General features: G+C 43.3%; 1 protein-coding gene and 2 long non-coding RNA genes across 9 annotated transcripts in view; all 3 read left to right on the top strand.

The window, feature by feature from the left end:
• Positions 1 to 15,265, top strand: part of Wdr7 (WD repeat domain 7) — a 359,330-nt gene extending 344,065 nt beyond the window's left edge. For all 3 annotated transcript variants that reach the window (XM_008855378.2, XM_008855377.2, XM_008855376.2), the window contains 2 exons: positions 5,427 to 5,531; positions 12,465 to 15,265. In XM_008855378.2, the coding sequence (XP_008853600.1) occupies positions 5,427 to 5,531; positions 12,465 to 12,668 (309 nt within the window). In that variant the 3' untranslated portion in view covers positions 12,669 to 15,265. The remainder of the gene's footprint in view (positions 1 to 5,426; positions 5,532 to 12,464) is intronic.
• Positions 15,266 to 34,002: 18,737 nt separating this feature from the next.
• LOC115067995 lies at positions 34,003 to 35,241 on the top strand. The gene is made up of 2 exons (XR_003847360.1): positions 34,003 to 34,207; positions 34,742 to 35,241. It is a non-coding gene; the product is annotated as an uncharacterized LOC115067995 (long non-coding RNA).
• Positions 35,242 to 38,601: 3,360 nt separating this feature from the next.
• Positions 38,602 to 63,820, top strand: LOC115067997. 5 transcript variants are annotated; one of them, XR_003847367.1, is made up of 12 exons: positions 38,602 to 38,688; positions 41,204 to 41,299; positions 52,518 to 52,624; positions 52,978 to 54,175; positions 54,293 to 54,534; positions 55,817 to 55,920; positions 58,101 to 58,174; positions 60,148 to 60,336; positions 60,556 to 60,605; positions 60,957 to 61,219; positions 61,383 to 61,426; positions 61,588 to 63,820. It is a non-coding gene; the product is annotated as an uncharacterized LOC115067997 (long non-coding RNA). The 5 variants fall into 5 exon arrangements; XR_003847364.1 differs by having other exon boundaries at positions 61,383 to 63,820; XR_003847363.1 differs by having other exon boundaries at positions 60,957 to 63,820.
• Positions 63,821 to 72,089: the final 8,269 nt, after the last annotated feature.

Below are 72,089 nucleotides of genomic sequence, written 5' to 3'. Positions count from 1 at the left end.
TGCCTCTAGCTCAACAGACTTTTCAGTGGCACTCAAATTACTCCTGCCTGATTGCTGCAAATTCAGCCATGCTGCTCCCAAGAAGGCCACAGCCAAGCTATCCACTTCCCCTCAGCCCCAAGAGCCCAGTGCTATGACTCTCAGGCCACGTTCTTTTGTTTTTTATTTTTTCATATTATTTTGCAAATAAATACATGGGTCAATTCTGTATAAATCTTTTAAATTTGATATTTATCATGGAAAAAATCTACCTGCTTTGTAAATCTTTACTTCATAATGTACATTAAAAGTAACAAAGTGTTTTATTTGGTTAGGTTGTTTCCTCACTTTTCCTTAAAAAGAGTGATGAGGCATATGAGTAAGTATAAAATACTCTCTTTACTCTTGTTCAGCCTCTAAAGTAGGTGTGATAGTGCCCTGTCTTGCATCCAAGTCTTGAACTTGTTTGAAACTGAGTATCCGGAACTCTGGGAAGAGACTGGCCATGTGAAGAGCTGTTTTCAAGGGAATCTTCTGGGGAGAGATGGCTCAGCGGTTAAGAACATTGGCTGTTCTTGCAGAAAACTTGGGTTCGAATCCCAGCACCCACATGGCAGCTAACAACTGTCCGTAGCTCCAGTTCCAGGGGATCCGACAGCCTCTTCTGTCCTCCATGGGCATTGCACAACATGGGTGCACTTACCTACACAAAGGCAATACACACATACACATAAAATAAAAATAATAAATAAAATATGAAGAAAAAAAAAGAGAGAATCTTCCTAATAGGCTTCTGTTGATGCTAGCCAAAACACTATAGAATCCCCATCTCAGGTCCCCTCTCTGTACAGTAAGGCTCATTTATTTCTTTGCAGACCTCATTGGAATTGTCTGCTTAAAAAATAGAAATAAGCTGCTGTGGTGCACACACCTTTAGTCCCAGCACTTGGGAGACAGAGACAGAGGCAGATCTCTGCGAGATTGAGGCCAGGTGGGGCTACAGGGAAACCCTGACTCAAAAAGACCAAAAATAATGAATAAATTTTACAAATTCAAACTTGGTCTATAATTGGATCTCAGCCACACAGGTGAGACAGAACCTGAATAAGGAAAGTGGGTGTATAGTAGTTATCACTAGACACAATGTAAAGAACTGCTTATTATTAACCCTGCCTCTTAGATCCTTTTCTTTCATTAGGCAAAAATGGAGTGCTTAGCAATCCAGCACTGTCTCCTGCCTGGGATAATTTTTCTTATTGTTCATACCACTTCCTGAATTACATTAATTTCTTTATATCTCATCTTTTCAAGACAGCAGTACCTTTGACTAAAAATATAAGATATGGTATCCAAACCACCTTTTTGACACCTGTTGTTTGGGGGTTTAGCATCTGAAACCCTGGGTTTCCTACCTCACAAGACAATTACAAGTTCACTGAGATCCCCTGCAGCTGAGTATCTAGTACCAGAGCTAAGGTTGAAGTCAGTTCAGGTGCTGGCTGTACAGATCTTCAAGTTCAGTCTACATAAAAGGCAATGGCAGCATTTCTATTACAGAAAGGATGGAAGTAGCTCTCAGGCTAAGATGCTAATCAATTCACCAGGTGTGCAAAACTTTTGAATACAGAGCGTCCTGGCCTGCCCCTAGTCATACTTTATGACACAAGAGATCTGTCAACTGCAGCCAGTGCTCCCTCATTGGGCAGCTCCATGGGGCACCCAGCAGTATTTTATCATGTGCATATGTGTTTGTGTGTATGTGTGTGCATGTTCATGTCTTTTCATCTGATCTACAGGATAAACCCTACTTTATCCAAAATGGACTTTGAAGAAATTTACAGATTCAAACTCACTGTGGACCTCAACCATACAGATGGGAACAGAAAAAAGATGAGCAAATGTGTAGGCAATATTTATTACTAGACACAGACCGAGCATAAATTTAGTTCTCAGCTTCCTGGCAGTAAAGCAAGCACTGCTCGATTATGTAACGACTATTACATGATTAAAAAGAAAGCAATGAATGTGTCTAGTTCTTTTCCTGGTTTAAAAGAAAGCCAGGGTGAACTTCACCGGATATGTTAGAGATGGTAGCTACCAAGTAGCCATGTTTCCTTCCAACACTGAGGTATTCTTCATGTGAATGCTCTGAACACAAGCCTCCTTTAGAAGGTGAAAATGTGGGGTAAATATAGTCAGGGACACCTGAAGAAGCAGGTATGGGCCTGGTGTCCAGTTTTCTGCTTCTAACAGGGCAGCAGCCTCATAGGAAGGTGTACTACCTCATCCTGTGAGTGGATCACGTAGCATTCACTCACTGTTACATTCTCTGGGAAACATTCTAGTTGCTTATTGAGGCAGGATGCTAATCTGAAAGGGGCAGGCCTTGCTTTTTGTGTGGAAATGTAGTGGGTCACTATCTAGAAGGAGCTAGCTCTGCCTCCATTCAGTGCTGGACATTGAGGTTTCTAGAAAGGCCAGCTCTCCTTAGAAAACCTTTTAGTCAATTTATGGTTTAAATGGATACTAGGGACCCATGGGAGAAACTATTTTAAATCAGATATTTGCAATAGAAAGATAACATTCCATATGTAAGCCAACCCACCTGACCCACAGATCTGCACTTGTGTCAGTCCTGAACTGGTGAAGAGCAAGTGTCCAGGATGAAGTAGCCATGTGTGAGCAAGGCCCAACCTCCAGCAGTTCAGAAGAGGGTAGAATCTGAACATTATATGAGATATGATAAATTAGAAATGTAGGCATAAAACTTTTTAAACATTTTTTTGCAGGCCAAACATACATGTATTTAATGTATGACCCAGGGCTGGGGATATAGTTCAGTGGTAGAGCACTTGCCTAGAATGTATGAAGGCCTGGATTCAATCTCCAGCACTGAAATAATAATAATACCATATGGTCTGTTAAATAATAATAATAATAATAATAATAATTAATAAATTCAAGCATGCCTTCAATTTACAACCTCCCTTATAAAGCAAGGCCTTCCTAATCAACTAACCAAAGAAGAAATTCAAATTGGCTCAGTAGAAAACAGAATTTTTTGCAGAACTGATTTTTAAAAAAGAAAATTCGAGCCAGGCGTGGTGGTACACACCTTTAATACCAGCACTCAGGAGGCAGAGGAAGGTGGATATCTGAAATCAAGGCTAGCTTGGTCTCCTCAGCGAGTTACAGGCCAGCTAGGGCTACACAGGGAGACCCTGTCTCAAAAAAGACCACAAAAGAAAAAAGAAAAAAAAAATGCTTTCCAAGTGGGTTCATTAAACTGATCTAGAAGGTCTCAGTAGCCTGGTTTTCCCATTGGTTGAGAACATTTTCCCCTGCCTAGAATAATTTTCATCCTAGCATAGATAATGTTCATTTACACTCATTTCCTTCACTAGCTATTCAGAAGCCATTGCTTAATTTAGCAGTTTGCGACCAGCACCATGGACAGCTCCCATGCATGTTGATTTAATAGAGTGGCACAGTCTGAAGTCTGTTTCTAAGCAACCTAGGATGCCAAGTGAAACTGATTTGGGGGTAAATGGTTCTGTTCTCTGTTCTGGCCTTTTTTGAGGGCTGGGGCAATCATTAAATAGTGTAAGTAATTGAGTTATGTAATTTACTGAGTTTTTATTATGTCCTATGATGGTGCAGATGTACATGTGTGTATTATCGCAAATTTTCACAAAGCTCTTTGACACACATACAGTCATCACCATAATTCCTATATTATAGATGTTGATACTCTGAGGTTAAATAATGTGACCCCTGGTTCCCCAGTGAATAAGTAGAGAGCCGAATGCAAACCCAGACAGTCTGACTCGGCTCCATGCCCTCTGCTGCCTGAAGCTCAGGTCTGTGTTACCAGAATAGCATTCTTTCTTTGAGTGCCTAGAACATCAAATCAAATGGCAGGAAAGAAGATAGCAAAGGGAACTAAGAAACATGTTCATCTCCTGACTCCCTGTCCTCCCACGCCTTTCTCACTTGAGTTTTCAGATATGAAATATGTAAAAATTCTTACCAAAATTTACAGCATGTATGGGCTGAATCACATAAGTAGCCTGCTGCCCACTGAGACACATTTTACAGCTCTTCAAAAATTTCAAACATTTCCTCATTTCTTTCAAGATAATGGAAGGAGACTGGATATTTATGGTAGAGATACAGTTTTTAACAGTTGAATATGAGGAAATTAACAGAATATTATGCTAATTTTATTAGTATGCAGTGCTTTCTGTAATTATTAATATCATCAGAAGAGTGGATTGTTTTATTAGCAGGGACTTTTTATCAAAGACCTGGTCTAAAATACAACTTCCTTTTTATTATTCATGGTTAAATCAATGACAGCTATTGGCAAAGGTTCAAGACTATCCATGTTAACATGTTTTTAATAGTGTTTGATTTGTATGTGCCCAAACATCCAATGCATACATGTGTGTATGTTTACTAATTGCAGCTGTATGAAGTTAAACACAGTGTTACTCGTGGAAAATCAAGCATAAAACATGAAAAATATATGATTATTAAGGAGTTGAAATTAGTCTTTAATGCGTTCCAGAACAGGGAGATTACGATACAGGTTTGATTGGTTTTCATTTCAGATAAGCAAGATTCTTAGGTAATTTCAGTGGTTGGTTTCTTGCCTTTCTAATTAATTACAAAATTCTTCTTTCTAATGAACATAAATTAATTAAAACTCTGATTTACCCATTAATATGTGTTTTCTCTTTGGGCTTACACTGTCTCCTCAACTACAAGATTGACCCACTCCTTGGAACAAGAGTAATGTCCTTAGATAGTGAAAGATTGTTGCCACTTTTAAATTTTTTAAAAGATTTATTTATTATTTTTATGTGTATATGTGTGTGTCTGCATGAATTTATGTGTACCAGATATGTGCGGGAGCCCACAAAAGCCAGAAGAGGATGTCAAATCCTCTGGAACTGGAGTTACAGGTGGTTGTGAGCATCCATGTGTATGCTGGGAACTGAATTCTGGTCCTTGGCAAGAACAGCAACTGCTTTTAACCATTGAGTTGTCTCTCCAGCCCCACATTTGTTTATTTTTATAAACTTATTTTATAAACAAAAATGTTAACAGTAGGGGCTGGAGAGTTAGCTCAGCAGTTAAGAGCACTGACTGCTCTTGAAGAAGAGTTCAATTCCTAGCACTCACATGGCGGCTAACAACCATCCATAACTCCAGTTCTAGGGGGCTCTGACCCCTTCTTTTGGCCTCCACAGGCATTGCATGACACAGATACACTTACATATATGCAGGCAATACACTCATACACCTAAAATAAAAATAATAAATAAGAGTTACAGTATCCAGTATCTATGGCATTACCTGTTCAACACTGAATATGTTCATGTGGGTACTTGTAAGAGTTCTGTGGAATACATGTCACTAATAACCTATGATGTTTATTTCAGACAATCCATGGACACAAAGGACCAATCACTGCAGTGTCCTTTGCTCCCGATGGGCGATATCTTGCCACCTACTCAAACACTGACAGCCATATTTCTTTCTGGCAGGTAAGAGTAGATGTTTGCAGCATCTTAAATATATATTGCATGATGTGCTTCGGTGGGAAGGTCTTCCTCTTGAGCCTTCCTGCCAGTCTTCCTTCATTCCCTTCCTTCCTTCTTTCCACAAATGTCAAATGTTTATTGATTGACAATTGTGTGCTCCATGCTAGCCCACAGGATGCTGAGAATACAATTAGCAATCTGGCAGAGAGAGGGTGCCTGCTTTTCCAGAGCTTCACTCAGAAGGAACCACAGATAAACAATCAGTCAATACAGAGAACCTGAGACTACGATAGTGGGAAGACTTTCTGAGCAAGAGACTCTGGGGCAGAGCCGTGAGTGAGGCTAAGGAAGAACACAGGCAGCAAGTGTGCAGTGAGCAAGGGAAGGGATGTGTGAAGACTGTCTGGAAAGGAACCCAGGGGAAGCCATGCTCAAGCCATGAGTTTACACACAAGGCATTTTTAATAAGGTCCTGGGATCTACTCCAATAGGACACGGGAAATAAGCATTTTCCTAGTATTTTATGTATGTCTCTATTATCTCTTTTTTGCTGTCATTGTTTATATGATGTTTTTGTTGGGGGGGGTTGTTTGGTTGGTTTTGATATTCATTTGCTGGTTTTTTGATAGACTCCTTATGTAGCCCAGACTAGTCTTAAACTCAAGGCCCTCCTACCTCCACCTCTCAGGTGTTGGGATTACAGGCCTGTACCACCAGGCCTAGTGCTTACATACTGTTCTTAATTTCCTAACTACTCAAGACATTTTAAAAACTTGAATATTTTTAACTGGCATTTCATATGAATATATATTATGTATATATATTTAATTTTGATTAAACTAAATACCAGTTTTGTCACTGATTTTTTTAAATTTATTTATTATTTTTATTTTATGTGTATGTGTGTATTGCCTGCATGTAGGTAAGTGCACCCCATGTCATGGAATGCCCATGGAGGTCAGAAGAGGCTGTCAGATCCTCTGGGACTGGAGTTACAGACAGTTGTTAGCTGCCATGTCGGTTCTGGGATTCAAACCTGGGTCTTCTGCAAGAACAGTCAGTGTCCTTAACTGCTGAGCCATCACTCCAGTATTACAGTAGACTGTTTAATACTAAGCATTTGCCCTAGTTTTGTTGTCATCTTGATACGCCTGTGAAGAGGGAACCTGAATTGAGGAATTTCCTCCATCAGTTTGGCCTATGGGCATGTCTGTGAGATAGTTTTAAAAAATATATTTTATTTGTTATTTTTATTTTATGTGTATGAGTGTATTGCCTGCATGTATATAAGTGCACCCATGTCATACAATGCCTGCAGAGGTCAAAAGAGAGCATCGTATCCCTTGGAACTGGAGTTATGGATGGCTGTTAGCCACCATATGGGTGCTGGGAATTGAACTCCTCTACAAGAGTAGCCAGTGCTCTTAACTCCTGAACCATCTCTTCAACCTTATTGCTAATTAATGTAGAAAGGCTCAGCCCACTGTGGGAGGTACTATCCCTATGCAGGCACCCTGGGCTGTACAAGAAAGGTAGCAGAAGGAACGTGAGTCTGGAAGCAAGCCAGTGAGCAGCATTCTTCTGTGGTCTCTGCTTCAGTTCTTGCTCCCAACGTGTGGCTTCCTTGATGATGGATTATAACCAGTATGCTAAGATAAGCCCTTTCCTCCCCAAATTGCTTTTGGTTATGGTGTTTATCAGAGTAAAAGTGAAGCCAAACTAGAATAGCACTTGATCACCCACCATTTCCTCTTCTTTTTAAATTGCTTTGTTCTTTTAAGCCTGTTAGAAAACTATTAAATATTAGAGACTCCCCTCCCAAAGAATTCATTCAAAACTTTGTTGACAGTTTAATTTTCCTAGGATGCAAATGCACTTCATAGATTGGCATTTTGCTTTAAAAGTGAAAAAGTAAAAGTAAAAGTTTAAGCAAGGCTTCAGCACAATTTAATGGTTTAAAAACCAAATCAATATCTAATAAAATGTAAAACGGATACAATAAATGGCTTAATTAACAACATGCTATTAAAATGTGACAACTTCCAAATCTGTCGGAGAGTTTTTCTACTTTTTATCTAATTTAACTTTCCAGACTTTCTCACTCTTTTTTCCAGAGTATGTCTGCAACACTTTAATTAGCTCATATTAAATTCCACCCATCAGAGATCTTACCCAGTCTTCATTTTTCACTCCGAGTAACCGTGGGACTGGAATTTTCTGCTGCTATGCCCCCATGACTCCATTAGATGCCCACAGACTAAACTCACAACACTGGTCCTCTCAAGAGCTTACCTGTGTATGTGTTTTTGCTACTCATGTCTAGCACAGTAGTCTCTGTAAAGTTATGCCACCTGTACTTTCATGTAAATTCTCCTTCTGGAGTCTTGGAGGGGCCTATGCAAAGCTCTGCACATTCAGCATTGCCAGTGTGTCGAGGTGCATGCTGGCTTCTGGCCCTGACTTCGTATCAGCATCACGGGGCTCTGCTCTCAAGGAACTTAGCTTTCCCCCATGCTTTCTTTTTTGGAATAAACAAACCAACTCAGTCTCTCTCTCGCTCTTGTTCTCGCTCTCACTCTCACCCTCCCTCTTTCTTGTTCTCAGTACTTTTGTTTGACTAAGGAAATGTAACTTATTTCATAAAAGGGTACCTCTGAAATGAACCAAATTTGACAGTTTTCAGTATTTTCTTGAATTTTTAAGTAATAAAAAATTCTTATTGTCTACATCTTTTAAGGTTCTGTTTGGATGCTTGTTCATCCTTTCCTTGAAAATTCTTTTCTTCCTATCCAAGTCTCTACCCAGTACATGAGTAGAATTGTGGCTATTTTAGAGGCCAAGATCATTCATTAGATGGTATTTTTGAGACCTCTTTTCCTCTTCCAGTTCCTCTTTGCAAGCCCTCTGTCCTGTCTGGGTTTGTTAAGTACATGTGAACCTGCATGTCTGTGCATGTGGCTCTATGCTCACAGGGCAGGCAGAGCACCCCCTTAGTCCACAAGCTCCCCTGCTGTAAAGATGTCTGGTATCATCTGCCTGCCTCAGAGATTTAGCAACTCCTAGGCCTTTCCTCCCTCCAAATCAGTACCAGAACTGAAGATACAGCCCACTCCTTGGATGTTTAAGTAATGTCCCACCCAATCTTCAAATTAAACAGAAAGCACAAAAACAGATCATTCTTGCTTGATCAAGAAAATATAATGAAACCGCTTCCAAAAATGTAATGGGCTTTGTTTGAATTAAAGAGAGTCCAGAATGCAGCGGGTGAATCTGCTGCTGCCCGACTGACTTGGATGCAGCCTGTTTAGTTCTAATGATGTATGAGAAGACTTTTTTATCATTCCAGTAAGAGTACTATAATATATTTTGAAAACTTAATGAAGTCTTATTAATACAGAGCCTTACTAAAGCTATCAACTATTAAAATCTTTGCTGAGAAATGAGGGTTAATGAGAAATATTGGTTGGATAATTACTCAAGTGAGACTCAGTAAAAGGTTTGTGTGCAGCATTACTTACTTTGAGGAAAGCATTAAAACATTTCCTGTTTTGATGAATTATGTTGGTATGTGTTTCTCTGTTCAGAAAATAATCATCAAACTGGTGTTGTGAAGCATATTTCTGAAAGAAAGGGAAAGCCAGCACTGGATTTTAGTCAGTTTATATAGTCAGCTATTAAATAGTGTCATCTGGCAACCTCACATCATATTCCCACAATTTGAATATTTTACTTCAGTGTATCTATTGGTATTCAAGTGACGGGAGTTTGGTAATGAAAAACATCCATAATTCTTTCATGCAGATTTTACCAATACCATCCAACAAATAAATATTGTCTTTTAAAAATGTTAATAAATTACATAGATACTGGTTTTATTTATTTTTATTTATTCCATCATACAGTAGGTTACTACCCAGAAATTTTTAAAAAATGACGTACATCTGTAGTCATTAGCATGAGGATTCCTATAGCATTTTGTTGAATGAAAAAGCAGATCACAAAACTACCTTCGAATATGAACCTGTTTATATAAAATTCTTTAGGTCTACTCTGCTTTTCCTCAAGCACAATTGAGTGTGATGTAATGTGTATGTTTGTGTGTGTGTGTGTGTGTGTGTGTGTGTGCGCGTGTGTATGCAGGACTTATTTGTATATAGGTCTGGAAGGTTGTTTGCCAAAATGCTAATAGTGATTATCATGACGAAGTAAGATTTGGGGGAATTTTTTTCTCTTTATAATATCATTTGAATTTTCATAGTTTTGTGTTCTGTAATAAGGAAAAGACAGTATTACAAATCTTGTAATTCTATGTAGTTTTCACTCATCCAAGGTTTTAAGTTACCTTTATTTTAGCATAGTTTTTACTGAGTAATCAATCAAGAAAAAAATAATGTTGATGAACAGAAAGGTTCATTGTTTCAGTCAGAGTTCTTTAGCTGAGCTTACTGGGAAAATTAATCCCCACCTTGGTACCTCAGATCATTCCTCATTTGAAGAGGTTGTAGGGAAAGGATGGTCTGCAGAAACATGAACTGTAATGAACATGCAGGTCTTCATCTCCCCAACTCTAAATGACTGTAAGAATGTGTACCTTAGAGAACTTGGCACACCCTGTGCTGAGGAGGAAGGCTGTTTGACATAAGCATTGATCAGAGCATGACTCAACTTATGATGGGAACCCAGACATAATGATAACTTTTTCCTAAAACCTTCCCATCTATGGCATTTCTATAAGATATTCTCTTCCTCTCCCCCTTTAGCTCTCAATCCATTTCTTGTGCCTGGCTACATTTCAAGGAATGAATAAAAATAAGGACGTATCCAAGCATATTATATGCCTTTTGCATCTTGAGCCACCAGCAGAAATCAAGCTTCATACATATTTTCATAGAAAATCCATAAAGAATGAAAAATACTTTGTACCTATTTATCAACTGAGAAATTAGATTTTTTAAAGCACAGCATGCCTGTTGATGCCGGTTAATTTTAACCAACAATTTTCTGGATCACTAGGATCTGTTCTGTAAGAAGACTAAATTATATACGGTTCCATTTTGCGACCTGAGAACTAGCAAATCAAGTTCACAACTGTTATATCCATTTAAGCCAGTAGGGACCCTCCATAAGGCAACAAGGCATGGGTTTTTATCTTTTGAGGAAAAATGGGGAAGGAAACAAGGAAAGAGACTTTGGAAGGATGACAGGTGAGGTAGGTACTACTTGACTTTAAATTAACCTTTGCAGAAAGAGTTAACAATAACCATACATTTGGTTTTAAAATGTGACCTCGTACACTAGTGATTTTTTTTCACCTCTTGTGTTGTGTTTGGCACTATTATTAATGCAGGAAAATCAGTAACATTAGTCATCTTAAAAGGGTTATTACTCAAGATGATTTAAATTGTGAAAATGTCAGTGGAGCCTGCACGCACCCTGCTAGAGATGCCATGATTTACGCCTTCTGACACCATCCTGCTGCTGAGAAGGGCTGGAAAAGGAATGGCCTGCATTTCTCACTGATCCAAATGCAGAGCATGGTATCAGCAGTAACACATCTTAAATGTCTGAAGATCTGCTGGGGTTTCATGCATCAGCCACTTGTGTAGTTGGGTCCTGATAGGCATGCTTCACCCACATCACTAGTCTCTGATCCATGGAGATTGAGAGGCCTTACTCCCAAGAGGAACAAGAAGTATTAATGCAAAGAAAAAGATTATTTCACAGGCTTCTTTCTCCATTTCCAGCATGCTTTCCTTTTGGTTAATGGTAGCACAAATCATGCATATTGAAGTAGTATTTAGCACTAAAGAAACCTTCGGACTCATTGGCTCCAAAACCAGTTCCCTCAGACAACTGCCATTTGATATTCAGCAATTTGACCTAAACACGTTGTCTATGAGCCATAATTTCCATGTTACTTTTCATTTTTGTGAATGGATTTTAAAAATCATATTTTTAATCAAATCTAAAAGTGCCAGAAAACAAAGTGGCCAAGTGATGAAAAGGCATTACCAATAAAGTGTGAGGAGTGTACTCTCCTTAGCAGGATAGCAGAGCCATGAGATGAATCTGATTCGCATTCTCGTTCGTAACTGAAGGCTGAGGAGATGACTCAGTGGGTAAAGCTCTTAACTGAATTTGGATCCTCAGCACCCATGGTCTATGCTGAGTGGGCATAGTAGCCCACCTGTAATCCAGCACTCAGAAGGCAGAGACGGGCTCCCCAGGGCAAGCTGGCTAACTAGACTAACTGAATCAGTGAGCCCCACCTTCAACAAGTGACCCTGACTAAGTATGTAAGGTAGAAAGTGAAGACACCTGATGTGAACCTCTGACCTACACACACATGCCCACACATATGTGAACATGCACACATACAGGCACATACATATGCAGAAATAAACAGAGTGTTTTTCCAGAGCATTTGAAAAGGCAGGTGGAAGTGAAGGTGTTGGTGGTGGGAATAGGGACCCAGCTTCTGGTGTGGCCCAGTCAGCTTTCAGTGTCTACATTTTGGCTGCGTTTCACTCTCCTGAACTAATTATAAACCCTAAAATTGGTCTTCACTGGCTCATCCTTCAGGGCATGCAGTTAGCATTATTGTCAAAGAATACAAAGGTCTGCAGTTTTAAATACCCACCATTTCCAAATATTGTCTAATTGAACCGTTTTATTAGCAGCCATAATTTAGCACCCTTCCTCAAGATCAATGAACTCTCTGCTGTCAGGTCCTACTCACAAAGTAAAATTTCTCTAGATTTATGCGTTTACAGCAACAGTATCAGAACAATTTGAAATCCACTCTGAGGAGCCCTTCAAAGGTAGAATAACTCAGAGATGAGCGTGAATAATCATTATGGAGGGAGAGTGGGCTGAAGTGTGTGGTGGGGAAGGGAAGGGTTCTTGAAGTGACGTGCGTGTCCCTTTTCCCTCCAGATGAACACATCACTCTTGGGAAGCATTGGCATGCTGAACTCGGCACCTCAGCTGCGCTGCATCAAGACTTACCAGGTCCCCCCGGTGCAGCCAGCATCCCCCGGCTCCCACAATGCCCTTAGGCTGGCCCGCCTCATCTGGACTTCCAATCGAAATGTCATCCTCATGGCCCATGATGGGAAAGAGCACCGCTTCATGGTCTAACACTGCTGTCTGCTGCACTGACTACCTGTTAGTTCTCTAGCTTGTCTAAGCCGATATTGCTCTGTCTTCACTCACACTGGGCTGTTGCTTGCTACCTGCCCTCCCCAGTGCCATCCAGGAGCATGGCCAAGTCTGTGTCACTTGTGCATGCTTCTTGGGGGCAGACTCAGCACAGGCCACCTATCGATTCAGACACACACACTATCAACACACACACACACACACACACACACACACACACCACTCAACAAGATGTGGCCATTCTGTCATTAGGTAGTTTTTCCCTGCCAGAGATGGGAGGGGAGAGCTGGCTGTTCCTAGGGACGTTCTTGTTGCTTGGTGCAATAGAAGCCCGAAATCAATAACCGCTGTGATTGTACTCCCAGCCCTGATCCGCTTTGCCAGCCCTTGAAGCCTGGCTCTGAAATGCAGCTTGCATTTGGCCAGGCCAACCTGGATGCTCAGTCAAGGCAGACTCCTCATTATAGAAATGACTTCCTTTTGGATTTCCTGAAACATACTGTTGTTTACCAAACCCATTCTGTGTTTACATTGGTTTTTTCCTTTTAGTAATTGATAGGAAATTACTTAATTCTGTTTCCAAGGATTTAGCCACTAACTTCTTCAGTAACACCAATCTTATTAATGAGATTAATGAGAAAATATTAAAATCATACGTTTTTCCTTTTAGAAAATAATTTTCCAGATACCTGGCCTTCTAAAATGATCATTTCCTGTTTAAATGTTAGTATATTTTGTAGATTAAAACAAAAATCATTCCTACTCACAATGTAGCGAATATAATTAAACAGTCACTATAAATGATCTTCTAAGGAGACTTTGCGATAAAGAACCAAGTTTGAATGCATAGCATATACATATAATGAAGGCTCTCCTGTATGTTGCATATATGTAAAATGAAGGCTCTCCTGTGTGTTGCTATAGATTCTTTTGTTCAGGAAAGATCTTCCTCCTCTTCAGGAACTTTACAATGTGCAATTCTCAAGTGTATGATATATGTCGGTAACCAGTGATAATTATGAGCCAGCCTTCCAAATACCAATGAGTTAAAGAAAAACTAGGAAGGCGTCTCTTTTAGGTAAACATCCTAGAAATCTATATGGGCACATTTTCCAGTGTACATGGGATGTATGGGCTCTCGGTCTGTGTGGATAGACGTTACAGTGACAATGTTCATCTAGCTTTCAACACAGCTTTAACTTTATCACTTGCTTCTTCTCATGTTAAATTATATTGTTCTTATCTTAATGGAAAAAAAATCCATAATGCAGTATTTTGTATGAGTTGTTCCTAACAAACTTTGTTCTGTATATAGTTGGAGGGTGCAGGTTGGTTGGTTGGTTTGGGTGTTGATTAATTGGTGAGCTGGGCAAGGTTTATTAAATGCAAGAATAAAAAAAGGAATTAAATTAAGAGAAAATATGTGATATTTACAGAGGAGCAAAAATAAAAATGTTTAATCTTAAAACACATATATTGTCAAAGTTTACAGAATATATAGAAAAGTAGGATCAAGATCCAGGAACAAATATATATCTGTCTGTTCCTTCACTCTAACAGTTCCTTAAAGAACACATTGAAAGCTCACATCCCCAGAATGTCTTCTGCATACTGATGTATGTTATTTTTCTTGATGGCAACTCTGTACTATTCCTTGGATTTAGATGTTGATGTTCTTTCAAAAATGAATTTATGCCACTTGCATGTACATGGTATTTATAATGATTACCTATGTAGCTTCCAAGAAGGAAGCCAAGAACTGTACAGTGTAGACTTTGTTTGATGAACATGCTATGTTCAGTGTAGATCGAGAAATGTGAGGTAAACTAATGCACTTTGTTCTTCCAGTAGGCTCCTGAGCCTGCCCTCTGCCCAGCACAGGTTTACTAAATGAACCTCAGTGGGACTTAAACTATTTGGAATGATGAGCTAAATATACACCTTGGAAAATTTTTAAATCAGAATATTCCATCCTTTATGAAGGAGGCGTGGGACTGGTGGGATGGCCAGCGCACATGCACAAATGGTACCTGTCGTAGAAATCGAGAACAAAGCTATGATGTTACAATCTCTAATTGTGGTCCAGGCCAGTCCTTCCGTGCCCTGTGTGCTTAGTCAGAAAAATGCAAGGACTGTAAAACTCTGTGAGAATAAAACTTGATGCTAGAAGACTAACTGCTAAAGTATAGTTTACATTCTCATTGACACAATGCTCTCCTTAACTATTTTGACATCCAGGGTCCCTAACATCATCCCAGCTTAAATTCCTCAGCACTGAGGTAAACTTTGCATTGTCATCCCAGTATACACTTATAGTGTTTTATTGATTTTGTTGGCATAACACTCACACTTTGTCCTTGTAAGTGCAAAGACATATGTGGCTTCACTGGTAATTTACAAGCAAAAGGTGACATGATGTGACACCTGTATGAAAATATTGTAATGATTGAACTCACTGTGTATAGTGAATGAATTAAAATGTCTGCCTCCCAAGACATTTATGAATGATTCCACTTAATTTGTGTTGAAAATCCCTATGTATATATGTGTGTTAAATAAAACTGAATTGTACTGAAGATAGTTTCTTTTTATTTATTTCTCTGTGTGTTTATGAGTGTTTTGTTTACATATATGTAAGTGCATCCATGTGTGCAATACCTGTGGAGGCCAGAAGAGGGTATCAGATTCCCCCTGGAACTGGAGCTACAGTTGTTAGCCACCATGTGGGTGCTGGGAACAGAACTTGGTTCCTTTGTAAGAGCAGCCAGTGCTCTTAATCTCTGAGTTATCTTCAGGGCCCAAGATGGTTTTTCTTATCTCTTTTGCTTTTGGTCATGGTCCCTCTTCTTAAACATTCTCGGTTGAAAGCATATGTTCCTCTTACCCTTCTGTTTCTGGTTACTCCTGTCACTGGAGAGTAAGCGGCAGGAAAGGCAACTTTGTTCTCAAGGAGATGTAGAGCAGTAGAAAGAGCTTTCACCCACACTGTGGAACCTGGAGACAACCAAATAAACTCTCAACCAGCTAGAGAAACTCAACAACACCCTCTATGGCTCAGGCAGAGGAATCACATGCATGTTGCTTTATCTCCACCCTGACTTGCATCTAAATAGACTGTTCATTGTACCAAATTGTATCTTGTCAAACCTGATGACATGGGTTAGCTGTCTCCTGGGAACTGGACTGAGATCATTAAATTCATTTCATTTAATACTCAGTTTGGAGTTCAATTTGAATCCCTGAGGTAAAGAGTATATAATTGGTTTTCAAAAAAGCAAGAATAACAAAAATGGTCCTCTTTGCTCACAGAGCATAACATGTAAGTAGCAAACCTACTTTTCTTGCAATGCCTTACAGTTAAGAATGCAGATCAGCAATGCCTTACAGTTAAGAATGCAGATCAGCTTGACTTGAGTCAATCGTCATATGAAGCATAAGCTCCAAGAATTAGACATCCCAGGAATTGACTGCAGTATCTTTGGCCCCATCAGTGCTCAGGGTTAGCCCTGGGAATTGTTTTAACACATTCGGATAACTTAAATGTATCCTTATAGGAAAATAAAAGCAGTAACAGTTCTTTGTGATTGGTGATCACATAAGCTGATCAAATGTGGAAAGGGCATGGTATTAATAGGAAGGTAAAGCCAAGCAGTGCTGGATGAACTTTCACCTTTCACCCCTTTGCCTGACTGACAGAGCTGAGTGTTGTAGAAAATCAATACTTCAGAGCCAGGAGGGAAATATTTCCACCCTCTAACTAGAGAATGTATTTTGACAAGGCCAAGATAATCCAAGCTGCACAGGAGAAAGAGAAAAGAAGACTCATTTTTAAAGCTTGACACTTCAAGGTGTTTTTGTGCAATGGTTTAGAGATGTCAATACATACAAATACCAAAGGTCAAAAAGAAAAGCCAAAAGAATTTCAAAAATTAGATGCTCTCTGGTCTTTTTTGCTGTTTTACAAACTGAAAAGAGACTACCTATTGAGGGAGCTTGTGTTTGTGATTGTCATTTAAATGAACTGAGCTCACAATTGGGTGTTTTAAGGTTACCATCCTTCTTTAATCAGACTTTACATTTTGTAGAAGCAACAGTATGAATATTGTATGGCGGCAGGGGATTCAAACTCCGTATTTCTGTTGCTTTTTTTTCCTTTCTTTTTTTTTTTGGACATGAATTAGTTTTTGAAAAGCTGTGTCAATTTGCAGTTATATGGCAAAATTGGTTTTACAAATCATGTTGATTCTGCCTGTGACTTAAACTTCTTCTTTGGTTCAATCACTTGCGAAGGGAAGAGTTCATGTACTGTTAGACAAAAATGGTTTCTAGTTTCTCAGATTCCTATAAGCAAATCACTAATACATGTATCCTAATTAGATGCTTCTAAATGAAAAGCTTTGTACCTCTGGGGGTGGGGGGTGGGAAAAAAAAAAGGCAATCCAGGCCATTCTTACCAGCAAGATCTAGGTCCATTCATTCTGTGGCTATTATACCTGCATCAAACAGATCTAAATTATTTTCTTTCCTATAGATAAAAAAGCAAAGTATGGGGCTGGAGAGATGGCTTAGTGGTTAAGAGCACTGTCTGCTCTTGCAGAGGACCCCGGTTCAATTCCCAGCACCCACATGGTAGCTACAAATCTTAACTCCAGTTCCAGGGGAATCTGAAGCCCTCTCCTGACCTCTGTGGCATTGCATGACATGGGTGCACTCACATACATGCAGACAATACACTCATACACATAAAATAATAATAAATAAACTATTTTTTAAATGCCTGGAAGAGCAAAGCCTACTAAGGGCTCCATAAATGTAAGTGAATCTTTTTAGTAGACATTTAGAATTTCTTACTGAGCTTGAATAAACAAGATTACCACTGTCCTTTGGAAAGCACTGGGATAGTGTTATGTCATGTTTTGTCTTTCTACAGTACAGCTCTGAATATCTTATGCAATGGAGACCTCCAAGAGTCTACGTGTGTTCTTTGCCAGATGCTGTGTGCCACCCTCCTGCTTCTCACCAAAGGCTATAGCTATGAAGAAATGTGAAAGCATTTGCTAGGGTTGGCTTGGATGATTATGGCTGTAGTTAGGACCGATTCCTCAAAAAGAGAGTGCATTACCATCACCGTATCAACTTTAGGAATCAGGGGCTAAGGAGATAACTAGTCAATGAAGTGCTTTCTGAGCAAGCATGAGGACTGGAATGCAAATCCCCGTCACCCCTGTAAAAAGTCTGTGGCAATGTGCACTTGTAATCTCAGTATGATCATGGGTACTATGAACAGGGAGACGAGAGCATCCCTGGGCCTTGCTGGCCAGCTAATCAAGCCAAATCAGTGAGTTCTAGGTTCATTAAGAGACCCTGTCTAAAAAACAAGGTCAAGAACTATTGAAGAGACTTGAAATCAACCTCTGCCCTCCACACACACGGACACACACACACACTCACACACACAGAGTGCACACATGACACAGAGAGACTGATTTAGGATTCACATCCTAAATGATTTAGGATTAGCATCATGGATGATTCTCAGCTACTTAATCAGTATCTTTCAAAAAGTCACCAAGATGGAAGAAGACTATAGATGAAGTATTGTAAAGTGGGCTTCATAGAATCACTAAAGCAAAGGAAAGCAGATAATGTAGCTTATGTTGCCCGTTACTTTTTATTTTGACGAGGTTAAAACAGCTTGGCACTTTAGTGTATCCAAACACAAAATGTAGTCTCTAAAACTCAACCCACCCAATGGAACTTCAAGTTTAGTGAATATATATATAGTAACTGGGGTTTTGACTCAGTGGTGGAGGCCTTGAGTTCAAATCTCTAACAGTACAACCCCCCTCAAAAAATAAAAAATGAAGCAGTGAGATGTTATTTTTATTCATCCAGCAAGCATTTGGCGAATGTGAGTGTGTGTGGCAAGCATGTGTTCTTTATCCTATTTTCATCTCATGGATGAGCTCACAATATAACACTATAGAATACATGCTGAAAACAGAGGTGGATGAAGAGTAGTAAAGGAGAACAGAGGAAGGAAGACTTTTGGATGGGGGATAGAATCCATTACAAAGGCAGAAGGAATGTTAAAAAGTCAAAGTGTGCGGAAACCTGAATCTTTATATAATATGAATGGACATAAAGCACTTCAGATTTGAAACCTAAAGATCACTGGTAGGTTCTGTCAGCAATCTAGAGAACCCTCATTTGCAGATGTTACAACTGAAGGCCTGATGCCTGTCTTCAAGGACACCTGAGGTCATTAAGGCAGAGACTGACAAAATACTTCTCTGACTCGTAGTTCTGTGTTTCATGTTTAAAGTTCTTTTTTTGTTTTACAGAATAAGCTGTGTGTCTTCTTTTCCCTGGGCTCTAGTGTACGGCTGGCATAGTGAGTTGGGTGCTTAGCACTGCACTGCCCAGGGCCTCCAACCCCAACTCTGAAGCATTTGTCCCTACTTTCTAAGAATAATGGTATTTAACAGCTTCTTGCTGAGTTCTTCTCTGGAGATTGCTCCGCACCCAAGGGCTGTCTTAACCAAGGTCTTGTTGGTTTTCCACATCCTACAATGGGCCATGGAGGGATCACAAAGACCGGCCCAAGTTCCCTTTCAGAACAATTGTGAAAGGCCCTGAAGGTTGGCGGAAGCTTCTGTGACTGCATCACAGCTCAGCCTCTCTCCCTCTGTTCATACCTGGTTTCTTCCCTGAAGCTTTCCTATACAAAATAAATTCTCTCTCTCTCTCTCTCTCTCTCTCTCTCTCTCTCTCTCTCTCTCTCTCTCTCTCTCTTCTCTCTCTCTCTCTCTCTCTCTCTCTCTCTCTCTCTCTCTCTCCCCCTACTTTCTCCCCCCACCTTCTCCTTGTGTCCCTTTATCCCTCTTTCCTTCCCACTCCTCTCAGTCTATATCCCAAAGAGCCCAGTCTGTCATGGTTGGTACCATCATGATCCAAGGAAACATTCTGAAACAGGGTTTGGCACACCCGTTAACTCACAGCAAGAATTGCTGGTGGAAGGTAGTCATAGCCTCTGGCACTTTGGAGCTGGGCAGTTACTAAGCTCACTGATGATAATTCTGGACAGCAGAAGGGGACACTGGAGGATCCACCATGGCAAGGAAAATAGAAATTATTTAAAAAATGGATTTAGATGACTATTCTGGGTGCACTGAGGAGAGACAATGAAAGGCTGAGGGATTAGTCACCAACTAAAAGCTAACCGTGAAAGCCAGAGATACTCCCCAGCAATGTTAAAGACAGTTTCATCTACAGCCAAATACAAGCTGAGCATTTAGAAGCAGGGTTCCAGAACAGGTGGAACTCAGCCTCACAAGGTCTGCTGTACCAGGTCAGAGCCCTGGTTGAGATGGAAAACGCTACCTGGTCTGATGAATCCCTAGATCCCAGAAAACCCTACATCTTGTACTTTCCTTAGTGGCCTGTCCCTCTCTGCTAAAAGTTAGTGCTCCCTTTGCTTAAGGTTAATGTTAAGGCTTCCTTGCTACAAGACAGTGCATATCCCCACCTCCTTTCCCAACATCAGACCAGTTAACTAGTTAAGTCAGTTAATTGGTCTGTCAAAATGCTGGGCCTGCCAACTGGAAAACACCTACAGCCCAAAGGAACTGAAATCTCACCTATAGGTGCCTAGAGGAATTGGGAGAATTATGAGACTGTATTCTGAGGGTCCTGGGGAGATAGAATATAAAGTAAGGAAAGAAAGAATTTATTGATATAGTATTTAACATTCTGGCAAGGATCCAGGGACAAGATGCTGACCTGTGCTAATAAGGGAAAACAATTACTGAGACCCAGCCAAGAAAAACATGTCACAATAGCCTTGTTAGATGCTAGAGGAAGAGACCAAATGTCCAGAGAGCTGAGAACGGTGGAGTAGACTGTTGGTGACATAGGAAAACCTACCAGACAGATGCCTCTGTTTTGCAGACGAGACCAGAAGGCATCCTACTTACCAAAACAGAGGGGGGCGTGCTGGAGGGGCACCAGCATCTCTATAGGCCAGCACTGAGGGTAGACAATGCCATATCAGGACCCCTCATAATAATGAGGATCAGAAGGTCCTGAGGTAATAAAGACCCAGAGAGTGCAATTATCAGAGTTTTAATGGCCAGAGGAGCCTGACCTGCAGGTATCTTTGCTAATGATTAATAATACACTGTCTTCCCTGTGAGCAGTACTGGAGGTCACCCAACAAGGTGTGGTTTGTTCATACAACCCAAATGAAGGCTGAAGGCAGTCACTCTAATAAAATGTCAACCCTCATCCCCACCCCAGGCCTGCCTGGTTGGTGCACATGAAAGGTGTGGTTGTTAGAAGCTCAGCCCCCTCACAAATAAAGCTTTAGGTTAGCCTGATGCTAAGTCATGAAGATGAGTAGACTTTTGCCCAGGAGGAAGGAAATTTAGAATAGATAGTAGAGGGGACAGTATGTTTCAGTGGTGGCTTCAAGAGCAGCTGCAACAGTGAGGGATACGATTGTTCACTCTTCCTGTGATATGTCTCCATTTAAGCAATGTGTGACGTTTATACATGTAGCATTGTTCTTCCTTCTGATTTGCTCCTCTTGCCCTAAAGTCTCTCCTGCCTTCGTGTCACATATATTCCATTACACTCTCTTGTTCCCCTTAGCTTTAGATCTGTTTCTCCCCTTTCAACTTCCATGTCCTATGTATGTGTACATACATACATGTATGTATAAATTTAAATCTAGATTCTGCATATAAGAAAAATATGCAATATGTATCTTTTTGAGTCTGGCTTATTTCACTTAAAAGGATGATCTCCAGTTCCGTCAATTTTCCTGAACATAATGTAATTTCATTCTTTACAGCTGAATAAAATTTTCGTTATCCATTTATCTGTTGGTGGACCTGTTGTGAACACAATAAAATAAATGATGTTAAAGTATATCTGACTTAGGATCTTTTGGGTATACACCCGAGTGGTATTTCTATTTCTATTCTTAATTTTTTAAGATACTTCCACACTGACTTCTATTGTGACTGTACCAGCTTACATTCCCACCAGCAGTGAACAAGAGTTCCTCTTTCTCCATATCCTCACTAGTATATGTCATTTGTTTTCTTGATGGTAGTCATTCTGACTGGGGTGACATGGAATCTCAATGTAGTTTTACCTTGCATTTCCCTGATGGCTAAAGATATTGAACACTCTTTCAAATATGTATTAGGTATTTGTATTTCTTATTTTGAGAGCTATCTATTCACCTCATTATCCCATTTATTGATTGGATGATTGACGGGATATTTCATTTTTGCACTTCCTTATAGAATCTAGACATCAATCCCTGGTCAGATAGATGGTTGGCACTGATCTATTTGATAGACTGTCTCTTCACTCTGCTGATTGTTTCCTTTGCTGTGTAGAAGCTTTTTAACTTCATATAACCCTATTTATCAATTTTTGAGATTTATTTTCTGTGACGTTGGAGTCTTTTTTCAGATATTCCTTGCCTATATCAGTATCTTAAAGAATTTGCCTAAGTTCTCCTTTAGTCGTTTCCAAGCTTACATTAAGGTTTCACAGCGCGTGGATCCCAGTGGGGCAGAGGGTGACAGTCATGGAAACTGGACTCTTGGCAGCTGGCATCTCTCCACTGAGTCCTCCAACCAGGAAGCGCTCAAGAGACCCACGCCCTTCACAAGGCCACACTTTCCCAATGGTTGCTACAGTCAACAATTAGTCATGGGGACACTATACAAAGACTCAGCTCTTCTCGCCTCTCTTTGGGACACCTCCAAAAGGTCATCCCTGCTTTATGGTGCTTAGTGAGTATAGCAGAGACCTCCGTTGCAATAACCTTTTTCTTCTGTTCATGTTGCTTCCTTCACACAATACTGATTCCAGGAGGACTTTCCAGTACACTTCCTTCCAGCAGATCTATCTCATAATCTCCTTCCCTAGTAATAAACCCCCATGTTTCAAATCTGCCACTGCTACTTGTTAACCCAATAGATCTGTGTTCTAGTTTCTCATCTGCAAAACGGGAGTGATATTCGTACCTACTTCTTGATCTTACTGTCAGTGTTAAAAAGATACTGTGTTATATAGAGATCCTCTAGAGCAAATTGTACATAGTAAGTAATCGATGTTACTGTCCCAATCACCCTTGTCCTCTAAGGTATAATGGGGAGATTGTTCAGGTTTTCTTGGTTTCTTGCTTCTGTGAAAAGATATCCTTTTCCATGGATTCTTTTCCTAGTCTTAATTTTTCTTCAGATACCCCAAAGGATTCCCCTTTAAAAAGTGAGGAAAGCTGGAAGGAAACTAACACTTCTGAGCACTTATTTGTGTCAGACACTATAGTTCATGCATTCAATGCTGTATAATTCTTAATTCCTACAGCCATGAATTGTTATCTCCCTTTTACAGGTGAAAAAATTAGAAGTCCCATAGATAAATAACCAAGAAAAATCACACAATTAATAAAAGGCAAGTCTACTGCTGAGTCTCAGTCTCAGTCACCAAGTTCCAGCTTTCTGTGTTCTCCGTATGTCACAAAGGAGACAGGAAACAAGCACACTGGAAATGACCAGCCATCCCCTAGAGAGGTGAAGGAAATGTAGCAAGTCAGAAAGGGGATTGGGTTCATTTCAGGCATTGCTTTTTCTCTTTGCATTTATAATCACTGGGTCAAGTTTCTAAAGGACTGGAACTATGCTGATTTTCAGTTATGAATAATAGGATTACTTTACCATGAAACAGTTGAATTAAAATGTGAGCTTTAAAATACACTGCATGGGTGGGGGGCATAGCTCAGTGAGTACAGCACTTGTTCAAATGTGAGGACCTAAGTTAGGGTCCTTAGAAGCCACATAAAAGGGCCCGATGTGGTAATATGCATCTGTAATCCTGCACTGCTGTGGGAAGATGGGAAGATTCCCCAGAAGTTCTTGAATCAGCTGACCTGGTGCATGCAATGGCAACAAGAAACCCTGTCTTGGGCTGGAGAGATGGCTCAGCAGTTAAGAGCACGGACTGCTCTTGCAGAGGACCCAGGTTCAATTCCCAGCACCCAAATGGCAGCTAACAACTATCCGTAACACCAGTTCCAGGGGATCTGACACCCTCTTCTGACCTCTGTGGGCACTGCACAACATGAGTGCACTTATACACATTCAGGCAATATACTCACATGCATAAAATAATAAATAAATTTTTTTAAGAAAAGAAACCCTGTCTCAAACAAGATGGAATGCAAAGACACACTCCTGATGTTGTCCTCTGATCTCTTCACTCATGCCATGGCATATGCACACCCACATTCACATGAACACACAAAGCACACACATACACATATCATACAGAGAGAGAGAGAGAGGTTTAAGAGTACTACATTCTATAGAGTGGTTGCATTATAACTGAAGAATCAAGATTTTTCTCTTAAGAAACGGATATCTTTGGAAGGTAGAATTGGATTCACAGCCCTTGGCTCTGGTTTCCATTGATCAGTCTCTGTCTGAGACCCCAGCCCATGCAGTGGTGCCACCCACAGCATGCAGTGCTGCTGGACAGATCCTTGCAGTAGCTTTCTCCTCACTCCCTGGGTGGTCATGTCTGTCTCTCTGACCTCTCTGGGTTGCTTTTGCTGGTACCACCTCTTCCCGTGGATACTATTCTCCACAGGGAAATATTTTACAAGTTGAAATTCACTGACAAATATAAAAGAATTCCAGAAACTGCATCTTTTTAAAAATGGAATTAGAAAGTAACTTTAGTGTTCCCCCTCCCTGGTAACTTGAACTCCCATGTGGACAACAGTGCTGCAAAAGTTGTTTACTCCACTTAGCCAGTGTATAAATTACTGCCTTGTTACTGTGACTAGATACCTGACAAGAAGCAACTTAAAGTAGGAGGGGTTTGTTTGGGCTCCTAGTCTAGGGTACAGAACAAGATGTCGTGGAAGGCGTGGCCATGAGACTGGCTCCAGCTGTGGCCTCAGGAGCATGAGCTGGTTACATTGTGGCCCAGGTTGGGAAACAGAACAGTGAATGCTGGTGCTTGTGCCTCTTTTAACTCTGTCTGAGATCCCAACCCATGCAGTGGTGCCACCCACAGTCAGGGTGAGTCTCCTCACCTCTAGAAACAACCCAACAGACATGCCTAGAAGTTTATCTCTTAGGTGGTTCTAAATCCCATCTAGTTGAAAATGAAGATTAGCTACCTGAAGTCCACCCCTTGTTAACTTGACACTTTTAACCATAACAGTCATATTCACCAAAGAGCACCCTTGCCAGGACAGAGGCCACTCCAGCATCAATTGTCACAAGGTGGGTTTATGTAGCTTCAGCTTCTCTGTTCCTGATGATCTTATCTCAGGAAATTCGGTAATATACCAGAATGTTCTACAGCAAATCAGACCACACCACCATACTCATACCCCTAGCCCTAACTTTGGCACTATGGCATGATTCACACCTTTGTGACAACTCTTATTTTTCTTTTCAAACAAGTCAGGGGCTGTTTCTGAGGGTTCAGATGTACTTTGAGACTGTTGGGCATTTGATATTTGAAATTTTATTCAAGCTTCTCAATTCTATGAGTTGTTATATTCCATAGGTTAGAAAACTGCTATACTGACAGGTCAAGTAACTGCCTGGAGGTCACACAGCTAGTTAAGTGGTAGAGCTGAGATTAAATTCAAAGTGCTCTTTCCTCTCATCAATGGATAGGTTCTTCAAGGCCAGTTTTATAATACCTGAAAAGGCATGCTTTATTTTGATATTGACCTCAATAAAAAACCCAAGGACCTCAAAATTCAATCTTCATTTATTTATTCCACGATGACTTATTGAATGCCTATTATTTTCCAGGCATTTCTAGAGAGGGCTAAATTAATATAGCCCAGAAACTCACATCATTTATGCATCTCAAAATCTATCTAGCTAATGTGGTGTATTTGGGGAAGCCCATTTTATATAATGCACATGCATATGCACACACGCACACACACACACACACATGCACACACACTCTGCTTCTGACAGTTGAACTTAGCTCACTTCTCATGATTGGATTCAGTCATATGCTCACTGCACTGCACACAAGCATGAACCCCAGGTGGCCTCCCCAATGGCCCAGGACTCTGTTTCTTTACATGCTCCAAGCTATTTCCCTGGAGCCCATCCAAGAGTTCCACGCCTCCCTGACTCTATTTCTTCTTCTTCTTTTTTTTTTTTCCTCTTCTAGCACTTCTCATCAGAGGCTTTATTCAAAGGACATATGACCTGAGCTAGAAGGATACAGTGGGGGTTGCTGTGGAGGAAGGGAGAGAGAAAGGGATGAGTGCCTGGCCTGGAAATGAAGAGCAAGGAGGCATTTAGACAAGCATTTATTTGAGCATACACATACTGGCTAATTTAGCTGACCTTTACACTCATTCATTCATTTGGTAAATATCTAGTGGACATCATCAGGCAGTGAAGGTAGTGCCAAGATTGCACCTTGGATAGACTGCGTTGTCTGCCAGATGGGGCCTGCATTCTAGTGGAGAGGGACAAGGATAAACCGAACTGCAAACACACAGTGTAATAGGAGTGTTAAAGAAAACAAGGAGAGGGTTGAATCCTGTAACACAGAAATTCAGGAGGTAGGCAGAGGGAGGAGCATCTGACAGAGTTGGGAGGAAAAGAGCCTCCTGACAAGGCAAAATAGACAAGTGAGACCCCTAAGGTAGTGTGGGAAAGTGGAGGCTACAGGTGGTGAGCAGAGCCTTGTCCTATGAGCTTTGACTTTGTTATTATCTGATAGAGCCAACATATCCGCTTGTAGACAACGTTTGAAAACAGCCTGAACAATATGCTGTGATGTGGCAAGAAATGCAGCCAGGCTTGTGGGCTGAGGCCAGTGAAAGGCTCTCAGCAGTGCTTAGGGGCTACACTTCTCCCTCTGAGGTCCAGGGAGTTCATTCAAAGCAGGCCATGCTCTATCTCTTGGCTAACATTGGTGGAAGGCTGGCTAACAGGAAATAAAAAAGAACATGGTGGGAAGCTAGGAGATGGCAGCAAGTCCCAGCAAGAGATCTGAGAACTTAAGACCATAGCTGGTGTAGTAGACATAGGAAGAGCCCAGAGACATCTTTGGGCAGAAGTCTGGGGAGTCAGTGAACTCAGTGTCAGTAGTGAGAGGAGACCTGAGAATTCCCGGGGGAAAAGCAAATGGCTAACAGCATCTGTCTGCCTACCCTATTCACCATTGTTTCGTGTCTGGCCGGAAGTGGTGACACACTGACACACGCCCTAATCCCAGCACTTGGGAGGCAGAGGCAGGCGGATCTATATGAGTTCAAGACCAACCTGGTTTACATAGTGAGTTCCAGGCCAGGATAGCTAGGGCTACAGGGAGACCTTGTCTCAAAAAAAAAAAAAAGACCAAAAATTAAAAAATAGAAAAATACATCGTGTATACAACCTGACACCTCTCTCCCACTGTTCCCTTCACCTGTGGGACCTTACCATATGGAAGTTCCCATTCCCTCTCATCTCACATGATAGCTGCTGTTGCTGTGGGAAAATCAGATTCAAATGCAATTCAGAGTCAGTGCCTTGATCAGGAATGGAACTCCAGGAGTGAGAACTATCATACAAATGGTTTACAGGACCCCTGAGCATTATCACCCCACGTAGCAAACCATGGCTAAAGTAGGCTAACCTACATCAAATGAATTGATTAAAAACTTGGCCCTGGGACTGGAGAGATGGCTCAGTGGTTAAGAACGTTGGCTGTTCTTGCAGAAGACCCAGGTTCGAATCCCAGCACCTACATGGTGGCTAACAACGGTCTGTAACTCCAGTTCCAGAGGATCCAACAGCCTCTTCTGTCTTCCATGGGCATTGCACAGCATGGGTGCACTTACCTACATGCAGGCAATACACACATACACATAAAAATAATAAAATATTTTAATTAAAAAAAGAAAAAACTTGGCCCTATGGGATTGAAGAGATGGGTCAGTGATGAAGAGCACTTACTGCTCTTGCAGAGGACAGGAGTTCATTCCCAACACTCATATTGAGTGGCTCACCAATGCCTGTAACTCCAGCTCCAGGGGATCTGACACCCCTTCTGACCACTCTGGGCACCTGCATATATGCACATACACACATAGACACACAGATAAAAAAATAAAATTAATCTTTTTTTAATTAAAAAAAACTAATCTTCAAACCAGAAAACTACTGCCTCGTATTGAACCTTTCTTGAAGACAAAGCTGAGCTTCATTACTGCTTCAGAAATGCATTTTGAACAATGTTTATTGAACTTCCAGTCTTAGGACTTTTGTCTTGAATATGAGACATACATAGTGCTAAGTAACAAAAGGGGTCTGGGTACAAAGGGGGCAGAGTCTCTACCCCTCTTGCTGAAATCATACTTAAGGTGATTTTCCCTGTATTAAAGAAATGAATATCATGCCTCCCTGAAAAAGAATTTGAGTCTTTTTACTAATAGCCCTGCATTACAAAAACATTGTATTCAATTATTACTGTATTTTGAATTTTATCCAAAAAAATGTGTGTAAATGTGCTTTATCGTATGTTATTTAAGCACCTATGTAATATTCTCAGTTTTGCCTCTTGACCCACAAAGCCCAAGTATCTAAAGTCTGGTCATTTATAGGGAGAAATTGGGTTATCAATCCATTTGGTATGCAGGTCTACTATAGCCTGGGTGGCTAATAAACACCAGAAATTTGTTTCTTACAGTTCTGGAGGCTGGGCAGTCCAAGGCCAAGGATCAGAAAGAACCAGTGTCCTGTGAGAACTCACTTCATGGTCATAGTAGATGTCTTCTCACTGTGTCCTCACAGGGGGAAGGGACCAGGCAGTTCTCTGTGGTCTCCTTTATAAGGCCATTAATCACATTCATGGGTATACCATCTATGAGCTAATCACCTCCAAATGACCCCACTGCTAAACACCATCACCCTGGGGACTAGGTTTCCACATGAAAATTTTGGAAGGCGGGACATTCAGATCAGCGCAATGGCAGATGCTTGAGCTAAAGCCACAGCATTCCAGGTGTGCTCTGTGCACTGGCAGCAGCAACACCCCTTGGGATCAAGTAGGAGTACAGACTCTGGGTTCAGCCCAGGCCTACTGGGTCAGAATGCATATTTTGACAAGCTACCCAGGCAATTCATGTGTGTTTACCTTCCAGAAGCACCTGGTTAGGTCCAAGTAGGGTCTCACAGGACCTGTTGGAGGTCTCATTAAACAATAGGCTGGGACTGGGTCTGGGAATGGGCTCTATCCCTTATTGTATATTCCTAGGTGGAAGCCCTTTGGGAGGCACCAGGAGTGCAGCTATGAAGGGAAACAGACAAGACCCCATCATCATGGAGCTTACAGTTTGGTGGGTAAGACAGCCATTGAGCACTGAGTAGCAGTTATAATCAAAGTTCAGGCACATTCTAAGCCAAGGAAAATGCATGTGCCAAGTCTCTGCCCCAGGAGGGAGAAAAGCTTTGTTTGTCACCAGAGCGACAGAGGACAAAAGCATATGGGGTGGGTAGGACAAGAGAACCAGAGGGGAAGCAGGAGATGAAGTGTTTGGAAGCGGAGCCAGGTCATGCAGAGCCTCCTGGACCAGCAAGGCCTGCAGTGAATGGGCTGCTCCACAGGATGAGGCCATGATCAGGAGCCATTGGTTAACTCATAGGATAGGAGAAGAGTAGTTATGACACTAAGAAGATGCTTCAGGAGCTGGAGATATGGCTCAGTGGTTAAGAGCACTGACTGCTCTTGCATAGGACCTGGGTTCAGTTGCCAGTACCCACAGAGGGGCTAACAACTGACAGTAACTCCAGTTCCATGGGATCTGACACCCTCCTCTGGCCTTTGTGGGCATTGCATGACATGGGTGCACTTACATACATGGAGGCAAAACACATAAAATAAAACATAATAATTTTTTTTCTAAAGAAGAAGCTGCTACAACCATCCAGGGAGGGTTGAAAGGGCAAAATAATTCCCTCCAGTATAGGAAAATAGATGAGCCCAGAAAAAGTGACAGGATAAACAAGGCCTGGTAGGAAGGCGCCATCACTAAAGCCTCAAGGAAAATGGTTAAAATTGGCAGGCTCTAGGCTGCTAAATGGATCCGTAATTTAAGCAAGTTATCACACACACACACACACGCACACACACACACACACACACACGTATGCTGTGTAGTTTATTGCCCTAACTATAAAGCCTTCAAGAGTGAAGGAAAGTGGTCATTTTGCCAGGATATCACACAGCCTAAGCCAGTCCTGGGAAAACCAGAGCTAAAATCCCTGAAAATCTGGGCTCGGAACCCAAGAGTCTTCACTCCCAGTTCTGGGCTCCTTTTCCATGACTTCTCATAGATCAGGAATTAAGTCAATTCATTTGCAGCTAGAAACAAATGGATCCATGGCAGATTGTACCCTGTATACTATAAAACGCTATGGTAGAAGGATGCTTGTTTTCAATCCTCAGAAAGGTATGTTCCTAGTCAACATGGGGGTTGGCTGGACATAAATTTCTTTCTGGTGGTTAATAATTCTGTATTTTCCTGTGAGTCATCCTGGATTGGGGGGAACATAAGTGGTAGGTATCAGTGAGCCCCAGAGCAGGATTGCTGCCCACATCCAGTTAAGCTTACATCTCTCAACAGTGTTGCTGTTCATTAGGACTCAAGGTGTTGTATGTCAAATTTAAGCTAGCTCATCTTATGGGAAAACAAATAGTGCACAGAAATAAAAGATTCAAATTCAAGTCTCAAGTATACAGACTGCTTCTGAGTAGTGACCTGGGCATGTGGTTTTACCTCCCTCACTCCTTATATCTTCATCAGTAAATGTAGATAATACCACCAAGCTAAGAGGCTATCATCAGAGTAAGGTCAAAGAAGTAATATGGAACCATTCCACAAACTGTAAGATTTTTTTTAAAACTATTTGCTTGGAAGTAATTTCAGACTTACAAGCAAGATGCAGAAAGAATTCCCATATGCCCTTACTCAGCATCCTCAAATATAAACATCTGACATAATCATAGTTCAATAATCAAGTCCAGTAAATTAACATTGAGCAATGCTCTTAAGCCAAGCCCTAGCCTTGGAATTTTACCAAAATATCCAATATTCTTTTTCTGCTCCAGGACCCAGCACAGGATCCAGTGGTCATGGTTCTGATACCGATTTAGACTCCTCCAATCCCTGGTAGGACCTCAGTCTTCCTTTGTCATTTGTGAACTTGACACTTTGGAAGACTACTGATTGGTTACTTTGTACAGGGCCCAGTTATTTGGTAGATTGTGTAGTTGGTGCTCACCATCATATCTGAGTTCCAAATAGGGTTTACCTGATATTTCCTATGTTTATCCACTTAGCTAGAGGATGCACTTCTATAAGAACACAGCAGTAGGGGCTATGGAAAAATTCAGTGGATAAGACACTTACCATGTAAGCATGAGGACCTGAGTTCAGATTCCCAGAAGCCACATAAAGCTTGCCATAGTAGCACATATCAGTAATCCCAGACGTGCCACAGTGCTGGTATGGAAGTCAGAGAACAACTTTCAGAAGTTGAGTCTCTCCTTCCACCAGGTGGGACCTGGGGATTGGACTCAGGTTGTCAAGTTTGGCAATAAACGCCTTTACTGAGCAGTCTCACTGACCTTATTCTTTCAATCTTTTGTTCTCTTTCCCTTTTCAGGGGAGGATAGATTGGGGCTGAAACAGGGCCTCAAATTCACTATGTAACCAAAGATGACCTTGAACTTCTGATCCTCCTGTCTCCACCTCTCAGGTGTTAGAATTACGGTTTTGCACCACCATACCAGCTATTTTTTGTTGCTGTTGTTACAGTGGTTTTCCATAAATCATATGGCCCTGCACTCATCACAAAACTTTCTCATGGTTTCATATGGCTACTTCCATTTCTACCACCATATCTGAATTCCAAACAGCAGGAAATTTGCATGGAGCTAAGACAACAAAACCCCTATTTGGTTTGCATCAAGTCAGCTCATATATTGTTAGTTACAAGGCTCTAACCAGCTGCAAGGGATGCCAGGACATGTAGTCCTTAGCTAGAACCACTTGCCTAGCTAAAATGTCATTAAGAAGGATAAGAAGCAGTCCCACCAAAACTGGCAAGAGGGCACAGTGAAGTCTTTTGTTCAATTTGATGGAAACAAACACAGAAGAGCAGATCAACCTAAGATGTGAGATTTATGTTGTAAGTTGGACCCATCTGACAGGGAGGGTCAAGGTCAACTCTGAAAGGATCATACAAACAGAAATGGTGATCAAGTGCTCTGGCATGAACCTTACGTGACAACAGCCCATCGTGGAAGTGGCCAAGTTCAGGGAGTGTGTACTTTCGAGTCAAACAGAACTGACCTGTAACTAGGCTCTTCCACCTGATAGATGTGTGATTCTCTTTGGGTACCAGGTTCTTTTTAAAGTGAAAATGACAACATGATCTTTGGGCAATCTCATGAGGAGTCAATGAAACAGCATCTGTGAACAACCCCAGGACCTGGCATACAGTTGGTGCTCAACAATGTACGTAGTTGTAATGCCCACCCACTCTTCTATTGAGGGTCAAAGCAGTTTCTTAAATCTTACAGACAGACAGACCTTTGAAAAATGGTGGGATGATATGGCTCTATCTGTTATCCTGCTATGATTTTTGTGTTTGGAAATTCGTTTAGAATTCGTTTTGATGAATCCTAAATGCATGAACCATGAAAAACAATTAGCATTAATAGTGTAAAAGAAGAAGATCAATAAATAGATTCATTTTTAAACTGTAATAATTTATTTGCTTCCTGACTTTTGGGAAATACTGCATCTTCGTGTGACATGTCGACCATTAAATAGCTGAACTGTGATGATTTGTGAGAGGAAGTTGATTTTCAGAAATCAAACCCTGCTTGGGGACTCAGCAACCACTGTACCAGGACCAGCAGACAGCCACGGAAGCAGCTCCAGTAAACAATACAACTCAGTGTAAGTCTGTGCAGTTCTGTGCAGCTCTGTGCAGTTCTGTGAGGCTCTGGGTAGCTCAGGTAACTCTGTACAGCTCAAAGGGCTCCTCAGGTGTCTCATCCATTAGTGCTGTTTAGATGCAGCCTGCTAGAAGTGAACATTCATGGAACCAAACATCCATGATGGAGACGATAAGCCTGGCATTTGTCAGACAAGGAGCAGGACAGTGAAAAGCTACTGAAGAGGATCTGCTGAGGGCCTTCTTGAGTTACCCAGAGCAGGAAAGCAAGTACAAGACCATTTGTTTGGGTGAGGAAATAAGAGAGAATTATAAAATGAGGATGGAAGGAAGGGCAAACGAATGAAGAGGGCCCATAGCTACTGGGGGGTGGGGAGAAGAGTCAAAGTACTCCTCACTAGCTGGGAGAACAAAGGATTGGCTACCATCATGGCTTCTCATTGTTACCAAAGAAGGCCCATGGTACCTAGGAACCTGGAGCGGCCCCTCCAAGCTAGAGGAAGGGATAGTCTGTCAATGAATAGGGGCAAAGGGTTTCGAGAGAAATAGCAGCCAGCTCTTGTTTGCAGCCCCTGTGGGATGTCATAGTGGCAGCTGTGGGTAAGAAACGTGTGCTTGGTGGGCAGTGGCACGAAGCCAGGGATGAGGAAGAGGGACAGATAGATTGTGTAGCTCCTAAGATGCAAAGGCTTTGAGCTGAGAGCTGCCTGACTTGGGGGATGGTTGCAGATGGTCAGCAATGCCTGTCCCACCCACCAGGCCTTGGGCTGGGGGGCCAGTGCAGATTACATTTTAAGGTGATAGTCATCTGTGACCTTTGGGACCTCCAGGGCCACTGGTCATCCATCTTAGAGCCGCTGACCAGCAACCTCTGGGCTATTTTTATGGCCAGCAAACATTGCCCATTGATTGAATTGATTGGAATTGCAGCTGGTGTGTGGGGTGTGTGTGTGTGTGTGTGTGTGTGTGTGTGTGTGTGTGTGTGTGAGGGCAGTAGCCTCTCTGGGCTGAATTTTCAGCTTTGCATTCTTGCTGTCTTTGACTCCTTCCTCTCCTCTTCCCACTTCAGCATGAAGTCTGTGTGGAGACGGCATATATGGAACACACACATCTTGAACACGAACACCCACCACCACCACCACCACCACCACCACCACCACGAGCCTGAAATACAGAAGCAAACACCTTCATGTTTGGTTTTTTTTTTTTTTTTTTTTTTTTTAATGTGTCTGGTTGATTTTGCAACAACTTACTTGACTAAGTTGAGCAACAGCTCCCACAATTCCCTTTCCAGTGTGGCTGGGTAGGATTTGTGCTAGGTGAAGAAGCAGGGAAGCAGACAAGCTGAGCCTTGCTCACCCTGCAGGTGCTACTATGGCTCCTGCCCCGCCTAGAAGCCGCAGCTGCCTTGCAGGAGCGGTGGATCCCCGCTGGACCTCCCCACCACCCTCTGTGGAGAAGAAACAAGACTGACCATCTCCCCATCCATGTGAGGTAAAATCCAGACCATGGGTTCTTTATTCTCCATCACTTACAGTGGTCCAGTCTCTTTGACTGAATCAGAGCCAAATGTATCACAAAAGGAAGAAGTTTGAACAGGGAAGCGACTGCCAGCTGTCACATTTTGCATTTCCAAATCAGAATCATCAGCTTCCCTGACCTTGCTGGTGGCTGGGACAGTCCCACTGTGCCAGGCGTATGCCTGGGAGCCCTGACCTGCCCTCCACACCATTTCATGTCTGCTCCTCCTCCCCATCCTCCTCTCCTCTTGGGGGACTTTGAGAAGTCTCACTCTGGGGAGCAGATAAATACATCCTAGAAATGGCATCTTGATTCTCACTCAGAGCCCAGGTAGGATGACAAGGAATAGAAAGGAGAGATCTGGTGAGCAGACACCAGGAGAGACTGTGTGTAAAGTTTATGCTGATAGTCTCTCTATCCCTCCCCTCTTTTATACCCCTGACTCTATCACCTTCCTAGGGAATCAGCTGTTCCACATTACAAATTTCACTTCTACCTTGCCTGTAGGTCTTACGTGCTACGCCCACTTCATAACCCACATCGGGGATCAACATGTCTGCCCAGGAATAAACCCTTTGAAGTAATACCAGCAAGCAGAGGCTACCACACAGCCCCTGGAAGAGTCCAACGACATCATTTGTTAATTGGAAGACATTTTTGATGCCTCCTTCCTGCACCAGTCCACTCCTCTAAGGGGGGATGGGGACCCTTAGCCCCAGTCTCCAGGGAAGGGGTGTGGTTAGGCAAGTTTAACAGAAACTAGAAAGCCCTTTAACAGGAAAATTGGGCTGGATGGTTGGGAGGCTGCCTGTGTCATGTCCCCAGGGTAGGGGCTGGCATGGGGGCTGCAGGTTGGTTACTGTGGCTACCACACAAGGTACCTAAAAATCAGCCCTGGCTTGAAGAAAAGCATTCATGTCAGTTGACGCTTTCGATCAATGAGGTCAGCTCCTGTAAAAATCAAACACACATACAAACAAATAAAACCAAAATGATTTTCAAGGTTATTTTGTTATTTTTTTTCTTTCCTTTTTTTTTTTATGTTTTAAGACAGGATCTCCCTATAGCACCAGCTGTCCTGAAACTTGCTGTGTAGACCAAGCTGGCCTGGATCTCATAGAGATCTGTCTGCCTGTGCCTCCAACATGCTGGTATTAAAGGCATGTGCCACCATCCTGGCTTTTTAAAAAATAGTTTCTTTATTATTTTTATTTTATGTGTATGAGTGATATGCCTGCATGTAGGTAAGTGCACCCATGCCATGCAATGCCCGAGAAGGACAGAAGAGGCTGTCGGATTACCCTGGAACTGGAGTTACAGACAGTTAGTTGTTAACTGCCATGTGGGTGCTGGGATTCAAACCTGGGTCTTCTGCGAGATCAGTCAGTGTTCTTAACCGCTGAGCCATCTCTCCAGCCCCATCCTGGCTTTTAAAAAAAAGATTATTTGTCTTTGAGTGTTGAGAGTACAGATACCCACCTCTCCCTCCCTCCCTTCCTTCCTTCATTTATTTCAATGTGCTGAACAATGTCCAGGCTAACATACTACATACCTGTCCCTGGAAGCCCCTGAGTATCTGTCCCTGCCCTGCCTCTGTTCACAGTAAGGACACTGTCGACATGCTGAATGGATAATTTTCTGCTGTGCATTTTATGGGATGCTCAGTTGCATCCCTAGCTTCTACCCACTAGATGCCAGTAGCACCCCCATTGTGACAACCAAAAATGTCTCCAGGCTTTGCTAGTATCCCCTGGGAACAAAAGTACAAAGTTTGAGAGTCACTTCTCTGAAGACAAGGCCCAGCAAGTCACTCAGGGAGGGCCCAGAGGGCAGAAGGTACTGCCTTCAATGGTCTGCTCTCTCTACACAAGTCCTTTCATCTGTAAAATGGGTATAAAAGCATATTACAGAGTAGCCTTGATATGGCAGTGTTTGAAAGTCAAGTGTTATTTGAATCTAAGGCATTGTCACCATTTAAGGTCCCTTGAGAACAGGGTTTTTGTCTGGTCTCTTTACTGGGAGTCAGATGATGGAGGGAAAAGGGCAAGAAGAAGGGAGGGAGCGTTCAGTGAGCTTCACTGGACATGTGAGCTGGCCTGGAGGCCTCTGCTCCTTCAGAACATTCAATATGCTGCACTGGGCCTTGCAAGCTGGCCTAGGGGCCTCTGGACTCCTTCAGCTCTAGAAGTCAATAAAATTGATTGCTCCATGGCCTTTAACCCTGCAGCAGGGCTGTCATGGGAGAATGGTCTCAAACCGGAATGTGCACACATCCACCAAAAGCTTGTGGGCAGCATGGTGTCAGAGGGTCCCATTCAGAGGACCAAGGAGGCTCAGGAATCTGTATCTGAATTGGTTGTTCCCCCTGTTAATCCTGTGAGGCTGCTCTGCCACCTACTCCAGGGGCATCTGCAAAGGCCTGGGGAAGGCATCACAGGGACAAGCAGACCTCCAGCAGACTCAGCCACTCCCACTTCTTTCAAGGATCCACTGTGTGGAGACCCAGCTTCAAGTACCCCTGTAGTACACAGGGTTCTGGATGCCAGGCACTCCCTGGCCAGTGTCCAGGCAGCCACAGTGCTTGTGCCACTCTCCCGAAGTCCAGGACTTGCTTTAGTCTTGGCTGGGTTTAATGTCTTAATTCTGAGGAAACAGATCACACATTTAGGATTCTCAGCTCTACTTTGGAAGCCACAAAGCTAGTGCCCTGAGTCTGAGGTCCTCAGATACAATTTAGTGTCCCCCAGACTTATGTCACTGTCTGCTCTTCTTTGCAAATCAGACGGTACAAGACCAAACCGTGGCCTAGCAGGGCTGCAAATTCTGGTTTTAGATAAAGTGCAGATCTGGAGACTTGCTAACAATCGCTAAGCTTCCCCAAAGCCCCAACTGCTTGCAGAATCCTCACTCTTCAACCCTACTGAGAGTCATCTTTGTCTCCCAAGGGCCTAGGAGACTCAGCAGGGGCTCCAAAGGGCCATCTTAGGGATCACCCAAGTTCCACAAGAACACAGCCTTCACATGCCAGTTTAAGGATTTATTTACCCTATTCAAAAGCCCGAATTAAGCCTATTAGTCTTCTTTTTAAATTTATTTATTTATTTATTTATTTATTTATTTATTTATGAGTTTTTGAGACAGGGTCTCCCTATAGCCCTAGAAGGCCTGGAACTCACTATGTAGACCAGGCTGGCCTCAGTCTCACAGAGATCTGCCTGACTCTGCCTCCTGAGTGCTGGGATTGAAAGCCTGCACCACCATGCCTGGCCTTTATTCATTTTTTGAGATAGGGTCTCTTGTAGCTAAGGCTGGCCTTGAACTCACTATGTATTCAAGGGATGACCTCGAACCTCTGATCATCTTGCCTCCATTTTCCAAGTTCTGGAATTACAAGCCTGTACCACCAAATCTGACTTATGCAATACTCAAGATCAAACCCACAGTCTTGAGCATGTTAGACAAACACTCTACCAACTGTGCTCATCCCAAATCCCTTAGGGTTTTTTTTTGTTACGTTGTCTTTTTGAGACAGGGTCTCCCTGTAGCCCCAACTGGCCTGGAACTCACTATGTAGCCCAAGCTGACCTCAATCTCACAGAGATCCACTTGCCTCTGTTTCCCGAGAGCTGGTATTAAAGGCATGTATCACCATGCCCGGCTTTTTTAATAGATAACTTCATTTGCAGCTGCTATTTTGTCCCAAGACTTACTTAGGGCTCCAGAACAGCCAGTGATGGCCTCCCCGACCCTGGACTCATCACAGTAACTCCAGGCTGCTCTCTGGCTCCTTGTGGAAGGAAAGTCTGTGCAGAAGCAAGGGCTAGGGGCAGCCTGGGAACACCATGCTGAAGGATTTGAGCCCCTTAGGCCTGTACAGACCTGAAGTTCAGGTTTCAGACTTTTTTCTAGGCCGAGAAAGGGCATTCCTCATTAGCCACCACTTTTTTCCTACATGAAGCTGGGCTGTTGACAGGCAACTCCTTTCTCACCTGACTTTCTGCTTTGTCGTTTTCTTTACTCAGTAACAACCTTCCAACTCGTTTCTGGAGCTCTGTAGAATCTACTGGGTAAATAAAAATGTTCTTGAATGGCCAGCTGTTACTGTCCCTTTCTGACTGCTGTTGCTTAAACTCTATAGCAGAATAGAAGGGGGTTAAGGATGTGTTTGTTCACTGACCCAGGGAGAGAGGGAAGATGAAGATGGGAGAGGTGCCCAGGAGAAAATATGTCCTGCTTCCGAGCCACACCGTGACTTCTGCTTATGTTTACCTGTAGCCTGGGCATCCGATGTGGCTTTTCCCAACAGTAGCATCATATGCTAAGCTTTTTTTCTTCTTGTTCCTTCCATAATATTCTTTTTATTTCTGATCCTTGCAGGGTCTGAATGGACAGAATTGTGATGAGACTTGACCTCCAGCTTGCTTTCTTTTAATATCAAGCTGCTGTTTGCAAAGGTGAGGGGATCTAGTGACTGACTCAGGATACAAAGACTCAGGACATGATGGCCCCTGCCCCCTAGCAGGCATGTGTGACATCATTTAGGTAGAAGTGTATTCTTTACAAGTGATACCTGGAAACCAGGTCTGTAATTCCATTGGCCCAGATCTTTTTCAATCCTGATTTTATCTGTCAAGGAATTTTTCATCTATATGCTAACTATTCATTTATTTAAATTATGAGAAATTAGACAAAAAGTGTATACCATCTTAACCATTTAAAAAATTAAATTTTTAAATTTTATATATGTGTGTTTTGCTTGTATGTATGTATATAAGCATGTAAGTATGTAAGTATGTATGTAAGCATGTATGTAAGTACACCTGTTATGTAAGTGCACCCATGTCATGCAATGCCCTATAGAGGCCAGAAGAGGGCATCGGATCCCCTGGAGGTAGGGTTATAGACAGTTGTTATCTATCACGTGGGTGCTGGAAACTGAACCTGGGTCCTCTGCAAGAGCAGCCAGTGCTCTTAACTGCTGAGCTATCTCTCCAGCCCTCATCTTAACCAATTTTAAGTATACATTCAGTAATGTTCCTACCTTTACATTGTGGGGCAACTGACTCCAGACCTCTTTTTATGTTCTTTAACCATTCAGCACTAACTCCCCATAGCTCTTCTTTCTAACCCTTCATAGCAAGCATCCAATTTTCTGTCTCTATGAATCTTGGCTACTCTAAGGACTTCCTATAAGTGAAATCACACAGTATTTGTCTTTTTTTTATTAAAAAAATACTATTTGTGTGTGTGTGTGTGTGTGTGTGTGTGTGTGTGTGTGTGTGTGTGTGCCTGTACATTGAGGAACCACTACCTCTGGCTTTTTTATGTGGGTTCTGGGGGATGGGCCTCAGGTCCTCAAGCTTTTGCTTGTTGAGCAGTATCCTTTGTCCTTTTGTCCTTTTGTGATTAGCTCACTTCACTTAGCATAATACACTGCAGCATGGGTCACGATTCCCTTCTGTCTTAGCTGGTTAGTATTCCATCAGGTGTGTGAGCCACATTTTGCCTGTCCATTAATTTGTTACCGGACACTCTGGTTGCTCCCACATTTTGGCTATTGTGCTACTATGAACATTCACAATGGTTGTGCAAGTATCTCTGTGAGACTCCGCTTTCAATTTTTCAGGGCACATAACTAAAATTGAACTGCTTGTTCACATGATATTTCCATTTTTAATTTTTTGAGAAGTCTTGATATGGTTTCCATGATGGCTATGCTTTGTACATTCACACTAATAGTTACCACTAATAATAAGGGTTCCAGTTTCTTCACATCTTCACCAACACTTGTTATTCTCTGTTTTAAATTTTTAATTTTTTTAGTTGGTATGCAATACAATCATTTCATTATGAGACCTTCATACGTATGTATCATTGTACCTTGCTCTTATCCTCCCTCCCCTCCTCCATCTCCCCCTGGTCTCTTTCCTCACCCCAAATAATCTGTCTTCCTCTTTCTCTCTCTGTCTCTCAGTGCCTGTCTATCTCAATCTAGACTCTGCACATGAGATAAGATATGGAATATTTGGTATTTTGTCTTTTCCCCACTCTCCATTACCCTCTCTGATTCCCCTTCTCCCCTCTCTTAAGACCTCTTCCTCCTTCTTAGATTTTAAGTCTAGAGCCCATACATGAGAGAAAAACATGTGACATTTGTCTTTCTGAGTCTGGCTTATTTTGCTTAACGTGGTCTCTAGTTACATACATTTTCCTTCATATGACATAATTTCATTCCTCTTTATCCATTCTTCTGTTGATGGACATTTAGCCTGATTCTTTAACTTGGCTATTGTGAATAGTGCTGCAGTAAATCTGAATGTGCAGGTGGTTCTGTGGTCCTCTCAGAGGCCTCCCAGTCCAGCTGAGTCTCTGTCTTAATGGGGAGACAATATTTTCTTAGCTTCAAATCCCTTTGGGTATATACCCAAGAGTGGTACAGCTGGGGTCATATGGTAGTTCTATTTTTAGTTTTTTGAAGCATCTCCATACTGATTTATATAGTGATTGGAAAGTGCTTTAATCCTTGTTATAGTAACTGTCCTAATTAACATGTTGTGATGTCTCATCATGTCATGATTTGCATTTCTCAAATGATTAGTAATGTTGAACATCCTTTCAAAACCTCTGCATATATCGCCTTTGAAAAAATGCCTATTGAAGTCTTTCATCCTCCTTAAATCAGGTTGTTAGTTTTTAGTTATATCTACTGTCTCTTGTGTCCATTCAAATCACTGATAAAAATGCAGGACTGTCAGGGCCCGAGGCTAGAGTCCTGTGGCCCAACACTCAAAATCTCGCTCCAGTTTGTGTGGAGTTGGAATGAGTTGTTTATCAATCAGATGCTATGATGGGGTTCATGGTCTAACTAGACAGTTCCCTCATTGATCCAGGGGAGAAGCCTCCAACTTTCTCAGCTCCCTGGAGACCTCCTGCTGTTCTATCTGATCATGTTTGTTTTTCCCTTATCAGGTTATCATGGGAGAAAAAGGGGTTGGCTTCCCTTGTGTCCTTAACCCCAAGACAAGAAGATGGTGAGAATTGGGGGAGATCAGCAAGATGATACTGGTAACCTTGAAAAAGATGTCTCCTCTTTCCAAGGCTTCCTTGCTTTACTTACAAAATAGGGTTTACAGTCATGGTTCCTCTTCCACAGGGTGGTTGGGAGAGGCTGTAATATTTAGGAACTGAACAGTAAGTGTCACACTTGACAGAGGAGGACATCAATCATCAGTAACTACCAATGTTAGACAGTCTTTCTTCTATGCTGCTCAAAGGGACCTTTGGTATCCAGAGTGTTTTATCTTTGTATTTCAAAATCTTTTCCTTGGCATTTTTCCCCATTGCTAATATCCAGACTAGGGGATGCCTCACAGGGAGAACAGTTGTACACAGCTTCTCTCCCTATGAGTGTTGGTGCCACTGGAGTATGTTGGTGTTTTCTCTTAACTTTCTCATAGGGTGTCTGTGGTAGAGTGGCTGTTTTGGGTTCCTTTGCTTTTGAGTCAAAGTGTCTTGTATCTCAGGCTGTCTTTTAACTCACTATGTAGCCAAGAATAGCCTTAAAGCCCTCATCCTCTTTGTTCCACCTCTAAGTACTGGGATTACAGGTATGTGCCATCATGCCAGGTTTACACAGTGCTGGGGATCAAACCCAGGGCTGACACGTGCTAGGCAAGCACTCTACCAACTAAACTATGTCTCAGTGGCATCTTTAACAAACCTCCTAGCCTTCTCCTGGCTGAGTCTCTTTCTTACATGGAAGGCAATATTTTCTTAGCCTCTAAAGAATTCTGCCTTCTGGAAGCCAAGTGTACGTGTCAACTCTGCTCAAACTTTCAGTCACAGAAAACTGAAAGGGAAATTAGTCATATTCCTGCAACCTGTCACTTTTGCTCCCCCAGTCCATTCTATTTTGTTGAGTGGAATTAGATAAAGAGAAGGTAAGGGTCAGGAGAAGGTATTGGCAGGCTCAGTGTGGGAGGGAACACTGCTAGGCAGTGAGGAGCCACTGAGGGTTGTAAGCAGAGAGGAGCTAAGACCCAAGACTGGAAGAGTTATCTGTCAGAGGTGTGAGAGGGAAGAAGAGGAGATTAGAGGGACTTGACAGACCTGGATAGCCTGGCTAGGGAGAGAAGGAGGACAGGAAGACAGTCCTGAGACCTGACCATGCCACTCTTGTGTCCCAAGAGAATGGAGATGTCATTAATGGAGATGACAGATATGTTTTCTGAGTTGTTCAGTGGACTTAGGCATGAGGAGTGTGGAGAGGGAGCAGAAGGAGATGGGAAACATAGAGTGGATATTGTGTGTGTGTGTGTGTGTGTGTGTGTGTGTGTGTGTGTGTTTCTGAGGGTGGAATCCAGAGCCTTAACCATGTTAGCCAAGCTACTACTGAGCTTTCCCCAGCTGTGACATTTTGGTTAAATAAAATCCATCCCATCTCATTGTCTGCCATCTCAGGTGGGTTCTCACAACAGAGGAGGCACCTGGGTAGAAGCTCAGAAAATCTAAAGCAGATGACATCCCTGTAAATTAAACCTCAAGTTGACAGAGGTGTAAAGATCTCCAGAGTCATTTGACCTCTTCATTTCATGGAGGAGAAAACCAATGCCCCACCATGATTCTGATGACCAGTGGCCCAAGGCCAGCCTTGGGCTTCATGCCACTGGGTTCTTCAGCATTGTCAACCCCAGCCTCCCCTTCACATGAGAAATATTGTATAATGGTGTTTTTGCTATCTTGCTATTACATCTGAAACTAATATAACCTGCATATATTTATATTATACATATATATAATAAAAATCAATATAATGTAGCACAAGAGAAAATAACAGGGAAGTCATTACAATGAAGTAGTTTAATAAGTAGAAAAAGGCATAATTATGTTCAAATATTTATTTTATTTTTAATTATGTATGTGTGTGTATATGTGCACCTGAACGCAAGTGCCAAGGAGGCCAGAAACAGAGAAACCTCAGGACCTCTGCAAGAGTAATACTCTCTGTTGACCACTAAGCCATGTCTCCAGTCCAGCTATGTTCAAATGAATGTCACAGTATAAATACAGGTAGACAAAAACTTATTGTCTTGGTGACTTAAATAGCTAAGAGTTAGTGTTGTGCATTATGTGATTTTAAAAAATATTTTATTATTTTTATTTTATGTGTATAAGTATTTTGCCTGCATATATGTAAGTGTACCCATGTTGTACAATGCTTGCAGAGGCCAGAAGAGGGTGTCAGAGCCCCTGGAATTGGAGTTACAGACAGTTGTTAACTGCCATGTGGGTGCTGGGAATCGAACTCAGGTCCTCTGGAAGAACAGCAAGTGTCCTTAACTGCTGAGCCATTACTCCAGCCCCATTTTGTGTGATTTTTATTTCCATTAATAAGTGACTTTTGGTAAGGATGAAGTATACACTTCCATCTGTAGGGAAATTAGAGCCCAAGTATGAGCCCAGGCTATAATAAGAGGCAGGGATAAAGGATGGTGATTTCTGTAGGAGGGCAGTCTCAGGGCAGCAGGAGTGAGGGAAGCCCCACCACAGGTAAGAATGGGCCCCACAGGAAGGCTCTGGCTATCCTAGGGTGAAATGAAACTTCACAACAGTCTTTCTGTAGATGAAGGCAGTAGGCTTCTGGATCCCTGTTGTCCAAAGCTCATTCTACAGGGAGGCTCCTCTCTTGTAGTTTTGGGCCATATCAATTGATATCTAAATGGACTGACTGCTCAGAAAGTGAGAACAGCTCCTTGAGTGTGACATTTCTAAGGCAATGAGAGTCCCACAGGGCCAGAGGATTGGTTGGATAGGGGTGGAACTTTAATGTATGTGGAGTCAGATAGAAGAGGAGACTGAGGCTGGTGTGACAGAGGAACCCCAAAGAAGTTAATAAGTTGCATTCCTGTGAGACTCTATTATGTGAAAACTTTTAAAATTTTGTGTTTATGTATGAAAAAATAGTTATGTTTCAGGTTCAGTCCAGTATAAGGGCATTTTTCCATTGATTCCTATGTTGAGTGGAATATTTGATGATCACAGAGGACAATTATGTATTCTGTGAGACTATCCATTAGAAAATAGAAAAATGATAACTGAGCCGTTACGAGTTCCACACACTGGGGCTTTTGTACAGATGAATCCCCTGAATACCACAGCCACTTTAGGAGGAAAGTACCATCATTATCTCCATTTTATAGATGAAGAAATTAAGGCCAGAGACACTTATAAGTTAAATGGCAGATCTAGGATTGGAATTTGTGATCTTCATTTTTCCACAGTCATTGTGACAATCAAAACAAACACTCGCAACACACACATGCACTCCCCAGAGGATCGGGTGCACTCTTCATGGTCACAGTATTCAGGGAGCTCAGCCACTGAGGCCACTCCCATGAGATGGGATGAGATGGGGCTGGAGGGATTATGTGGGAGAGGGATGGATGAAGGAGAGACCTGAGCTTCCTTGTGGAACTATGACTTACACTTCTTGATAGTGAGACTGGCTGGGCCGTCTGGCTGAAGCAGTAAGTAAAGAAGCAATGATGATAATGGCTGCCCATCACCTGACATCTACTGTGACCTGCATAAGCTTCTAAGCCTTCTTAAGTATTAACACTTGCAGCAACCTTGGGAGTATAGACCTTTATCATCAGCTATACCAATTTCACAAATGGGGAAATCAAGAGGGTACAAAGACCTTATGTGATTTGCCCAATATCATCCTAAACAGTCAGTGGTCCCTAGGAATGTGTTTCTAACTCTTTTATAATTTCAGAACTCTGTTTCTATGTGACTCGGCTTCTCTAGACAGATGAGAGACACCAAATCTGGTATCCACTGCCCAGGACCAATGGTCACAGTCCTTCTTGAGTTGTTAGCCTACTGGAGGAGCATGTGGCTGCCTTCCTCTCTCTCTTTACTCCATCCCCTGAGCCCAAGACAGGCATCTGGGATCCCAGACTCTCTCCCACTGAGCCTGGACTGGGTCACCGGATGGTAAGGAGTTTCACAGGCAAGGGAGGACAGTTGAGTCCCTCAGTGTCACTATGTTCCCCATCTAGCTTTTGCCTTCTTCTACTCCACAGTGGCTATTTGGTTCAACTTGGTCTTCCCTGTATGCCTGACTACACCCTGGCCCTTTCCTTATCCTCTTCAGATTTTGGTACCCGCTTCTCCTCCTTGAGAGTTGGAGTGCCCACCATATGCCCTGGCTGGACTTCTGGCCTGTCTTGAATTGCCAGAACAGTGGCTACTCAAGGTGTGATGGCTGATGGTACATGACTATATTAGTTACTTTTCTGTTGCTGTGATAAAACACCATGACCAAATCAACTTATAGATGAAAGGGTCTATCTGGCTTACAGGTAAGAGAGTTAGAGTCCATAATGGCAGGGGAGGCATGGTGGCAGAGGTGGCTGGAGCAGAAACCTGAGTGATCACATCTTCAAGCAGGCACAGGAAACAGACAGCAACTGGAAATCTGGTAAGGCTTAAGGACTCTCAAAGCCAGTGATGTGCTTCCTCCAGCAAGGGTGCACCTCCTAAAACCTCCCAAAACAGCGCCATCAACTGGGACAGAATATTTAAATACTTGGAGCCTGTGGGGGACAATCTCTACACTCCTGGTACCACAGTCAGTATTAGGGTTCTCTAAAGGAACAGAACTGACAAAATGAATATATATATGTATATGGATTTATCAGATTAGCTCACAGGATAGAGTCCAAGTAGTCCAACGATGGCTGCACCACACTGGAGAGGCTGAGAATCCAGTAGTTGCTCAGTCCAGGAGGCTGGATGTCTCAGCAGTCCCAATCTGGCGCTGAAGTCCTGAAGGATTCCTGGAGATCTGCTAGTCTTCAGACTACATTGGAATCTGAAGAAGTTGGTTCTACTCTCAGTGGAGGAATGCCACAGCAACAAGATGAACCCACCAGTGAGAGAGAAGGCAAGCAGGCAAATAGCCAAAGCTCCCTTCTGCCATGACCTTTGATAATGGGCTGCTATCAGAAAGAAAGGCCCACATTTACAGTGGGCCTTCCAACTTCAAATAATCTGATCAAGGAAGTCTCTCTCCTTTTAATTAATCCCAGATCCAGTCAAGTTGGCAACCAAGATTAGCCATCGCAATGACCAACAACTAGCATTAAATAAACAGCTATTTTATAAGTGCTTGGTGACTTGTGATGGCATTTCTAGAACAGGAAGAAACAAACAGAAGTAAAAGATAGAAACAAAAGCCGGTAGGTTTTCATTGACATTCAGGTGTGGTCCTATTATTTAGACCTCACATTCTGAGGTCAAGGGATTCCAGGACTCACTGGTAGACTGAGCCCTCATTCCTGTTACCCATGGCCATGTGATGGGGTCTTGGGTCGAGAGGACCCCTGTCAGTCCTGCGTTAGGCATCCCTGGTTCTCTGTCCAGAAGCCAGCAAAGCTCCCTGAGCCACTGCCCAGGAGCCAGAGTTTCCTCTGGTCCTTTGTTACTTGCTGCCCTGTGCATTCTCCAATGGGCACAGCAGGCGACCTACTGCAGGGCCTGGATTACGGGTCTGCCCGTGCAGCAGCAGATGGTAGTGCTTAGAGCCAAACTGCACTCAGCTGCTTTGAACATCTTGAAAAGATTTCTTTAGAAGTTAAACTTGCCCTGGGAGGGACAATATGGTTTGGTCCGTGGCTTTTAAAAGGCCTGGGGTGGAGTGAGGGAGTGGCAGTTTCATGCCCCCCCCCTTGTTCTCTGAGCCCCGCTTTTCTTGTCTTGTGGCCCCTGGGGCTCCTGAATTTCGGTTCCATTGTTTGGGAAGCACAGTTGTTTCCGCTGCCTGTGTTGCTGCAAGGCCACACCGTGTCCAGAGCTGTCCTCGCAGTGCATATTTCCATGCTTCTGGGCAGCTTAAGAGTCCCATGGGGTGTGGGCATGTTGGCACCCCAGGGTGGTTTTGCTTTTGCCTCAACTGTGGCCCAGGATCAGGCAAATCCTCTGGCACAAGCCTAGACCAAGTGATAGCTTCGTAAATACTGGTGCCCACGCCTAATTGCCCTGGAATAATGTCTTCCAAATCTCTGTCCTGGCCTTGTCCTATTTAATGAATCCTTTGAGGGACAAAGGGTTTGATCATCTCTGGGCTCTTCCCTACCTCCCTACTCTCTTGCCTCAATCTGGCCACTCTAAACTTGGTCCAGGAAGAACCAACCTTCTCTAAATGGAGCCCTCTTGAATGTCTCAGGGGCGAGAGGCCTTTAAATTAGCAGGAAAAGAGTGCAGAGCTCCTCTTCTAGCCTGACTGGCCCTGCCTCTCACAGGAGCCTCGGCTTGGCCAGCACAGGCACCATTGCCCATTCATGAGATGTCAGGTGGTCTACAGATGGGAACACGGCATTATTGATTTTTACTAGCCTGCTAAAACCAAAAGGAAAAAAAAAAAACCCTTCTAAAGAGCTCCGGGTGAAGCTTTGTTTCCTAAATGATGATTCCAGGGCTCCCAGTTTGTCAAAAGCAAATGTAAAATATTGGGGCTGTTGGAGATATAATAAAGTGAAATCTTCTTACAGCCATTAACTTCAGACAGGAGCAGAGCTCAGCTCTGGCTTGGGGCCCAGGAGGAGGGGGAGAGAGACCCACAGAGGGAGGGAAGAGCAGAGGAAGCCCAAAGAACAAAACCCCTGACTCTGTTCCCCAGGCAGCCTCTTTGATAAGATCATATGTGGATATGAAGAAATGAATTCTAACAGCTCTAAATCGAACAGAGTCCCTGGGTTAGCAACAACAAGATGTGATGAGGGTGTTGGCCTGATGCTTCTCCCTCCCCTCCGCCCCCAAATACATGGCATGGGAAATGGGGAAAATTTAGGGTCAGGCTATCAGTTCTCTGGGAGGAAGCTGGAGTCCCAGGATCCACAACTACCCCTGCTGTTCATCTTTCTGGGAGCTCTTGTCTTCCCAACAGTGGGGCTCCTTTGTCTGACACACTCAGGGCACAGTCACTTCTGCTGAAGTACCTGCATTCTGATTGGACTGCATGGATAGGAACCATTCCTGGAGCCACCTCACAGATTGTGTGTTCTTGTTGGCCCATTTTTCTGCAAATATTTGACTTTAGACAAAGCCCCTTAGGAAAATCCCCCAGTGAGTCCATGGAAGGACATGTCTCATGGTTATGTGGCTGAGTCACTTTGTCTCCTTAAGCGTTGTGTATATGGGTGACTGTATAACATTGTTCAGATGGTTCACTGAGGAAACACTGAGCACTGACTATGCTCCACACATTGTGCTGCTCACTGAATAGACAAGTTTATATGAAATATATATATATATATATATATATTCATGAATATGGCATGTGTGTGCATGGATAGGCATGTGTGCATATACAAATGTGTGGATATATGCATTATACACATGCATATGTGTGAGGGTCTTTATTTGATTGCTGGATTGTTGCTTGGTTTGTGCTAACTTCCTTCCAAAATGCACAGTAGCACTGTGGCATTGTAGGAAATATATTGATCAATTGATTGACCTTTTTGAAATTAAAAGAGCAAGGTGCTGGGAGTCATGAGACCTGGGATCTGACCAATGGATCGATCAGCAGATATTTATTGAGCTTGGAAAAACACTGGGCCAGGCACTATAACAGATTCACAGAAACAAAGAATATTTTCTCTGCCTCAGGTAATAGAAATGTTCAGGGAAGTCACCAATATATTGGGTCCACAGACTACAGGTCCCGAAATCCTAAGACCTCAGAATTAGAGGAACTTTAGAATCCCTTCATGCCACTCTCTTACCTAAGAACAAGGAAGCAGACTTCAAGGAGCTGAACCGACTCATGTCAAAATCCACCGCAACGTTCTGGATTCCATCCAGCTCAGGATTGTTTATTGGTAGGACAGCTCTACCTTTCCTGAAAGGTAACATGGGTTGTGCTTCAGGTTGCCAATAGACCCAGCAGAAGTCAGATCTATCTATCTTCTGGCCCTCTCTTCTTTTAGATGGACTGGTCAGTGACTTATAATGCTGAAACTCAGTAGAGAGGATCTTGGAAACTTCTTTACTTCCTGTATCTCAGGGGCCTTTTACACATTGGTTACACAACAAGCTGTAGTCTAGCAATAAGGACTCTCCATGGGGCTTTGCTGAGGACTCTGTCGTCATCATCTATTTTAGCTCTTTGAATATCTTCAGTAAGTAAATACAGTTATTACCCAGGATTTGCATGTTAGGACAGTCCCACTCAGAGAGATGATACAAACTTGCCCAGAGGCAAACCCAATGGTGCCAGGATTTATACTGTGATCTAAGTGTAAAAAATTTCAATAACCCAAGTTGGGTTTGTTACTGTGGTTCCCAAGAACTATCTAGATTTATTTAGTGCTAAAAGCACTGGCTATTATAATGTGAATGTGGACAGAGTACATGCCAGCACCCCTTTATAAAGCTGAGGCTGGGGACAGGGCTGATCAGTTTCTAGAAACTAGCTCTGTTTCATCAATGGTGGGCAGCATCTGGTCAAACCCCACAGGCATACAAGGGAAAGTCTGGCCTAACACACTAACATACAAGGCTAAATTATCGGTTTTCTGATTTGAGGAATCTTCCCTTCCATCTCTCAGAAAGACAGTGTTCAAAATGATAATTTTCTCATTTTGGAAATTAAAAAATGAATTAAGATTCTAATTGGCTGTCATATGCTTTGTACACAACCTCAAGTTGAAGATGGAATTCTTTTTGTCTCTGATGATAAAGTCTCTACAGTTGGGGCTGGTGGACTTTCAGTTATAGCAATCAGTCTGAAAGAGGTAATATGGTGCATTTTACATGTATGCATTCAGCATTGTGCCTCATAATTTTAGAATTTGCATAGCATCAAGGTTTGGTTTGAGGCTAGACATGCTGTTATGTCAATGTCGACATCTTTAGGAATAATGCAGCATTCAGTGAAATAACCACAAAAAGAGCCAAAGGGGTCCTCCAGCAAGTGACTTTTGCTCAGTCTTCATTTTCATGAAAGAATTACGGAGACTCTAGGAATTTCAAGGGCAACCTCTTGTCCAGCCTTCTCTCCTCTACCTTTGTCTCTGCCCCTTTAATGATGACTCTCTCACTGTAACCAAGGTAACCAGGCACCAAGCAGAAAGGACACTTTGGTCCCTGTCTCTTTCAGAGGATGGATGCTCAGCAAGGGTTAACCCAGAGGGGACCTGAGTGACCAACAGTGCAGAGTCTCCTTCCTCCAAGCTGCTGGTGCTGAGTGACAGCTGAAAGGCTGGATATGTCACCGGGAGACAGAGGAGGACTCGGCATTCTAGATAGATTTTTATCACTTTTGTGAACACTTCAAATTACAGACATTAGTTCCAGGGCTTTGTTTAGCAATTGGTACCACAGCAATTGGTTTTTGTTCATTGATTTACATGAATGCATATTGTAGTTGGTGTCTCAGGATACATAATTTGTGTCAAAGGGCTGTTTTTGTTCCTGGGAATTCTTAAGGGAAATGTGGGAGAATAAAAATATTCTGAGTGGACCCCGAGGCCCCCACCTCCAGTTGCAGTGGGGCAGCAGCCATGTTCTCCCAAGCCAGAGGACAGGCAGGCAGTTGGGTTGCTGGCTGGGCCTATCCTCTGGGTAGGTTTTCTCAAGCTCCAGGGTTGACACTAGGGGATGGATATGTCTTTGTTGTGAGGAGTGGTAGAAAGTTATGCTGGGTCCTGACCCTCCAGGCTACTGCATGCCTTGCTTAGAGTTTCTGGGGAGGCAAAAATGTAGGGAGGGGTTGCAAAAACTGGGGAGAGGAGGAAATACTCTCACCAGAAAAGATATAATCAAGTTAGGGAAGGTGTCTATAGATCTAGTACCCCATACTTCTATTTTCATGAACTACTTTCATTTTCACAGTACCTCCAATAAGGTGTCCCTCTATGAGGAAACAAAGGCAAAGATAAGCTGAAGAATTTACCAGGGGCCCAAAGACTAATTAGAAGCAAAACTGGGATTTGAACATAGATCTCCTAGTACCTTCCCTCTCAACACTAGACATTTAAGAGCTTAGAGACATCAGTGGCTCCAGTGGCCCAAGACCCCAGTTCTCACACTGGCCCTGCTCACACCCTGGGGATGCTTGTATTGCATCTGCTGCAGCTGGTCCACTCCACAGGATGGCCCTGGCCAAATCTCTGCATGACAGTGCTGTGCACAAGAACAAAGAATGACCCTGGTTAATGGAAGCACCTGACTTGGAGCAATACTCACTCTTTCCCAACATGCACCAAGAACCTTTTTTGTTGACTCAAGGTAGACTCTGATGAGCTTTGACCTCCCTGGTCCAGTCTCTTTTCAGCCAGCCACATTGCCCTGGGAAAAGTGTGGCTTTGTTTAAAGGTGTCACAGCAGTGTCCTGCCTTTAACCTCCCCCACTCAAGCCCTGTTTACTAAACAAAGCTGCTGTGCAGAATCTAGGCCTCCAGGGAATGCGGCAAGGTGGAAGGGCAAGGGTCAAGAAGCAGGGTCAAAGGGCTGAGACCCTGGGGGAAAGGGGAGATTAAACATCCTCCTTTTCAAATCGGGAGGTTTGGATAATTAATTGTTCCCCAAACATGAACGCTTTCACTGATTGTTCTGGGCAGCCATTATTCCTTTCTAGCTCCTAATTCTTCCTCGAAGATTCCTTTCTCTAATTCCAGGGCAGTCTGGCCTGAGAGGGAGGCCATTGCCAGTGGCTGTCCCCACACCATTGTGTCTCTTACCCTTCCGCGGAAGATTAGCGCTCACACAAAGGGTAGATCTCTGCAGGGATTAAAGCTCCAAGTGCAAAGACAGAAGAGGTGGGGCTACGCCACATTGGGGTCACCTTTGGATCCATGGCCCCTGGTCACTCACTATTCAGGATACCCCAAGGCTGGCTTGTTCCCAACTTCAGAATTGGAAATATCCAGGGTGATCAATTGACCATGTAGTGACTAGTCTCCCACAGCATGCCTGTGGGTAAGTTACAGATTTATCCCCTTTAAATTTTTTTTGGATTTATTTATTTTTATTTTATGTGTATGAATGTTTTTCCTGCATACATGTAAGTGTACCCATGTCATGCGAAGCCTGTGGACGCCAGAAGAGGGTGTCAGATCCCCTAGAACTGAGGTTGCAGATGGTTGTTAACTGCCATGTAGGTGCTGGGAGTTGAACCCGAGTCCTCTGCAAGAGCAGCCAGTGCGCTTAAGTGCTGAGCTATCTCTCCAGCCCAGGGATTTGTCTCTTGAAATCTTTAAAATTTCTCTTTCAGTCCTGCCCCACCTTTGACAGGTATGATGACTATGAATGTGAACCAGCCCATCCACAGGGATGTTTACTGACTGCACATGAATAATCAGTGGGGATCCAATTTTACAGGTGAGGAGACAGGATTCTGGGAACAGTGGAGATGGGTTTCTGTTCCCGGACCTCTTCAGAGTTGGGGAGACCCCAAATGGGCAACCTCTCCTCCTTGGGGTACAGCTTGCTAGGTCCTGGGAGCAACTAGTTGGGGAAAACACCCTTTGGAAGGTGCTGGGATTGAAGCCAGTTCTGGGAAAGGCCTGAGAAGCCTCCTCTGGCCACTCTTTGGTCAAGGGTGGATCAGAAGGTGGGGCACCAGCACCAGGTGTTGGGGGAGGATGGGGGGACAGGAAGAACAGGCCTGTTAAGTGCCCTGGAAAGGATGCTTAAAGGGCTCTTAGCCTCCTTTTCTTCTTCTTCCCTGAAAGGATCAATGGTGGAGTTCTGCCTTTGTGTGCATGATGGCCCTGCTGTGAAGTACACTCAAGGAATCACGGTTTCTAAAATTCTATAAATCATTATTCCAGCCTGCTCCCTGCCCCCTCCAAAATCATTCAATCTGTTGAAATATTTAGTGGTGGGCATGTCAGCCTGGGTGCACATGTTGTAAGCAATTGGGAAGGGTGACTTAGGGTAGTAGGCAGGTGGAGGTGTCGCTGCTACCTCTCCTTCTGCCTTTCTGTGGCACATGTACCCACTCCCTCTGAATGGTCGTCAGAGCAGCCTTATGGTCCCCTGATCTCTGTGTAGCTGAGAGAGGTTGAGCCATGTCATGGCTCCTCTCATGGGGCCCCAGAAGAGGATGAGGCCAGCGTCAAGGCAGATGTGAATGTGTGCCTGGGGTAGGATATGGATCATGAGTTAAGGCAGATGTGCACAGGATGGGAAGAGACATGGGAAGATCAGCTGGGGATGGTGGGGGGTGAAATGGCAGAAGTCTCCAGCTCCTGGCATCTAGGTGTGCTGTGACTGCTCTTGATAATCTGGGAGGGTAATGGAGGGCTGGGGTGTAACTATGACCTGTGGATTGTAAACTGGGCAGGGGAGACTGGAAGTACTCAATTTCTTTGGACTTGCTGCTTTGCTAGTGAGTGTTTGGGTTTGATTCCTCAGCCCCTGGCTAGAATTTTCTGCCCCTTATCCCCTCCTCCTTTCATAGCACACACCCTAACAGAAAACAGGGCCAACTGAGCAGCCGCAGACAATGTCCCTCAAAGGCAAGCCCTGATTGATTTGCACTGGTTGATCTGTTTAATGTCCCCTCTCCCCAAGTGCCCATCTTGCCTGCAGAGGTGCTACATTTCCTTGCAGGCCCAGCTGCTGGCCGCTGACACCCTACGCCTGGAGGATGCTTGGGAAGGTTACAGGTGCAACAAGCAAAATGAAAATCCATAGTTTTTAAACCTTTATGAATTGAGAATGTAAACCTGGAAAATGGATCTGGAGCTACTAATGGACAAGCGGTCTGCCAAGCCCATCCATCCTCCAGCTCCCAGCTGGGGTCATTCACATTACACCTGCTTCTGAAAGCAGAATCTCTGGTCTTTCCCTCCCCTCCTCCCAGCCAGGAAAACAGAGGCAGGCAAGGGAAAGAGACCCAAGGGGCTTACAGCTCTGCACGTCCAGGTGAGGCATTAGGAAGGGGCTGGCAGGGAGCAGGGACAGTGGTTTTGGAGGAGCAGATTCAGTTCTCTTCTCTGGCCAAGTGGCTGTCATTGATGCCATCTCCACCTCCACATGCAGGCATGGATCCAGATCAAGCATGGAAAGATAAAAACAACCCTGACACAAAAGAAGATTGCCTCGCAGCCATCCATGCACACTGGGCACAAGAGCTGTGACCATGGAGCAGAAAGCAGCATTCAGCCCTGGGGGTCGCCTCTGCTGCTAGCCATCTGCACAAACTCAGTCCACTGCTTTCTCAAGACACATGTTTTCTTCTCTACTGTGTCCATGAGCCTCTCACTCCAGAAAGGACTTTCCAGGTATCTCTGTTTAATGTTGCTCCAGTCCTTATAGTTCCCACTCCGTCTGCTTTTTTCCTCTGTAGCCATGGTGTCCTAGTTTTATTTCTGTGGCTGTGATGAAATACCCTTATAAAAAGCGAATTACAGAAAAAAGGGTTCACCTTAGCCCACAATTCCAAGTTGCAGTTCATCACAACAGAGAAGTCAAGGTGGCAAGGACTTAAAACAACCAGTCCAGTCACATCACGTCTACAGTCAAGAACAGAGAGAAATGAATGCATGTGTGCTTACTGTGCAGCTCACTTTCTCTACTCTTACATAGTTCAGGACCCAAACTCAGTGGGCTGGATCTTCCCACATCAATTAATGCAACCAAGTCAATTCCCCACAGACATGCCCATAGGCCAACCTAATCTAGACAATCCCTCGTTGAGATTTTTCTTAGGTGACTGTGGAGGTTTGAATGACAATGTCCCCCATAGGCTCCAAGTATTTGGGCATTTTAGTCCCCAATTGGTTGTGCTGTTTTGGGAGGTCTTAGAAGGTGTGGCCATGTGGGAGGAAGCGTCACTGGGAGTGGGCTTAGAGAGTTCTTAAGTCTTGCCAGATCTTGAGTTGCTCCCGTTTCCTGTGCCTTCTTGAAGATGTGAGAGCTTAGCTTCCGCTCCTGCTCCATCCACCTCCGGCCACCATACCTCCCCGCCATGATGGACCGTAAACTCAAATAAACTCTTTCCTTTATAAGTTGCTTTGGTTAGTGTTTCTATTACAGCAACAGAAAAGTAACTAATACAGTGGCTCTAGATTGCGTCAAGTTGACAAACTATCCATCACAAGTGGTCACAATCAGACATGCTTTGTTTCTTATTGGTTGATTTCACCTAACTCTTTTAGGATGCAAACCCATTGATGTGAGCCCAACAGGGAAAAGTTATTTCTGTTTTGTTTACTGTTTTTCACTCAAGAACGTAGACTCCTATAAGGAACAAAGCAGTCGAATAATAAATGTGTGTTGAGTGAATAAGTGAATGAGTTGATGTTCTGTGGGTAGGAGGCTCTTTCCCATTTGGACTCCAGCACTCTGCCTTCATCTCCAAGATAGGTCAGGTGCCTCTCTTGTTGCAGGTGATCTTGCTAAGACCTTATACTTTGGCTTTCTTTCTCCTTCTCCTGCCCTGCTCTGCCTCACTCACACGTTCTGGGTGTGACAAAACTTCCTATTATGTTCACACATCTGTTTCTCTCTTTTCTTCTAGGCCTAAGCTCACTAATTAAGTAAAAACACCTTTGGTCCCTACAGGCCCCATCCTTCATCCCTGGACCCTTTCTGAGACCACTTGCACACAACTGATGCTGAAATGGAAGTTTTCTAAAGTCAGCAGAGGGCTTTTCCTGTAGACCATGGTAGGTGCCACTCCACACCCTCATGACCATGGGAGTAAGGAGAGTGGGTCAGCCTTTTATGAACTGATTTAGCCCATGATTGATGAGGACAGAGATATACAGCCCTGAGAATCAAAAGAGCACAAAAGCGCTACTCAGTAGTTTCCTTCTGTTTGGGTCTAATGCTTGTGTCCTTTGCCCCAAATTCATATTTTAAAGTTTAATCTCCAGGGCCAGGTGTGGTGGTGCATGCCTTTAGTCCTAGCACCTGGGAGGCAGAGGCAGGCACCAGTCATCTCACATTCTGTTTGGCCCCTTCACACCAGCCTAATCCAGATTCAGCTCCAGTTGTCTGCCTTTCACAGCTGCTTTGAATGTCCTAGAGGTCAGATACCCTATGATAGGGTGGCTCTGGATTGCTCCTGTTGGTTGGAGGCTGATCAGCAGACCAGCCCATGTTTCCTACCACTCACCTTTAGCCCCAAGTCCAGCTGTAGGGTTCTGGCACCTGCAGAGTAGGGATGAGGTCAAGGCTGCAACCCTCATACTCAGTTCCTCCAGGGCTTGGCAGGAAGAACCAATGCTTTATCAAGGACCCTGTGTCAGAGGCTTGGGCTCAGGGAAGGCAGCAAATGTCTCCTAAAAGACTTAGCTCCAGCCTTTGCCTCTTTAATCTTTGTTCAAAGAAGAGTCTTATAAGATGCATCATTTCTCTTTTTTGCATTTTAATTGAATTTTTGAGATTTTCATACAGTATAGTTTGATGGCATTTAGATGTGCTCCCCCCTCCCCACTTACCCTACCCAAATGAATGAACTCTCATATATATAATATGACTTATAGAGTATGATTTTTGTGCCCAATGTCCTTCAGTGTGAACCTATCCACGGGGCCCACCAAAATTGCCATCCCTGTAAGACACTGTCTTTCCCCCTCCCAGCAGTCATCAACTGCCAAAAGTTCCTTAGGTTCGTTTGGGATTTCTTATCTACTTCCCTGTGTCTACACACTGCATCATTTCTTAACACCCCTTCCAATAGCTCAAACTTCTGATTTTTGCATCTTTTTAGTACATACCAACAGTACAACCTTGGATAAACCCAATTATCTGTTAGCATTTAAGGAAGGGAGGACTGTTGGGGGAGTCTCTCAGTGAGGCAGACTATAACCACTGAAACTTACAAATTCCAATCTCAGATGAGCTCCGAAAGGTCCCCAGCGCTCTTCTGATGTTTTTTGGCCAAAGTTCATTCTTTGACTCCATAATTACTAGTTCAGGATGTTGCCATTCCTGTCACACTTTCAAACTCTTGTGCTCTTGTTTTTCCTATCTTGATATTATTCCTCAAATTTATTTTTGGCTAGAGGAAACAATGAAATAATGTTTAGGTCTTGGGCAACTCTTAAATAAAATTTTATTAAGTCTATAGCATCTGGTACATCAACATGATCAGTATAGAGCTATTATAACCCAATAAAGTTAACATTGCTCTTTTGAGTAGGAAAGAAAGAAATAGCTGAGAATGCCTTGGGAATATCATTTGTTTTTTCTAAATTTCTCTGTCTTTGAGTAGGAAAGAAAGAAATAGCTGAGAATGCCTTGGGAATATCATTTGGTTTTTCTAAATCTCTCTGTCTCTGTTTCTTGTGTGTGTGTGTGTGTGTGTGTGTGTGTGTGAACATGGTGTGCATGAAGAGGTCAGAGGATAACCTCCAGGAATAGGTTCTCTCCTTCTATCATATGGGGATTCAAATTCAGGCTGTCAGACTTGGTGGCAAGCACCTTTACCCACTGAGCCATCACACTGGCCCTTAATTTTTTTCAAGTCAGCCTTTTAGTAAATGAAGTGAGAACAGAGCTGATGAACAAAGGCACATGTACAATGTGAAGAAGGCAAATGCATCTTGGGAAGGATTTTCTGTGATTTGTTTGTGATGTTCAAATTCCTGAAGAATCTATGTCCTGGAAAGACTTCTAGTGGTTTTGAACACACTAGCATCTCCAAAATTCAGGCAGGAAGAAGCACTGTGGATGATGTCAGACTCTAGGACAGCTGTGTAGGAGACACAGTGTGGGCATGTAATAATAGTCTGAAGTGTAAAAATGGAACACCACTCCTTCCTGGCATAAGGAACTTTCCATGGAAGATTTTTTTATTGTAAAAATGTTCTATGTATTTTTTTCTCCTTTTTTTCTTCAGCTACATTGCAGAAGTTCCCAAGGGGATAAATAGAAGTGGCATTAATTCCTTTGTTGATCTGGAATGTTAGAAAGGTAAGATCTAAAAGCAAACTGCATTGAGAGATCATTCACATACTGTATAGTTCACCCATTTAAAGTGTGTGAGTCTGTGGATTTTACATATTCACAGAGTGGTGTCTCCATTACTTACTACTTTTAGAATGTTTTCATGCTCCCTAAAGAAACCCCTCATCGTTTAGACTTTCCAGTGTGTCACTGTCCAGTTTCATCGTTTCCCTCCTCCCCCAGGGAGCCGTTAGGCTGTTTTCAATCTCTACAGTTTTATCTACTTTGGGTATTTCACATAAGCCGTGATCCTTTGTGGCTGCCTTCATTTAGTTTTCTAAAACATGTGTGGTGTGTACGTACATATGTGGTGGGTGTTTGTGCATCTGTATATGTGTGCCTGCATGTGTATGTACGGTGTATGTATATGGTGTGTGTGGTGTGTACGTGTATGTGTGGTGTGTGTGTGTGGTGTGTGTGCAATGTGTGATATGTATGTGTGTAGTGTGATGAGTGTGGTGTGTATGTGTGGTGTGTGTATATGTAGTATTTGTGTGCATTTGTGTGTGATGTGTCTCTGTGTATGTCTCTGTGTGTGTATGTATCCATGGAATGTGTGCATGAATGTGGCATGTGTTTATAGGTATGTGCACCTGTGCACATGTGTGCTGAGACTAGAAGAACATGTTGGACATTTTTCTCTGGCGCCACCACACCTGGCCCACCTTGCTTTTTTTTAAAAAAATTTTTTTTTTTGAGGCAGGGTTTCACTATGTAGCTCTGGCTAACCTATATCTTGCTATGTAGACCAAGCTGGCCTTGAAGTCACAGAGATCCATTCTGCTTCTGCCTCCTGAGTACTAGGATTAAAGGTATACATCATCATGCCCAGCCTCCACCTTATTTTTTGAGATAGGGTCTCTCATTGAACCCAAAGCTCACCATTTCCACTGGGCTGGCTGACCATCAAACTCCAGGGATCTGCCTGTCTCTACCCACAAATGCTGAGATTATAGGCAGGCACAGCTATGCCCAGTTTTAACATGGGTACTGGGGATTTGAACTCGGGTTCCCTTGCTTTCTCACCAAGTGGTCTTACCAATGAGTCATCTTCCTACACCCCTAACATGATGGTTTTAAGATTCATTCATGTATCAGTATTGCACTGTTTCTGATGAATAACATTCTACTGTAAGTCTATTAGACACTTTTAAATTAGTTTTTAAAGCCCCTGTAAAGGATGCCAGCATCCAAGAAAAAGAAGCTTACAGGCATTTAAACTCTAGCCGGAAATCCTCCAGTTGTAGGCTGACTTGAATGGATCACAGTCTCCAGGAAGAATTTACAGGAAGTGAAGAAGAAACATTTAGATTGATCTTATTGATAACATGGGGGCTAGGGTTATGTAATAAAGGAACTACAGAGATTAGTTTTAGTAGCATGTTTTATAAAAAATTTTGACATTGCTTATTCATGGAGGAAAGCAGGAAAATATATTTGTTTCAATGATAGCCATTAATTTTCACAGGACTGATTGACTGACCACAATGACTCTACCTATCCCTAAGGGGAGCATAGCTCAATATAGAAGGGAAGGTCTGAGGCACTGAGACAAAAACCTGAAATTATAGAGGAAAGGTAAATCCACAGGGCTGTGGTTAGATTGTGTTCCCTGAGGCTCATGTATTAAATAAAGACTTAATTCCTAAGGCAACATTGTTGAGTGGTGGAACTTCTAAGAGGTCATAAGTGAAGCCTCTGCCTCATGAATGGATTATTACCATCATTGTTACAAGAATAAGTCTGTTATAAAAGGGAGTATGCCCCCCTTTTGCTTTAAAGGCCTCTCTTGCCCTTACCTCTTCTACAATGGGATAATGAGCCAGAGGCTCTTGCCAGATGCCAACACCTTGATACTGAACACTTTCCAGCCTTTATAACCGTGAAGAAATTAATTTCTGTTCTTGAAAAGTTATTCACTCTGTGGTATTCTTTTATAGCAACACAAAACAAAGGTATACCACCTCTATGTCAGTGTTCTTTCTCCCACTGTCCACGTACTGCTGACATTGCTTAATGAAGTCTAAGCTTTCCAGCCGCACAGCTTACCTATACTGAACATGGCTACAGACAACAACCATGTTCTCAGGTCCAGCCCAGAGTCAAGAGATGAGAGACTCAGAGTGTTGGTAAGTGCTGATGCAGCAGTTGCTCTTGGACTTCCGCCCAGTGTGGTATTCCTGCTTGATTGCATCAATGACCCAATTCTCCACCCTTTCCTGAATCCATACCTCTGCTATGTGAATCTGAGCTGCCTCCCACTGCACTGCAAGCACAGTGACCTACTTGACCTTTGTTTTAACATGATTCAACCATGTGACTTCCTTTGGCCAATGGGATGTCAGCAGATGCGGATGAAAGCTACCTGAATTGTATTGCCTGGATGGTCCCAGTCAAGGTCAGCAGACAACCAGCTAACCCTGACCTATGAGCTACTTGCAGTTCAATAAAACATATATTTGATCCTTCAGTGATTCTGGATGTTTGTGTTTGAACAAGTGCTTAATACTACATGACAGCTGATACAAAGTCTTTGTGAAACCCTTCTTAAATTCACAGAATAGCTCATTTTTGCCAGAACATCCAGTGTTTACATTCTCCCTGCTTTATGCAACCCATCCCTGGGTATCTAATTTTCTCTGACAATATTTAGTGTTCTAGCTTTTGGCACATTCTCTTCTTTCCTGGTTCCTATTCCAATGGTTCATTATACTAATTTTCTCTCTGTTTTCATTTCTTCATTATATAGCATGAACAAGAGAGCAAGAAAATGAAAAAAGAAAAAAACCACCAGAATTTCAGCCAATTGGCTGTTCAACTGGAAGATTGAGATTGGATGAATGAATGAACTAGAAAATGGAAAACATTGATTGCTTTACATTTCCATCCATTCCACGTTCATCATAGAGTGCTCTCATATTGTGGCAGGACAATCATTAACCTGTCTTAACTACCCCAGAAGAACTTCTCAGTGACTGCTTTCATCAAAGAGTATTAATGAGAGATGCATGGGTGAGTTCAGCGTACTCAGGAACAAAAAGCCTTCTGCCACAACCAGTTGGGGGGCCTTTTCACAACGAAACAGTGAATACCCAAGATCTCCACTCAGATGCAGAATATCACCAAGAGGTGATGTGTGTCTGGCCTGAAATCAACAACTTTTTTTTTTTTTTAGGTAGACTTCTGTCCTATGACCTCATAAGGGAGACAGAACAACAGGTTGAACATAACAAACAGAAAAGGAAAGGGGGGAAGGAAGTGGGTATCCTAAAATTGTCCTGAAAGGGGAGGGGAAATTGAAAGCACCTGTCTGAGCCTTTGATGTGAAGACCAGGTTCACTACACCTTTTGACATTGGCCAGTCTCTCTCCCACTTCTAGGAGACTCCATGCCTGGCCATGGGAGGTGGAAGTCAGGACACTTGACAACTTCTCCTGAGATGCTTCGGATTGGGGCTCTGAAGCCTCTGTTAGCCTTTGTGCCTTTTACCCATGTAGCACTCAAAGCAGACTTGCCTGCCTGCTTGATTCGGCAGAGAACATGGGGAAAGAGAAAGGAATAGAGGAGGCCTGAGGTGAGCACATGCATGTGGAGTGGTGCCTGCCTTGGCTCTGGACTCCCATTCTAGAACCTCAGTAAAAGGACTAGGGGCATATCTCCCCCTTTGCTGTATTTGGAGACACCCTGTTTTCTTATAATTACCTACCACCTCCATGCTCCCATTTTGAGTTGTTTCTTATTCTGACTAAGTGAGCCTCAATAAGGCAAGGTGAAGAGGAGAACCCCAGTCTATTACTTAGTTGATGCTCTTCCTGTATTCAGTTTCATCTGTCTTCAACTCCAATTCCAGAGCTCAGTATATTGAGGTGCTACTCTCCCCAGGCTGCCTGGTTATTGAATGAACTGTCTTGCTCAGAAGTAGCATCTGTTGGTCATGGAGAAAGGAGAATATTATGGTGAATTAGTAAAAATTCAAGTCTTAGGAAAGATATGTGGGTCCATGCAGGTTGATACAGGTGCAAATGGGAAAGACTGACTGTGCAGGACCTAGGTTGACCAAGTAGAGTTAAGCTTTGGTTAAATGCTACACTGTCTGTGACCCAAATAATGAATTTCTAACCTTATGATATGGAATCAGTGAGGAAATTCCCATCAAATGAAGCCAAGTGCAAGCAGTTTGTGGTCCCACCAGCTCTACCTCAGAGAGGATTGCCAAAGAGAGGATGGGGACTGTGTTACAGCAAAGGTTTAAAAGGAAAGATTGAATGATGTAAGAAATGGTTAGAGCCTTTTTGCCAGTGAGCCAGACAAGAAATGCACAGATAGAGGGCACTTAGATTTTTGTAAGGGGGTTAAGACATCTAGATTTGCTTAAAAATTGTTTTATTTGCAATAGATGTGTAGCTCCAGGAACTCTACTCCATGAAAGCCTTTGCAGCAGGGAATATAAAGAAATGCAGGACCAAATCTAGCCACCAGAGGCACTGACCTCCAAGGCAGTTCTACCAGAATTCTCGGGAGGTTCCCTCTCTATATGTTCTTCCAGGCCTCCTGAAGCTTGTCCTCCACATTTTTTGGTACTAGCCCCTTGATTCTGTAAGTATGTCTGAGGAGCCCTGTTGGTTAATTGGCATTCCAACCTCCTTCCCTTTCTTTCCTGGATCTCCTCTTTCAAATGTGCCAGGATGCACATCTAGGAACATGGAAGAATGTAAGAATACTCCTATTTGCAGAATAACAGCTATTTTTAAACCTTGTGAAAAACAGAAAACTACTTCAGGAGTCCCAGAGTTAAAGAAATTCAGAGTCGTTTCGGAGAAGATTTGGAGTCTTGTCCTTCTCTCCTTCTCTTGCGTTCCTTTTTTAGTCCCAATATTTCCTTCATTTGAAGATTAAAAAGTAAAGACTGTCATGAGCCCACTATGTCAGAAACATGGACAGACACATTTGTGTCCTTCCACAGTGTCAGAATTAATTGAATAACAGTAATTTCACAATCTATATCAGAGTGTCAGTTTTTCTGGCTGCAATTTGTCAACTATTTCCAATTTACCTTGACAACTGGCCATTCTAATCTTAATTACTAGTATTAACTCTTAGATTCATATTGCATTTTATGCAGTAATACCTCTACCTGCCTGCTTGTCCATCTCTGTTACAGAATGCCTACAGAAGGGTTAAAGAGGTCACAGCAGACTTCCCAGCAGAGACTGAGAGCTGATGCAGATGCAGACAGAATCACTGCAGGTGGCTAGATAAGATATTAACAACCCAGCTGGAAAGCTGCTGGAGGCAGGAGAGCTGAGCTACAGGACAGCGGGACTGAACTGCAGAGACACAGAATCCTGAAGGTGTGGGGAGGAGGTGCAGAACCAGTCCAGACTGATGGACTGACACGGGTGGGTGCACAGAAGGATGGATGGCAGTGAGAGTGGACTATATCAGGTAGTGAGGATTACACTGAGCTGAAGTTCCAGGGTCAGTTGGCAGTTCTCTGTTTCTCTGTCCCTTGACACATGCACTCAATAGTCACAAACAGGCCAGTGGGGCCACCACCATTGCAATGTTTTGCATCCTTCCTTTTATGGGGACCAGATAAAAGTGTATCTTTTATTGGCTTGTGGTGTTTGATAAGCTCTTAGGCCTGTTTTTTTGACACGCCCAGGTACTTCAGTAAATTTATAGGCGGTACCTTCTTACTTGCATGAATAAATTACTTATTTATCCTGGTGGTTGGTGTTGGACAGATGGTAATGTCCATATGCACAGAGTTCAAAATGGAGCCAAATGTTGCTTTATAAATTACAGTCAAGCAGGGCAAGGCAATCGGAAAGCCACTGGTTCGCATAAATTAGAACGGGCACAGCATGATCTCCATGAAGATGTCTTCTCTCCTCAACTTCTCCTCACTAAAGATTCTTCAGGTGGAAGCAGAAGAAGCCCTCAGGGAATGGACGGCTCCAGAGCTAATAGCATTTATCCAGGATCATTCACACTTCTGGCCTGGGGGTGACAGCCATGAGAACCTGGCTTCTGTGAGCCACCTAGGAAGACCCACTTTTTCCTTACACAGGCCGCTCCTGAGCCAGGTTGAGGTGGGAAAGCAGCACAATGATGAGAAGATGTGAAGAGACAGGCCACAGGGAAAGCGTAGGTGAAAGCATGGGAAGATGTCAGGCCCTGGCTCCTTGCCACAGGGTGCTACAGAAGCATGGCTAAACACCAGCTTGCTGTCATTCTATTTTATTGGGGCAGAGAAAGGGAAGAAGAGATGGTGAGTCCTCCATGCCTTCATGGGGCTATCTAGGGGTGACAGATGTCTTTCTTAAAGCTGAACTTTCGGCCTTTTCTAGAAAGACCTGAGCCAAGTGGCTCTCCAGAGAGCTTTGCTCTGATGTGCTAGGTTGGGAAGTTTGTACATCCTTGCTGTACATCCGAAAGCAACACCTGGGAGCAGCAGTATTACTTGGGAGCTTGGAAACAATGTGACTCCATCAGGTAATACACCTCAGAGCTTCTGGCTCTGCACCTTCAGGAGGCCCAGATGATCCATGGAGTTTGAGGTGTATACCTGTGGTAAGCTCTGCAAGTGACACTAATGAAAACCTTCAAGATGACTCCTGCCACCCAGATTTAACCACAGGCTGTGTAGCTGACAGTGTGTATGTGTGTGGTGTATTTGTGAGTGTATACAGAGCCAAGACACTATGTGATCCAAGGATAACAATGAGAAGGAAATGAAGTGTCCCAAACTTTATCTTTCTTCACAACAATGTCTTTATAGTAGAAGCTGACTCTGGTTGTTTGGTACCTGGTTCAAAGATGACTATGGTAGGCAACAGTGGCCAGGAATATGAAAGCCTGAAAAAAATGGTGATTGGGAGCCTTAATCATCAGCTCAAGAAGAGTAACAGATCTTCCTTTAACTAAGGTCTCAAAATTTAATCAAGACAGCACTTGCAAAATTTGCAAAATTATAGTACAGGCTGGAGAGATGGTTCAGGCAGTAAAGTGCTTGTTGTGCAAGTGTGAAGTCCTGCATTCTATCCCCGAAACTCATGTAAAAATAGGACATGGTAGCAGGTACTTGCAATCCCAAACCTGAGGAGAGAGAAAGGAAGATTCCCTGGGGCTTTCTGTCCAGCCAATCTAACTTAATCCTTAATCAGCAAGCCCCATATGGGAGACCCTATATCAAAAAACCAGCTGCCAACCTGTCATCTTTCTTTGCTTCTTCCCAGCTATGCAAGGTCCATAATCAAGTTATTTTAGACAGTTGGCGCCTGAGTTTATGCAACTGTGAAATGGGGATAACGCAACAGAACTACAAGATTGTTTTGAGAGTTAGATAAATCTACACAGAGAACCTGGCACAAAGTGAACACAATGTGTGTATTTGCCAGTGCTGCTGAGTTCTTACAGAACAGCTCTGTACCTATCATCCAGGTGGAAGAGAGGCTTGCGGGTAACAATTCAACTATGTAGGTTGTGCAAATTCTGAAAGAGGGTTACAGACAGCTTTGAGAGCAAAGCAGAGGGGGCTAGAAAGATGGACTATCAGCCACATCGTAAAACTGAAGATCCATGTATTGGCCAGCTGGGGCTCCGCCTGGACCTCCAGTTTTTGAAGTCTACACCAAGAACCTCAACTCCAGGGTTGGAATTCTCAAATCACCTTGGAGCCCCAAAGATCACTGAATGCATACTTTTTTTTTTTTCCCCAATGGAGAGCCTCTGAGAGACTACCTGAATGCTAGAAGCTTCTTGACTCCCTTTTTAGATCAGGGACTCACCAAGTAGGTGAGCGCTTAACTGGAGTTAACTATATATAGCCTTGCCTGGCTATATCACCATTGCTTTCCCAAGCTGATACAAACTTCCTAAGCAAAGGGACTCTGTACGCACTCTCTTGCCTTCCAGCTAAATGAAACCCAAAACTCTCATGCAGTTTTGAAAACTTGCAACAAGAGCTGCACAGCAACAGAACACTTCTGTGGAGCATTACATGAACAGAACACTCTGGATGCAGAGGTTGCAGATGGGCTCAGGGTGTTATTTAGGGAATGAGGTGACTGACTTGCTTTCCTGCCTCTTCGTAGTGCTCACCACCATAGCTGCTACACAATAAAAGTTTCATAAAACTTCCTTGAGCAAGTGAGTGAATGAATGAATGCATGATTGAAAAAGGTGTGCGGATGGCTTTACCAAATTGGAATTTAAATCCCGAGACTAGGTCTGGTAAAACTCCAAGCTCATCAAGAAAACAGCAAGGCATGGTGGATATAGCTGGGCCAGGTTGCCCAGGTTGCTCATAGCAATAAAGACACATCCGTGCTCAGAATCACATGTAGATGACACATCTATGCTTGGAATTACATGTAAGATATGTGGAGCCGGAAATAATAGAAACTCTCATTTATATGTATATGCAATGAATGAACATAGAGTTCCCCACTCCAGTGTGAAAGTTCCTGAGGTCGGTGAACTTCTGGAATGGAGGATGTGGCAGCTGGCTGATGCAGGTCCCTGTGATCAGTGAGTGGCCCAGGTTCTTGGGTTCTCTTCCATTTGGGTTGACGCCATCTAAATGCTGACTTTCTTCAAATTAGCCTGTAGTCACTGGCTACATGGGTTATTGTTCAAGTCTAGCAGCTGAGTGTCCCCCAGCATAAAGTCTTGGGTCTGGGAATATTGGATCACCATGAAATATACCCTGGCCAGGGGAATTTTGGAGAGATCAAATTTCATTAGTTGAGCCAATTCTCAGGGCAAGGAGAAGAGAATCAAATTTCATTCACCTGATCATTACCATAGCTGCACTATGAAGGTGCTGGGTCTGGATATGGTAGAAAGGGAGAAAACGCAGTACCACATAGGGAAGGGGAGCACTTGCCCATGAGCCTTCTTTGATCCTCCACCGTGATTCACTCCTCCTGGGGCTGCGCCTTAATTGCTTGCATAGCTTTAGAGACAAAAGATTGGGGTTAGTTTATTCATGCTTGCCTTGCTAATACTTCTGATTTTGCTTTCTGGAGCTCTAAGTTCTTAGCTGGAATTCAATGCATTTGTGTACCTCTACTAGAGTATGGATGGAGAGAGGCCTCAGAACAGTGATGGAGCATTGTTGCCAGAGTTCTCTCCAGGTCTCTCGCGCTATCAGACAAACCATATAACATATTTCTATGTGAATTTATTATAGTTATATCTGAGGGGGCGGGGAAGAAACTTAACAGAGACTAACACCCAGCACCCAGCACCCAGCTTTCCCCGCGGGCTGCTGCCATTCCACATCACTGGCTCACAGTCTGTTTTTCGCCCACGCATCTTGGGTCCGCAGTCTCATTCCAGGTAGGTAAATGCCCCCTCTCACCAAGGGGGTGAAATGCCGGGGGCCATCTTTTCTCTCCACGCCTGCCGGTGCGTGTTCCTGGTGGCTCCCGGCTTCCCTCCCCAGATGGTTCCCAGCAACCCCTCCACAGTCCATTCTCTGCGGCAGGCCCCGCCTCTTGGAGGAGCCCGATTCTGGGACACAGCGTCTGTGTTCCTAAAAGTCTGCGTCTTCATTATGGCTTGGGAGGTGGACTTCATTCTCCTTACCTATAGGTGAGAAAATGGTGGCTTAGTCACTCAAGTGGACAGAGATAGGTCAAATGCAAGCTCATCCTGCTCAGAATGACTTCTGACTTCTCTTTGGGTGGAGGAGTGATATCAGCTTTAGTGGGAGTTGTAGCTGTAAATATTTCCCCCTGATCATGACAATGTTGCTGAAGCTTCCCTCTGAGGGAGGGAGAACACTGATTTGGAAATGTCTGTGTCTTTGGCAGATGCCAGGTTGGGCTGACGGCCCCAGGCAAGGTGTGAAAGTGTACATAGCTTCCCTTCACTCTTCTTTCTTCAGCTTCCCCTTTGGTATTAAGGAGTCCCAGGAACTCCTAGTCCATTCTGTCATCTGCCAGCTCCCATAGCCCAACCATGACCCTGACTATTCCTGTCTTTGGAAATTCTTTCCATTTCCTAAGGTCCATTCCTTCCAGACCTTGTTAGGAGGTGGAAGCTAGCAACCCCATGAAGGTGGCTGCTAGAAGGCTGTCAAGGAGGACTAAGTGAGCTCACCCTCTGACCACCGGACTGTCCTCATGCTTGACCATCCTACCATGTCAGGTGGCCAGGAGTGGAAAGGAGAGGGATGTTCCTATCAAGAGCAGAGTTGAGGAGGAAGGAGAAGCAGAAGGAAAACTAAGCCTCCCTAAGGTAAGCCTGGAATATAAGATCCAAATCAGTTTAGGGGTACTCATGTGTGAGCATACATGCATGCACACACACATTACTACCAGGTACAGTGTGAAGCAGCTTTTTGCAAAAAGTTGCTCCCAGGAAAGATTGGGGGCAGGAAATAGTTGTCCCCAGGAAAGACATGTTCCTTGTGCCCGATACAATCACTTGTATGCAGAGGAGATGAATTTACATGTTGATAATGTGAAAAATTAGAGGTGGCAAATGGTGAACAAACGGCTCTTTCAAGGTGGAATCAGTGAAAGAAGGATGTGGTAGAAAGGAAAGGGGGAAAAGAGGAGAGGGAAGAAATGGGGGGAATGAAATAGGGAAGAGGGAGGGGAAAGGGAAGAGAAGGAGAGGAGGGGAGAGGAGGACAAGTGCAGAAGAGGCCGGGGCCGGGCCTTACTCTTAAATGTCCTAAACCGGCCAGAGCTCTGGGGCTGCACAGCCCGCTTCCTCCCTCATTTTGTTCCTTTCTTCTCCACCCTCTCATTACGCTCTATTGATCGTTCTGGCCTTTGCAAAGCCTCTGGCTCTTCTCAGACTCCTCCAGGGAACCCTCCGCTTGCTCTTCTTTGCTCCAGTAGGAGAGTGGCCCCTGAGTAGCAGCAGCTGCAGGCAAAGGCATGGCCTCTAGCCTTCCTTAAGGAGCCTGGGGTGGGTCTCACTATGTGCCCCCTCCTCACTCAGGGGCTGTCAGGGGAAAGCTCACTCCTATGATCCCTGCAGAGTTTTTGCCCTCTGCATTGATGCTTTTGGTCCACTACTTTCCACCTCAGCACCGTGACCCTGTGTATCACTCACCTCAGAGATGCCTCTCTTCCTCCTGGCTCTAGCCACCATCCCACCCTTCCCTCTATTACACACAATGTCCCCTCTAGAACTCTATCTCAGCTCCATGGTCAAGGTTGCAAACTCTTGCAAGCACCTAGCTCTTCAGTCCATTTCTCGTCCTCCCCGGCATCAATTTCTGACCAGTAGGGCCAAACCTTGCCCAGCTTCCTTAAGAGAGTTATGATTAGTTCAAAGGATCTAGAGGAGAAGGCCCTTCTCAAATTCTTTTGAAATGAATTCTGTGATGGTCAGCTTTGTCAACTTGACACAACCTTTTCTCATATGAAAAGAAAATCTCATTGTGGAAATATCTACACTGGGTTGGCCTGAGGGACATGTCTAGGGGATTGTCTTAATTAAATTAATTGATGTGGAAAGACCCAGACCACTGTGGGTGGCACTATTCCCAAAGCAGGGGGTCCTGAACTGTATGAGCAGAGAACATGAGCTTAGCATAAACAAGTGGGCAAGCATGCATTCGTTTCTTGTCTAGATGCAATGTAACTGATGTGACTAGCTGTTTTGAGCTCCTGCCTCTACTTACCCACAATGGTGGACTAAAACCAGCAATTGTAAGCTGAAATAAGCTCCACTGTCCCCTAAGTTGCTTTTCGTCAAAGTATTTTATCACAGCAACAAAAATGAAACAAGAAGAACTTCCAAATCTGGAAAGCTTGCAGTAGGGGCGCCTGCTCTCCCCAGTTCTCAAAATGGGCAGAAAGGGGCTGCCTGGGAGTCAAAGGTAGAGCTCTGCCATTGACTCCCTGGGTGGCCTTGGTAGCCTTTTTGTGTGTGATGAGGTGAGCAGAATTCTAGGCCCTTCCAGCACCAACTTCTATGATGTAGTATAGTAGCAGAGCACAGGTACCTGGCTTAGCAAGACCAAGTCTTGACACTTGTTGACTGTCACATTTCCTGGGGTTGTGGGGACCAATTAACCCTTCTCCATATTTCTCCCATCAACAATCAAATGTTGACATCTTTACTTGTGAGCATCTCTTCATGAAAATTCAAATAGGCATTTTTCAAAAGCAGCTTGGGCCAAAGCAGCCAGGTGATGTGCTGACCCCAACTTAGCTGGGGGCAAAGCTTTGGGATGGGTGCAGAACCCTACACTTCACACAGATAAACCTACCAGCTGATACAGTCTGGAATAAGGGCCTCACAGCACCCACCTCTCACACTTAGTTCTGCTTCTCTGAGTAGGTTCTGAGGATTTTTCTGAGATGCCCTTCTAGAAGGCTGCTGACAGGCATGTGCACTAGTGGAAACCACATTCTAAAAGCTTCTGAGATGCTCTCATGTGAACTGAAAAGATGTCAAGCTTTAGTTAGAGATGAAATCCGAGGCTTTGATTTCCTGTGGAGAGCAAAGGAGGAAGGCTGAGATACCGATGCTTAAAAGGCAGGCAGTAAAAAGCAAGAGAGAGTGATTCCTGGGGGAAAAGAAAGCCTGGTGGCTGTGATAAGAGAAAGAACAAAATCAGACACAGAAGCTACAGAAGCCACAGAAAAATGATGTGTGAGATTTCAGGAAGTGAGATGGGCACATGCTTCAACCTTTTGACCATGTCTTACTAGGTGACTCGGGCCCTGGGATATGTGGCAGGAAGACCCTGGCTAGTGATGGAGAAAGCCCACATTATAACAACCATACTTAAAATGCATTTTGGAGGAGCTGGTCCTTACTTCATGGTTTGTTTTAGCAAGGGCCTCTGCATTTTCACCTAACATCTGTAGTGGTTGCAACACTTTCCCATGGGAGTCTACCCTGTCTGTGTGGACCAGAGTCAGCCTGGAAAGTTGACAGTACTGGTCTTTGCTCTCCACCTCACATTTCTTTTTACATTTATTTCTTTTTATTATTATTTGTGCACACACATACACACAAACACACACACACATGTGCCTAGTGTGTGTGGGTGCCTGAGAAGGTCAGAAGAGGGTTATCAGAACCCCTGGAGCTGGAGTTACAGGTGGTTGTGAACTGCCTAACATTTGGAACCAAGCTTGGGGTCCTCTGGAAGAGCAGGAAACGCTCTTAATTGCTAAGCCATCTCTCCCATTCCTCCATTTGACTTTTCTGAGGCTGTTTTCCCTACACACCATGCAATCAGTGAGGCATCACCTCTCTTTGCTTTCACCATTTTCTTCTTTCCTCTCTCTCTCTCTCTCTCTCTCTCTCTCTCTCTCTCATAAGCCCTTGAGACTCCCTTCCTCTGATAATGGACTCAGAGCTGGTAAAGTTTTTAATCCCCTAAAGTCCTTAGTACTGGGTGTGCTATTCCTCACAAGGGATTAAATCACTGACAGCAGTGTTTTTGACACCAATTGAGTGATATTTGGTCAGAGGATCCTCTCCTAAGCTCTTGAGTCTTGAAGTAAGGAGTCATTTCTTTCTCCACTAATATGTGGGGCCACTGAGCTCAAAGTCAGTGGGAGAAGTTGTGTTCTGATACTTCTGATGGCATCCAAATGCCTTCTTTGTGAGACAGCACACTGCAGAGACTTGAGTTCTATCTGTGTGCTACGGCACACATTTTCTGACCTGTCCAGGCTCAGTTTTCTGATCTGAAAAGCAGGGATAGACATGATATGCTCCCCATGGAACTATTGTGGGGTTGAGATAATGTCTGGCACAAAGTGGACTTTTATTATCATGTGCTGTCTCAGATTCTCTGGATATTCATGTAATAAATAGCATATTCAACCATATTATCTTTCTAAAATAAAAAAATACTGCATTCTGAAACAATCGGGCCCTTGGGTTTTCG

This window comes from Nannospalax galili, unplaced genomic scaffold, assembly GCF_000622305.1.
Source record: "Nannospalax galili isolate Female #2095 unplaced genomic scaffold, S.galili_v1.0 scaffold567, whole genome shotgun sequence".
NCBI lineage: Eukaryota > Metazoa > Chordata > Mammalia > Rodentia > Spalacidae > Nannospalax > Nannospalax galili.
The sequence above is the reverse complement of the archived record's forward strand: the minus strand, read 5'-3'. Positions and strand labels throughout refer to the sequence as shown.